Source organism: Indicator indicator, chromosome 17, assembly GCF_027791375.1.
Source record: "Indicator indicator isolate 239-I01 chromosome 17, UM_Iind_1.1, whole genome shotgun sequence".
In the NCBI taxonomy this organism is placed as follows: domain Eukaryota; kingdom Metazoa; phylum Chordata; class Aves; order Piciformes; family Indicatoridae; genus Indicator; species Indicator indicator.
The window spans coordinates 5,543,639-5,613,643 of NC_072026.1; the positions used below are offsets into that span (position 1 = coordinate 5,543,639).

At 46.7% G+C, this 70,005-nt stretch overlaps 3 protein-coding genes across 3 annotated transcripts in view; 2 read left to right on the top strand and 1 right to left on the bottom strand.

Moving 5' to 3' along the window:
- Positions 1–17,951: 17,951 nt before the first annotated feature.
- On the bottom strand, positions 17,952–39,484 carry HEPH (hephaestin). The gene is made up of 20 exons (XM_054388813.1): positions 39,324–39,484; positions 36,779–37,023; positions 35,821–36,033; positions 35,101–35,280; positions 34,462–34,716; positions 33,716–33,884; positions 32,002–32,141; positions 31,685–31,816; positions 30,470–30,681; positions 28,075–28,225; positions 27,593–27,805; positions 26,107–26,317; positions 25,699–25,838; positions 24,697–24,828; positions 23,637–23,743; positions 22,683–22,908; positions 21,105–21,244; positions 20,575–20,737; positions 19,489–19,521; positions 17,952–18,701 (listed from the first exon to the last, which is right to left on the bottom strand). Exons 1-20 carry the CDS (start codon positions 39,482–39,484, stop codon positions 18,448–18,450), a joined length of 3,477 nt encoding a protein of 1,158 aa, XP_054244788.1. The 3' UTR covers positions 17,952–18,447.
- A 3,997-nt stretch (positions 39,485–43,481) lies between these two features.
- LOC128972551 (heat shock factor protein 3) lies at positions 43,482–59,078 on the top strand. Its single transcript, XM_054388591.1, has 13 exons — positions 43,482–43,601; positions 45,034–45,142; positions 47,251–47,378; positions 50,424–50,548; positions 51,416–51,491; positions 52,222–52,283; positions 52,737–52,818; positions 53,437–53,570; positions 54,525–54,770; positions 56,100–56,205; positions 56,704–56,769; positions 57,298–57,367; positions 57,942–59,078. The coding sequence occupies exons 1-13, from the start codon at positions 43,482–43,484 to the stop codon at positions 58,271–58,273; spliced, it is 1,656 nt and encodes a 551-aa protein (XP_054244566.1). The 3' UTR covers positions 58,274–59,078.
- Positions 59,079–65,751: 6,673 nt separating this feature from the next.
- Positions 65,752–70,005, top strand: part of LOC128972734 (V-set and immunoglobulin domain-containing protein 4-like) — a 7,201-nt gene continuing 2,947 nt past the window's right edge. Inside the window, exons 1-5 of the mRNA XM_054388840.1 lie at positions 65,752–65,806; positions 66,733–67,089; positions 67,720–68,001; positions 68,836–68,912; positions 69,664–69,739. Of these exons, the coding sequence (XP_054244815.1) occupies positions 65,752–65,806; positions 66,733–67,089; positions 67,720–68,001; positions 68,836–68,912; positions 69,664–69,739 (847 nt within the window). The remainder of the gene's footprint in view (positions 65,807–66,732; positions 67,090–67,719; positions 68,002–68,835; positions 68,913–69,663; positions 69,740–70,005) is intronic.

The window sequence follows — 70,005 nt, forward strand, 5'->3', positions numbered from 1 at the left end:
TTCTGTTGTGCCTTTTTTTTTTTTTTTCCCTTAGATAGAAGAAATCTCCTCATGGAGGCTGGGAAGATGCACTGGACTAAAAACTGCTCTGAAGTTTCTGAAAAAATAACCAAAAAACACACCCTAACCTACTGCTACAAATGTTCAAATGGGAACTGAAACCCCCATTCCTTTAAGAAGTGATGCAGAAGATAAAATAGTGCTTGAAAGGAAAAGTGAAGTGAGAAGCCTTGAAACTCTTCTGAAGACTCCCTTGAGGCAGGGCTGACATGAGCCCTGGAACACAGAGTTGCAAAACCTGCCCCTGAACAGTGGTTTTCTTCTTCAGAAAGTGGCCAGCAGCTAGGTGAAGTTCTGCAGGTTGTATTTGTGTTCTGAACATGTTGGGGGTTCACTGAAAGCCTAAATGAAAGCTGGGGCATGAGTGCAAGCAATGCCACCTGATGGTGTAGCTGTGGACAAGAAATTTTACCCCAATGAATTTAAATAAAATAAATCAACACCCCCCCTCATTTTCCTTAGGGAGCAAATATTTCTCTACAGGACCTTCAACTTCAGCCTCTCAAGCCAGACTCTGAGTGCTGAGTGTGGCTGCTGCCAACTCCCAAGTGTTTGCTGGGGAGTTGGAGGAGGTAGAAAACTGGGGAGGAGAGAGTCTGTGTGAGGGAGTGAGTCTTTCAGGGAGGAAAATCATAGCAGAATAACAGGGAGGAGAAACAGAAAACAGCCTCATCCCAGGTGTATGGAAGTTGGCTCTGGAAGCAGCTCACCCTGAGAGAATTCTCATTATCTTCACCTGACTTGTGCTCCTCTACAGCATCCTTCTACACCTCTTCTAGCCATCTTCCACTAGATTCTTTTCTCCTTCTAATGGTCACAGTCTCTTTCAATGGCCCTTACTCATTGTGGGATGGTTTGGGCTTTTTGTTTGGTTGGTTTGTTTGTTTCTCCAATATCTCAGTGTTTCAAGGGCTAAGTTTTGGCATCACTGACAACTCTTCCAGCTGGGGTTAGTTTGCATTCATTTCTTGCTTTCAGTCCCTCCTCTCTTTTCAACTTGCACTTCATTCAGCTCTTCTCCAAGCAAAGCAGAATTAGCCAGTGCTTTCTTTTCTCTCCTTAACATGATTGTCACATCCCCAGCTGCACTCAGGACGATTCCTGGCTTTCAGGAAAATACCCAACCTTTACATCTCCCATTTCTGTTAACTGCTCAATGCTGCATTCCCTTTCCTGAGTCATCTATGAACCTTCACATTCTCTTTTCAACATCCAGAACTTCGGGGCTCACACTCAATGCACTCCAGGAGGCAAACCTCAGGAATGTCAGCTCAGGATCAGCCCTTTCCTCAGAGCTCTCTTCTAATTCTCCAGGCTCCAAATGGCTTGCTGGCAAGCCTTACACATCAGTGAGGTTTTTTTGCTCTGGTGCTCATCATCTGAGCACCATAAAAGGGCCTGTTAGCTGAAGAAGAAGTGGCCACCCTGTCTCCCTAAGAACCTGCCTGCCCACCCTGCAGCAGGCAGCGTAGGGGCTGTCAGGGCAGCTGTCTCCAAGGGGTTGTTGACCACCTCCCAGCTACATTCTACCACCCACCACCCTGTGCCTGAACATCTCTCCACAGAGATGCAAGCTGACTTCTGGAGGCAAAATGAGACCCACAGCTTCACTTCTGCACCTGAGCAAAGGTTTATAGCTTCCACAACCTGTTTCACACACTGGTCCATTTCAGAGTACAGCTCAACCATAGCTGCGTCAGCCATAGGAAAAAAAAATTATGCTACTATGGTTCAAGAATGAGCTTAAATCTCCCCAAAATTGCTTTGTTATGTCAAATTACACAGCTGCTACCTTCTCTCTGTAGCAACCTAGCTTTCCCTTCTCTGCCTTCAGGAGCCTGCTGCCTCTATCTGCATTCAGGGTGAGGGAGAAAGCCAGGCAGGTCCCATTAGCTCAGGAAAAAATAAATAAAGTTGGGAACAGATAAAATGCAGAGTCCAAAACTCTTTGCCTCGGGCAGTGTCATATGAAGTGTTTTCAGAGCAGCTGTGTGTGGGGAAGAGCAGGGAGGAGGTATCTCACATGCATCTCAGGGGACAGGAGCCAGCAGCCCCACCACCATGCTCATCCCACAGCTCTCACCAGGCAGCTCCCATTCCCATTACAGGTTTTCTGGCTGCAGCTGTGCAGCAAAGTGCTGCAAAAGTGTTTTGTCTTGGGGGACTCCAAATGAAACTTGGATTTGAAAGAAAATTGGGGGAGGGAAAGCAGCAGAATGTGTGTCCAGGAAAAGATATTTTTCTTTTTTAATTTAGCTGGTCCTAAGGATCAAAAGGGGTTAAAACCCCCACAAAACCCCTCAAAGTATAACTTTCCCTTTTGGGCCTTGGTTTCCTTTTCTCAGTCTGCCTCCTGCCGTAGAGGTCTGGGGCATGAGCTCTGTGGCACTGTTCCCTGGCCTGGGCCAGCCCTGGTGGCAGTCCCAAACAGCACAGTCTGCAGGGGAAAGGGAAGAACAAAGCCAGTTACCTCAAAACTGAGAGTGGATCTTCAAGGGTGTGACCAAGCTAAGGCAGTTCTTAGAAACATCTTTAGAGCATGCACAAGCTGAAGGGTTTCGCCTGGGGGTCTCAGGCTTTGGTTCCCCTGGTCAAATTGGTGTCACCTAAACGACCTCGCAGAACATTGCAGGACAGATGCTTGCCCAGATGCAGTCCATGCTCTTTCATGGGCAAGTTCTTCCAGGAGCCCTTCTCCCAGAGCCAGCACAAGCCAAACCCAACCCACACTGCAGCATTTTCCCTCCCTTGGTGAGAGGGACCAGGGTCCAAGACCTTCATCAGCAGCTCCTCACCTGGGGAGCAGCAGCAGGGATGTGACTCACAGCTCATCAGCAGTGTCAGTTCTAATTAACCAGGCTGTGATGGCTTCATTACTGTTTTCAGGAACCTTGATTAAAAAGTAAGTGATAATTTGTTAAGAACATCGAGATAAATTAACTTCTCTGTTTATCTCTGACTACCTGAAGGTGGAGCCTGAGGATCTGATCATAGCAGTCTCCATGCTGCTGCTCTCAGCATCACCCCGTGTCCAGCTCTGCTCCCTCTGGGGATGTACCTGCCACGAACTTCTGCAGTCCCTCTACCACTGCCTCCATCTATCTCAAACCTTTCCCCAGTGTATCATCTTCCCCTTTAAAGTCCTTCTTGAAGCTCTTCTTTTATTCCAGTTATCTTGTATTTTAAAGTTTTTTGGCAATACTGTAAATTATCAATGTGTAGCAGAGGAGAAACTATTTGGTCTTTGTCTCCCCAGCAGACAAGCACTCAAGAAGAGTTACTTGGAAATGAGTGGAAGAATAACAGGTAAGTATCTGTGCTTGCCTGTGCCTTGTGATCTACAGGAGTGAGTGGGGAGGGGGGGAATTAAAAAAGAAAGAAAGAAATTTGAAGTCTGCCTTGTCTCTCATCCAGCTAAAATAAGCAAAGGACAAGAGGAACTTTGTTATGCTGTGTTCCCTGTGGATGAGAGAGGGAAAACAGCTCAGCAAGACCTATTAGCAAGCTCTGATCTATTTAGAATCATAGAATCAGCCAGGGTTGGAAGGGACCACAAGGATCATCCAGTTCCAACCCCCTGCCATGGGCAGGGACACCTCACACATTATTTGCTGTAACAAATAAAGGCAAAAACATTCTGAAAGACAGATAAAATTAATCCTTTGCTTTATTGGGCTATTTTAAAATAAGAGCAAGGATTGAGTCACTGAGGAGTCCCTTGGTGCAGGGAAGCACATGTTAGGGAAAGAAAAGAGTGACCTGAGTCAAAGCTCAAGGTTTTGCTTTGTGCTGCACTCTGACAAGACCTCATACACCCTCAGGAAACATTTTCTAAGCTACTGTTACTCAGTTCTTCCATATCAGTGAGTTTCAAACAGGGACAATGCTACTGGGGCTGCAGGCATCATCTTAAGTCCTTTCCTATAGAGAATACAATTGTGTCTAGGAATTTAGGAGGCTCTCAGCTTGGAAGAAAAGCCTGAAAGGAGGGAACTGCAGAAAAGAAAGAAATTAAGTATGAGATTGTGTTGCCTCTTTCCTAACAGTCAGATGCTGAAAAGAGATCCAAAAACTACAGGAGAGTTCCTCTGTGGGTAGATTCCCAACACAGACTACAGCTTCCTGCAGTAATTCTTTGCTGCTGTTAGTTACTTAAATCAAGGTACTTCTCTTCATTGGGTGTGAAACAAATGCAGAGGGTTTATGTTTCCTTTGTTCATCAAGAGATCGTTCAGCAGTCAAAGCTGCCCTGAAACTGGGGAGCTGGGGGTGGTAATTTTGGGGAGACAAACGATCTCAGTTCAAAACATTTCTCTCCATCTACTTTTTAGTTCCTTGGTTTGACTCCCTGTGGTGATGGTAAGCTAGCAGATGAAGGGAATAAGTGAGGAACAGGAGCAGAACTGACTAAAGTCACAAGAATTCACTTTTCTGAGAAGTGCTCCAGGTCTCTTCAAGCTCTTGGAAGACAGGGGATGGGGAAAAAAAGGCATTTAAACAAAACAACCCACATGATTCTCTCCTGGGCACTTGAGGAACTGCCTGCCCTCAAGCAAGGCTTCTTTTATAAAATTGCCAGCTAATTATGCACTCCCTCCCAATGAGCACCTGGGACCCTCTTTAATGCCTTAGCCCAAGAACAGCTGTGACTGCAGTTAACACCAGCACAAGTGGCAGTCCTAGCAACAAACCCCAGACAGGCTGGAGGTTTGGAAAGCCTTAGAGATGTTCATCAACTGGCTGTGCCTCTGTCTGTCTGGGCACTGTCTGGATGCTATCCCAGAGGTGGCATCTGGCTTTTAAAGTATGTTGCTAGAATCACAGAGTGTTAGGGATTGAAAGGGACCTCTAGAGATCATTGAGTCCAAACCCCCTGTCAAAGCAGGATCTTCCAGGGCAGGCTGCACAGGAATGCATCCAGGCAGGTTTTGAAAGTCTTCAGAGGAGACTCCACAACCTCTTTGGACAGCCTGCTCTGGTGCTCCACCACCCTCACCATAAAGAAGTATCTCCTCGTGTTGAGGTGGTGCTGCTGGCAACAATGGTGACTAGAAGAAGGAGGTGGTTTATGTACTTGCCCTTCTGTGCTGCTTTCCTTCAGCTCAGCTGACTTGAAGGCTGTTTGGAAGCACAAGTCTCATTTAAGTGACATCTCAGCAGCTTGAAAGATGCTCACCAAAGACTAAGACAAAATAGAGAGAGATGCACCTAGTCTCACAGAAGTAGCTTTGAGGTGAAAAGTGTTATTCCTGTCTGGAATCATAGGATCATCGAATTGTCTGGGTTGGAAGGGACCTCCAAAGCTCATTTAGACCAACCCCTCTGCAGTAAGCAGGGGCATCCTCAGAGCCCTCACCTTGAATATCTGCAGGGATGGGGCCCCAACCTGTTGCAGTGTTCCACCATCTTCATGGTAAAGAACTTGTTCCTAACATCCAATCTAAATCTGCTCTGCTCTAATTTCAAACCACTGTCCCTCATCCTATCCCTGCAGGCCTTTGCAAACAGTCCCTCTGCAGCCTTCTTTTAGCCCCTTTCAGGTACTGGCAGGCTGTTAGGTCTCCCTGGAGCCTTTTCTTCTCCAGGCTGAACACCCCCAGCTCCCTCAGCCTGTCCTCATAGCAGAGGTGTTCCAGCCCCCTGATCATTTTCATGGCCCTCCTCTGGACCTGCTCCATCAGGTCCACGTCCTTCCCTCTGACCCCTTTGAAATGAACAGCATTCTGCTTGCCTGTGTTTTCCTAAAATTTCCCAGAATTTAGCCCTATGAAAGAACAAACAAAGCAATGATCTGGTTGGGAACAGGCTGTGTCTTTTCACACACTCAGAGCAACAGCACCTCTGGTGCTCGCCAAAAACGGTTTTATGTGGCTGGCCACTGGGGTGTGTTTGATCTGCACAACAATCTCACCTCCAGAAGGTATTCTGAATTTTTAACTGCAGCCAAATTGAAGCAAAGTAGCCTTGGGTTACACCCAAACTTCTCCAAGCTGGGCAGAGGGTTCTAAGCCTGGCAGGCTTTTAATGTCAACTTAGAATGAAGGTCAAACTGCCTTGAGAGCCTGGAATGGAAGGGGCTGCTAGTGAACAGTTATTATGATCAGCTGAAGCTGCTGAAGCTCAGATGCTGGTACAGAATGTCTCTAGAATTAAATATCGTGTCTTTCTGACTCACATTGGAACATTTGCTGTGAGTCAACTTGAAGGAAAACAGCAAGTCCTGCAAACAAAGGATGCCTTTTTATCCCATGCTCCATGGCTGTGCCATGGGCAGTGCACTTCCAGAGCTAATGCTGAGCAGCCACAGCTGCTGGAAGGTAAAGCAGCAACAGTTGTGAGCTGGACTCCTTTTCTACAAGACTGAAAAGGTCCCCATGCATGGGAAACAAAAATCAAAGGAAATTATTTTGCCTAAACATTTGGGTTAGGGTTTTTATTTGATGTAGTGCCTTTTTACTGCAGAAAACAACAGAAACAAAAAACCCAAAACCAAACCCAGGCCAACTGAAGACTAAGCCAGCTCTGAATTTCTAGTCTCCACCTTGGTCAATCTGTTACTAATCAGCATCTCAGACAATAATGATTTTCTTCCTCTGTTTTCTGTGCAGCCAGCTTCTCAGAGCTGAAGCAAAGGACTCGGAAGGTGTGCTGATGTCTGTGTTAAATGCTTTGACAGCTGTGAAAAACATATCTCAGAGTGTTAGTGAGGGATATCAGCACGAATCAGGGTGTTTTGATAGCATATTGGAAAGGTCTGGAGGAGGGGTTACCCAGGACTGGAACCCATAACACCAGGCCAAGGGGACCTGCCACCAGCTTCAGACAAGCAGAAAGAGGATTAATGCTTCCAGGCTTGTGGTTGTTGGCTTGGGGTGCAGAAAGTCAGGAGTGAGGAGCCTTGGGAGAGCTCTTGTGGGTGGGACTGTGCCAGAGAACGGTGGCTCCTGCTGGTAGGGATGGCCTCTACCCAGCAAAGCTGTGACATGGACCAGAGTCACCTATTACTGATGCCTTTGGATGACTTTCCCTACCTGTTATTTGGAGGGCTAGTAATGACTTTGGGCATTATGCTCTCCAGCTGAGTACCTGGGGTGAACTGCAGTCTGCTTTTCTCTTCTGGCTGCTGAGCAGAATAATGGATGTGATGGTAATGGTTATGAAACCAAACCTGCCTTGCAAGAAAACTGCCCAGTCTTGAAAGCCAGGGCTTTTGCTCGACAGTGCTCAGAGAATGGTGCTCATGCTATCCCAGCTCTGAAGTTATCAACCTAGTGAGCTTTTCTGGGGCATTTGTCACTGTGCATGAGGTGCAGCATTCATTGCCTCCAGCTAAGAACACCTGGGGAACAGCCCCAGCACCAGACACTTGCACAGAAGACAGAGCTGGTGGCAGCCCAAGGAGAAACAGAAAGCCTTGGCTGGAGCAGGGCTGAGTGCAGCTCCTCAGATGGCAGTGGGGACCTGCTTCACCAGGCACAGACCTCAGGCCAGTCCCATCACAGGTACCTGGAGGAGATCTGCCACCTCCAGCCCCGCTCAGGGGCCAGTGGGGAGCTGTGTCTGTGCTGGGATCATGGGTGAGTGCTGCAGAAACTAAGATCCGACACAGCTGTTGCCAATTCTTCTGGTTTTTAAAGCACACTAGAAATGAGAAACACTTCATTGTAAACAACAACTCGATACTGCCCAGCTTTGCTTGGCAGGGAGATCTTTCCCTTCCAAACCTGCCTTCCTGCAGCTGAGCTGCCTCCTCACCAGTACACAACTGTGCCAAGCAGCTCATGCTTGCCCTTGCTCATTTGAGGCAGTTTATCTCTGCCAGCCTTGATTTTATTTAAATATTGGAGAAAAATATACATAGGAAGAAGATAAAGCAGCAGCCTATGGGATAAGTCATAAAGTTTTCACCTTATCTCAGCTATGTTTTGCTTCTTGAGTGATTCTTGTCAAGATATTGCCACCTGTTGTGACACTGAGAACCAGTCGCTGGGTTTCACTTGGAGCCATGAGAAACACAGGTCCAGGAGCTCAGCAATCTTCCTCCTTATCTCTGCTCTGACACAGCTGCCTTGAACTCAGAAAAGGGGTAAAGCAGTTTTTCTGCAGTACATTGCTCAATATTTTAGTTACTATGATGCTAAATCCTACTCTGTTTCTTGACAACTAGCAATAAACCATTTATTTGTAAACTGATGGTGTGTTTTGATTAGCTGCAGAACTCCATCAGTTCCTCTCAAAACATGCCTTAAGAAGCAGCAATCTGCTCTTAATAAGTCTAAGGAATCAGTTGTGCTCCCTCCCTCCTCCCCCAGACCTGGAAGGTTCTTTGGGAGCAGGTTCAACACCAAGCCTTGATGGTAGGTGAGGAACTTGGCCTTCCCAAGCCCCTCACTGGCATCTGATTGCTTTCTAGGAGTCTATGCTTCAAAGGTGAACCCTCAGCTTTCTCCACACATGGTTTCTTACAAGTTTTGGGTACTTGCATCTGGTAGCTTTGACATCTTGCCATCAGACAGTGGAGCAGGTCACCACACAGGTCTCTTGTAGAGGCATGAGATAAATGGAAATCACTCCCTAAGGGAAGTTTACTTGGAAGCCATGCAGGCAAACTGCAATTCATCTTTCAAACTAAAGAGGCTCCTCTGGGAGCCTCCTTCCCTTCCCAGGCCCCTGCAGACTTTCCCTCAATTAATTCTCTGCATCCTGCCTCTCTGCTTATTCCACTGATGGTGTTTTGCCACAGCCAATGGACTGCTGCTGTAACCCCTGTCTAGGGAACACCAGGGAGAGGCTTACTCAGCAGTAATGAAGCTAATTATTTCTGTCTCTTCATAGTGTTTTAGCATCAAAATGCCAAACGCACCATGTAGGTGACCTGTTAAAAAGGGGTTTTGTTATCACATGAAGCAAACAAGAACCTCTCAGAAGCCCAGCTGAGCTCTGACACTCACAGGATTGTGCCCTGTTGTGCTGGGCAGCCCAGTGCATCCAACCCAGTTAATGTTTGTTGCCTTTGCCACAGGGTGAAATTTATTTTTCATTACCTTAAGGCAGAGCATACAGGAACCTCCTGACTCTCCTCCATTCTGCTTAGTAATTCATGTATCTTTAGGCTACAGAAAGCTGGGCAATCACCTTCATCTTGCAGCCAAAGCATAGACCCCAGGAAGCTGCAGATCAACATATGTGAACCCTCAGTTGGGCTCATTAGTCTTCCACTTGCCTTAATTCCACTTCCCTGGAACTGTTCACCCAGCCATATCTCAAAGCATAACCTCCTGAGTGAGCTCTCAATCACTATTTTGGGCAGAGCATTCCAGTCCAAAGCCAGTTCCTACCAGACTGGTTTGTGTCTAGGCAGGTTTTAGCATCAGGAATGTTTTTCCTGTAATGGAACAGAAAATTCCAGCTCCATGGTTACCTTTTTGGTAGCAAGTGTTTGTACAGTCACAGTCCTGCTGTTGATCAGTGTGAAAACCCAGCCCCTGCCAAAGCCTGGCAGTCTCTGTAGTGCCAGCTCTGCCAGAACTGCAGCTTTGCAATCACAGCCTAATTACACAGCACCACTGAGGCAGAGCCTGGGAATGGCAGAGGCTGGGCAGGCAGGAATGGCCCTCTGCAGCCACTTCTCAACAGCCAAGCAAGCTCTTAGCTTGCTGCACAGCACACAGCAGAAGGAATCATCCTTGATGTGCTCATTTGTAGAGGCACCAGTGGGCTGCAATGGCTGAGAGCACGCTGCAGGTCCCCAGGCTGCTTGGAACATTTGTCAGTGACACTGGTTTCTGCATGAAGTGAAAGAAATCTAGAGGCAAGTGCTAGAATAAATATGTAAGGCCTCCAGGTGAGCTGATGAACCCTTGCTGTGTCCATGAAGCACTGAGGAGCATAGGAGAAAACTGCCTGATTACTCTCACAGTGCTGTAGGACAGAGAGGAAAAAATGGGTGAGTGAATGAACCCAGGGCTTCATCAATCCAGTCCAGGTTTAAAACTTCCAATACAAATGGCAGCTAGGTAAGGTCTGAGAGCTTAGCCATCAACAGGCAACAAATTTTCTCCTTTTCAGACATGGCAGAGAGAACATGTATGAGAGAATGGTTTCAGAGCTGCCAGGGGAGTTAGTTTGACAGGTGGGAAATGGTTCCTTTTTCATAGAATTTTCTTGATTCCCCACAAGCTGGACAACCATTCACAGCATCAGTCACCAACCTGGTTCCTCTGAACATGTGCATGCATCAAAAGCATCATTCACTCCACTGCCACCAGAGTCTCTGCTATCTGAAGGTTTCCTGCTATTGCCAGGCCCCTACTGTATATCTGAGGTCTAATTTCTCTTCTGATCAGCAATAGACACTTCCCAAATATTGACCAGATCCAGATGTGGCATTGCCATGGCAACACACTTTGCAGCAAACACTCTCTTAGTTTCTAAGAGGCACAATTGAGAGAGAAGAGGCAGTAAAGCTTGATGTTACAAATGACCCAAAGAAGCAGTTGGATGCTGTGGAGCATCAGGAGACCCTGGGAGAGGATGTCAATGAGGCAGATCCTCATGGATACGCAAAGATGGAACCCACCAAGCAGTGCTGAGGCAGTGAGGCTGTAGAGAGCTAGGGAAACAAAGGGGCAGAAAGCAATCTAAGAGGAAAGAATTACCCAGGAGCATCACAATGGACTTGTGTTTGGTGGTGGAGCTGGCAGCCCACAGAACGACTGCAGTGGTTGTACGGCTCAGGATGCAGGTATTTGGTGATTACTGCATTGTTGTTTGCATGTTGGATTAAATATAGGTGAAATCTGAGGAAGTCTTTGCCTTGGTCACCTTTTATTTGGGTGAAACAGAGTGAGAAGAACTCTAAATGTTGGTGCCATTTGGCCTAACTGTTCAAAATCCACCCAGTTATGACACACACACATACCAACATCACCTATTTCTCTTTACATCCTTAGAAATTCATTTTAAAACTGACACCTAGCAGCAATTTCTTCCTGAAGCTTTCTGTAAGCTCTCAAGATGCCAGCTGTTTCCTTCTAGTCTCACAGGTCATAGCCCACAGACCTTAACCTTTATTTTAACTAACCTCCTCTCCTCTCCTTTCCCTCTCCTCTCCCTCTCCCTCTCCTCTCCTCTCCTCTCCTCACACCTAGCAGCCCCTGGGCTTTTCCACCCTGGCTGTGCTGCATCCTAGAATCATGGAATGGGTTGGGTTGGAAGGGACCTTCACAAAGCTCATCCATACCAAGAGCCCTGCACTCAGCAGGGACATCCTCCACTAGAGCAGGTTGCTCAGAGCCTTGTTGAGCCTGACCTAGCTACAAGGATGGGGCTTCAACTACCTCCCTGGGAAACCTGTTGCAGTGTTCCACCACCCTTGTGGTAAAGAACTTGCTCCTAACATCCAATCTAAATCTCCTCTTCCCTCATTTCAAACCATTGGCCCTTGTCCTATCACTGCAGGTCTTTGCAAACAGTTCCCCTGCAGCCTTCTTGTAGTCCCTTTCAGGTATTGGCAGGCTGCTATTAGGTCTCCCTGGAGCCTTCTCCAGGATGAACAACCCCAGCTCCCTCCCAGCCTGTCCTTGTAGGAGAGGTGTTCCAACCCCTGATCACTTGAGACTCCTGTCCCCACAACCCCTCCACTTCTGTTGTGAGCCATGGAAGCAGCCTTCAGGCTTTTAACACCATTGAACCATCATCACTTAACCTTGACAGGTTTATCTGAGTTTCTCAAAGAGGTAAAAAAGGCCTCATGTCACATCCTGAGTCACAGCTGGCACTGACTGGATGCTATGATGGATGATCAGCCTTTGGGAAGTTTGCTGGCTAATGAAACACTGCCATCAGCTTCATCAAACCTTTGTACAACTGCACCCAAGGGAAATCACATAACCCAGCCATGACACAGCAGCAGATTTCCCAGAAGGTTCCTTATAAAGCAGCAGTAAAGCCCAGCATTTATTACACTGGCAGTCTGCAGTCTCAGAGTGAACCCTCACACCTGCAGGTCCCTTCCAGGCCAGGAGAACAGCACCCATGAGGAAACCATTTCTGAGATGCACACCTGGAATGTTAACAGAGGCATAAAAGTCATGACTGGAACACCCTGAGGTGGCTCATCACATGCTGTGCTTCTCAGGCTGGCAATTAGCAACACCAAGGGATTCTAGCTGGTTCCTCCAGCCTAATTCATAAAACCTCATCAAGCTGAGGATCTCTAAAGGCTGCAGGATGAAAAGCAAGAGCCACAAGATTTGCAGCCAGATCTTTAGAGTGGAGATGGGCAGGGAGGTGGTGGGAGGAGCATAGGCTCCTGAGAACAGGGTGCGCAGACAACAGCTTGCTTCGAGATGTTCCTCAGCACTTCCCAGAAGGCTGCCTTGGTTTAGTGCCAACAGCTGCAGAAAGAGACAAACTCAAAATAAAGGCACTGCAGGCTCTGGTACATGCCTAACCAGTTCACTACCACTTTGAGCTTGAGCAAATCAGGTATTTGTTCCTTAGGTAATTTTCAGGTATGAAAACAGGCAACTGCATTTCTCCTGCCTTACAGGGAATTTAGATGTCCAGCATCTGTAATCTTATTCTCCAAGTTTCAAGGAGGTGTTGGAAAAAGCTCCTGAAACGGGTAAAAAAAAAAAAAAAAAAAAAAAAAAGAGAGACAGTGAGAAGAATTTGTCAGGGATTTATGATGTCTATTTTTTAATAGTTTCAGTAACAATCAAAGAAAACCTTCCAGTAGCATCACAACATCTCAGTAAACTGATTTCCATGTTCCATTGTGAACACCTTTTGAAAGCAAGTTCATAGTTTTGACATCAATCTCCCTTGGGTTTTTTGAAAGCAGAGCTGGGATGCCTGTTTCAGTTCTATTGAGGCACAACCTTTCATTCAGGAAGCAAAAAGAGACATGCCTTGAGAAATGGAAAACAATCACTGCTCAGCTTTATGCAGAGCTGCAGGTGGCAGAACGCAGCAAGACCAAGTGCAGGACAGGAGACTGCCCACTGGGCTGGCAGAGGTCAGGCAGGACCCTCCTGTGTGGTTGTGCATTGGGCAAGCCAGAAATGGGTGTTTGTCTGTAAGCACCTGGACACAGGGTTATAGACAGCTCTGGTGCCTCCACCAGAAGGAGGACTTCAAACTGTTGGAGCAGGTCCAGAGGAGGCCACGAAGATGATCAGAGGGTTGGAGCACCTCTCCCATGGGGACAGGCTGAGAGAGTTGGGGTTATTCAGCCTGGAGAAGAGAAGGGTCTTGGAAGACCTTATAGCAGTCTTCCAGAACCTGAAGGGGGCTACAAGAAAGCTGGGGAGGGACTTTCTGTAAGGGCTTGTAGTGGTAGGATGAGAAGGAAATGGACTGAAGCTTGAGGAAGGTAGGTTTAGATTGGGTACTAGGAAAAAATTCTTTACAGTCAGGGTGGTGAGACACTGGAACAGGTTGCCCAGGGAGGTCATGGTTGAACCCTCCCTGGAGGTGTTCAGGGCCAGGCTGGGTGAGGCTTTGAGCAACCTGGTCTAGCAGAAGGTGTCTCTGCCCACAGCAGGGGGGTGGAACTAGACGATCTTTAAGGTCCCTTCCAACCTAAACCATTTTATGAAATGAAACCGCAGCTCTCTCCCCAAGAAGAATGATTTCTTTTGTGCTGAAAAAAAGGCAGCAGGAAAGATGCTTTCTGGGGTCATAAGTCCGTCAGTTACAACCGACTGAATTGCAAATTCACACAACTTGTTATACTTGAAGACAGTGGGCAACAGAGAACTTTTCTCTCCTGTGCCCAGGCAGGCTGCCAACAGCAGCAGCAGCAGCACACCTATTTAAATGGCCCTTACACAGCAGGATTTTTGCCTGCATCTTCTCCCAACAGACTCAATTACTCCCTCACTCTTCCTCCATGTTCACTGGGGATAGCTGCCTGGTTTATCCCTCCTGACCTGCCCATGGTTTAAAAATGCAGAACAAAGCCCCTCTCAGGAACACCAAAGGGTATGAGGCTTACACAGAACACCTGCAGAGTAATGGATTTACTTTTCCCAGGAACAAATTGACAAATTGATTTCCAAGGCAGGCTCTCTTTAACACCATAAATGCTAATTTCCAGTAATAGCTGGTTCACCAAGCACACACCCAGTCCTGCTGTTCTCACATCACCAGAATAGTCTGTGACTAAATTCAGCCATTGTTTCAGAAACTGATGCATTGGCAAGCATGTACATTGCCTTCTTCCTATATCCCAAATGCATACTGACTTATTCTTAGATTCCCTAAAGGAACAAGCTGGAGGCCAGCTCTTGCTTCTGCTCAGACCCACCAACTGACTGGTCTTGCAGACAACCTTTGTTTGGCAGCTGTTGTGCTCAGATCCCTTTCCCCAGGCAGGATATGTGTGCATAGCTCCAGACTCACAGCGACTCCTAGAATTTGCTGTGCCAACACCACGACTGTAAACAGTCCCCATGGCAATTGTACAAGATAGAGCAAGCTGCAGATCAAGCCAAACATTTCATTCCAAACAAAGACCACATTACACCTGGCATTCAAATCCTTTTGCTGACATTTGCCAGCGTTAATATTTAATGGTGTGCCTCACAGGGTTAATTCAGCATTTACTTCTGTGTTTTGAGGGAAGAAAAGGCTCAAGACAGCATTGTGTACTTCCATGTACTTCCTTGCTTTCAACTCACATCTCTCACATCCACAGCAAGAGGGAGGTGGTTGAATCCCCATCCCTGGAAGTGTTTAAAAGATGGAGAGATGTGGTGCTGAGGGACATGGTTTAGCACCAGACTTAGAGAGTGATTGGACTCAATGATCTTAAAGGTCTTTTTCAAATGATCAAAATTATTCTACGAGCAGGAGTGTGAAGGAATGGCAGCTGGACATTGGCCTGGCACTGACAAGGAGCAGCCATGCTGCTGAAGGAACATGGTGCTGATTGCACCCATTGCTGAGCACGACAACAGCACTAAGGAAAGGATTTCAGCTCAGCCCTGCTGCAGACATCCAGCTGCTGCCACACAGATGAGTAACCAAGCTCTGCACTCACCTAAGAGAGGTTGAAAGAATGAGGGTAATTTCAAACAGGTGAGTGACCAACTGATCAGCTGGGAAACTTCTGCATTTATCACATCTACTGGGGCCTAGGATGGGTAATATTAATCTGCAGACCAAAAAAGCACTACTTGAAGTGAATGCAACAGGAAACATCAGCTGCTGCTTACATTTGTCCTCCACAGAACCTGAGATACTGCTTCCTCCATCCAGAAAAACTGCTCTGGACTCATGGTGGGAGCCTGTATTGAAGTGGGGTGCATGTTTTGGTGGAACTTTTTAAACCTGCTATATCAAACTATCTGAAAGGATGTTTACAACTGTTTCCATCTTTCTACCCCTATGCTGAGCCACACTAAGAGATTACCTCAGCACTTCCAAGCCTTCCCAGGCTGTGTTATTGCAAGCCTCAAACCAGCACAGAACAGAGTTTTGCCTCAGACAGTTTATTTTGCACTGGCAAAAGAAGCAGGAGCAGTGGCAGGGTCTACTGCCCCAACTCAGTGTGACAGCTACTGCCACCCCAGCAGCTCCCTGTGGAGCAGTAGTGGGGACACTAGCCCTGCATATCTTCCTGTCTACTCAAGAAGGTGACTCCTTGGTAGCCACACATGCATCAGGGATAGATCCAAAGCTGACACTGCAGGATGCTCAGAGGGAAGGCTTGCTGCCAAAGCAAAACACAAATTTGGTTGCAGGCTTCAGAGCTGTGAAACATCTCTCCTCTTTCTCCTCATACGCCCACCGGCTGGGCTGGGAGAGCCAACTCCTGATTAGAAGCAGTTGTGAAGTTGCTGATAAAATGTTCTTTGTCATGGTTTGTTGCAACAGAAAGTTTTAGCAAAATGATCTGTTTTGTCCAAAGTCCTCCCTTGAGTTTTCTCAGTCTAGGGTGGAACTGCTTATTAGAGGACATGGTATTTCCAAAACCAGCCTTTCAGCTGAGGCCTCCTGTGGGGCCAGAGAAAAGACCATGGATGCTCCACTTGGCCCCAAAAATGTTGCACTGGAGGAATTTTAGCAGCCTGCATTAGGGGAATTAGCCCCAGCTCCAGTCCCTGTGCCATCCTGCTGCAGAGGCAGCAGTGGTAGCCAGGTCTGCTGTCCTCCAGCTCAGCACCATGGCTGCTGGCTGAGGAACTGAAGAAAGGACCACCTCCCTCTTTCTGCTTTCTTGAGGAAAGTAAATACTTTTACAATGGTTCTTTGTCTCAGTGTGGGCTCAGAACATCTTTTGATGTTATTTTTCCACATGCCAAGGGAAGAAAAAAAATAATAAAAAAACCCAAAAAACAATTAAAAGGTTTCCTGCTTGGTTCTTCCTTCTGCTGACAGAGCTTCTAAAATTCACCCAGGACTGGTGGGCTTGTAAACCTCTGGTTTACAGCAGCTGAACCAGGGTTGACAATGGGCAAAGAGTACCAATGTTCAGAGCACTCAACAGCCCTCCAGCTCCTCACCAGCCTTAATGAAGCATAATGAAAGGAAATTAATGAGCTTTGTCCCCAGTGCCAAAGGAAAGGGCAGCTGGAACGATGCAGGAACCCAGTATGAATTGAGCATGATTAAGCACGTTATGGCTATTGTTCCAAATGAAATGCTGCTGTTGTACCTAAACAGCCTATAGCAGTCCCTTGTCATTACAGCCATTTAGCTGGCTCTGCTTTAATTGTCTCCAAAAGCCACCCAGAAAGGATTTCTTTTATGTCCTTTCCAATGTAAAACCAGGGACAGAAATATGTAGGCACTAACCTGCACCCATTAGATGACAGGGATGTGGTGGGTGAGCCAGAAGACAGATACCAGAGAGGGAACTGCTTGGTAGTTGGCATGGAAGGTGATGTGACTGATGTGTGTGGGCAGAGCTGCTGATGGATGACAGCTACCACAGCCTGGGGGGTGGGCTACAGAGCTCTGGGGCTAATCACAGAGCTCACCACCTACCCACAAGCCTGGGTCCTGACAAGACAGCTGTAGGTGCAGGGACTGGAGATCCCATCCCAATCCAAAGGTATTTCTGGGACTGGGTGCAGGGCACCATGTCCCCATCCCCTCCTGGCTCCAAGCAGAGTTCCTCAGCACCCAGCTCCTCTCCCCATGAGGACTGTCATTAGCCATAGAGGGTCCAGTCATGAGCAAAGCTCCATAAGCATCTGTTTGTCTGCACGGGCCTTTCCATCTCCCTGACCTGTGACACTGCTATCTCAAAGGCAAGAGGCCCCCCAGTACAGTCCCTCCCCTCCAGCCAGCACCCCTGATCTGAGGCCAAGCCACCTCATACTCCACAGACTGCAGCTTGTTTGCTCCACACTGATAAATTCCACCAGCACATTAGTTTTCACCTTCATTACTGACATGCTTTTGCCTGGACAAAACTGCTGTTGCACCACCATGGGGGAAGCACCCCCCTGACTTTTTCTGTCCCAAGCATAAACTCCAGGTCACGCAGGACTGAGGCTTTGTCTCTGCTCACAGTAGTAATGCAGCAACAGCTCAGCTCTGGAGATAACTTTAATAAAGTGTATTAGAAAGGAAGAATCCAAATCACCTCACAGAACATCACAGCATCCTTGACCTGCACACGAGGAGCTGTGCTGGTGCTGAGGTACAGCGTGACTGAACTGTGACACAGGGAAGTCACCATGACACTCTGCAGCAGTTGAAAAAGCTTCTTCTCCCAACACAGAGTACAGGATGCCTGGTATCAAAGCACATTGCCTGAGGTGCCAAGAGCAGGAAGATGCATCACAGGGAGGCTGATGGTGGGGCACAGCTGTTGTCAGGGTCCTTGATGGAGTTATCTCCCACCATGACATGTGCTGCCCTGGATTGGCATCTGTCCAATTACTCATCATAAACCAGCAATCCAAATCTAAATTAGCTTTTTCTCTTCCATATTCTTAATTGATCCACAAAAATGAAAATATTATCTTCCTCCTTCAGATGAATTATTTTCAAGGCTCACAGTTTCTTGGGAAACAATTCCCAACTCACTATGGAGGAGGACTGGAAACTGACCTAAGTTAGTGTGCTGAGAAAGATCAAGTGAAGCTCTTCTGGAAAGATTAGTAGAAATGTCTCCCCTCTTTCCTGGGGACGAGAAGTATTTCAGAAGGACTCTTCCTGGTTGTTGCTTGCCTTCAGTCAGTTCAAAGGGTCCTTGGATCTTTCCGGGATGGGCTTTTTCTTCACAGAGTGCTGAGGAGGTCAGGGGTCCAGCTTTCCCTCCTAAGATTCTAGAATCACAGTGTACAATTGAAATGATGCCCCAAAAATCTTTGCTGTGGATATTAATCCAGCCTCTGTTCCAAGCCCACACTTTGTCCATGGCTTTTACAGCCCTGAACTCTTTTTAGACATGAGTTTGAATCCATCATCCAGGATGGACCTCCGATTGCGTCTTAACCTCCTCTGTCTCTGAAGATAGATGATCTGTCCTAGGAGGATACAGATGACTACAAAGAATATAATTCCTATAACAGTTAGACTGATGACTGTGGCCTCTATCTGCCCTGGGGCCAACTTAGCTCCAAAAAGCACCATCTTCTGGGAGTCATCTTCATCTTCCTTATATTCAGGTGGCAACTCTGAGAAACAAATAAAAAGTCAGTTCCAATGAGAGTTGGAAATATCACAACTCAACATTCCCAGAAATACCAAAATGGAGCAAAAGATAAATCCAGCATAAACAAAGCAAGCCAAAGGAGACTCAGCTGCCATCCCTCCAGCCTCATCTGAGGTCTCACAGAGATTTGAGAACGAATGGTTCTTTCCCTAATCTACTCCATCCCACACCACTGGGCAACCTGCTCCAGAGTTTCACTACCCTCATTATGAAGAGCTTCCTCCTAATATCCAGCCTAAATCTACCCTGCTCTAGTTTATGGTGAATGTGAAAATTCCTTAAACCACATAGTCCAAGAAGGGAGCCTGACTAATCTGAGGTATCCCTTGGGTTTTGATTGAAAGGGATGAGAAATATCACCCCCTGTGCAACACCCTCCTTTAAATCTCTGCCTGTTTCCAAGCTTGCACTCTTAAGATGAATCCCTATGTAGTAAGTACAACAGGATGCAAAAGGCACTAAACTTCTTCACCAACGTGGCCAAACAAGCCTGACAAGCCCAGCTTCCTTATTTTTAATCATCAGAGCACAGACTTTTGGTGGAGAAAAACAAACCAACCTGGAACTCTCCCTGTTATCCATCCTCAGACTACTGTGCTGGCTAATCCAGCAGAGGAGAAAGGCTGTGAATGGTGGTTATGCTCCTTCCTTCTCCTCACACAGATCTAAACCTCCGTACTGATTTGAGATCTCCCTTCCTTCTCCTCCTTCTTACTCACACAGCATTCAGCAGCACTCACACACCATACCTGTGCTGTGGTTTATTACTGCAAGCACTGGCTCTGAAAGGAAACAAAAAGAGGGTGAGAAAATGTTGGGCTAAGTAGGTCAAGAGTCCAGCACACAGCACACTGGGCAAGGATCAGGTCCAAAGGCAGCATGGTGTTCCAGGGCTTGTAGTTTTCTTGTCTCCTGTCAACACTTCCCTCTCCATTATCACATCAAGAGTGATTTTGTGGTATCTGCTTCAAAAGCAGACCTACTGCTGCCACTCAGCCCCTTACAGCCTTTGGAAGAAAAGCACAATCCAAGCCTCTGAGCATGTGCTGGGCTGACCCTGGCTGGTAGAGTCACTTTCTCACCTCCTAGGAGAAATGGGGAGGGAATTGCAAGGCAAAAAGCAAGAAAAACCAATTGTGAGTCAAGCTAAAGACAACTCAACATGTGAAGGGGAAGGGAAGGAGCAAAACACAAAAAGCTCAAGTGACAGCAAAGCAATCACTCACCACCAGCAGACCAATACCCAGCTAGCTCCTGAGCACAGATACTTGGAATAACTCAGCTATTTTAAAAGTTGAGCTTGATGTTACATGGCATGGGTTATCCCTTGGCCACTTAGGTCAGCTGTCCTAGCTGTGTCCCCTCCCTACCTCTCACCCACCCCAACCTATTAAGAAACAGACTCTCTGCAATCCCTGTTCTCCCACAGCCAAAACCCGGGTGTGTTACCAACTCCACTTCATTAACTAATCTAAACCACAGCACAGTATGAGCTGCTCTGAAGAAAATCAACTTGACTGCAGCAAACCCAGTACAGAGTGTCACCTTCCAGTGCCTCCTGGTGAAATGAGAACCCTTAGAACATGCATTTAGATCCCAGGTAATATTCCTAGTAAGAACAATTACAGCTGAACATTGGCTTCCCAAACACAAGCCAAAATAACTCAGTAACAACACAGGCAATGTAAACCCCAGAAACCCATTTGTCATTGATGCCAGCTGCAGGTATTAACACACTCAAAGGGAACATCTTAAATTAATATTAACTATCTGCTCAATTAACTGGCTGTTTATGGTATGTAAGAAAGTTGTAACAATCAGTGACAGCTCCCTACCTGGTGGAGGCAAGACCGTGAAGAGTATCTCCATACCAGCATGGATATGATCAGACACATGGCAGTGAAGCAGCCATGTCCCAGGGTTCCCAACCAACATCTCCACCATTTCAAAGGTCCCAGGGAACAGATCCACAACATCTGCTCTGTAGCTTTTGCCATTCTGTCAAAGGGAGAGGAGGTTGTTAACATGCAGTACTCAGCATCTTCGCAGACAGAACATGCTCTCAGTGTCACTGGAGACCACAGCAGTGCTACCACAGCTTTTAAAAGCTCAAAAAAAAGGAGAAAAGTTCTCAAAGAGCAGCTCCAGACCTGTAGATGGGAAAGGAAAAACAGTCTGGGAATGCCTAGTCCTAAGAAGGGTTAAGCTAGACATATCAGCACAATGCAGAAGCTCAGCGAGTCCATCCCCTTCCTAGATGGGGAAAGCTGCTGGGAAGTCTTTCCAGAAGTCCAAGTCCACCAGAGTCCAGCAAAAGTGATAGCAGTGTTCAGCCTCTGCTTTATCAGCAGCAGCACAGTCTTACCTTGTATATGAAGGTCTCAGCATGAAAATGGACTGTGTGGATATCAATCTCCTGACCCATTCCCAGTAGGTACCAGTTCACCAGCTCCCCCTGGAACATGGTCAGCCCAGGCAAGGTTGCATAGAGCCTCCCATTGATGGCTGTGCAGTAAACAACATGCAGAGAGAGCAGGAAAGGCTGTTACTGAAATGGTAAAGATGCTGAACCACCTCAGGGGAAGAAGATGCAGGGCAAGTTAGATGCTAAAGCTGATAACAGCAACCAGTTAGTGTCTTCCATATGACAATCCTCCAAAAGCCTGGCAGCCACTCTTCAGCTCAATTACTCTGTTAACAGACAGGAAAAGTGACCTGCATCCAAGGCCATGCTGAAGCTCAGCTGAAATAAATCTCAAAAACTACCTCTTGCTGAAAACCTGCAGCCAGCAGAGATGGTTTTCTAGATGTCAAGACAAGTGAAAATGGCCTTCTCAGCCCAATTACAGGAAAACATCTGCAGATCAATTTCTGAACAATTCACTTGCTGAACAATTAAATCAGGTAAATCCTGCCCAACAGGCAACTCTGCCATTGTTAGGGTCTCATGCTGGCTGTACACATTACATGCTCATCACTTGTGAAATTGCTACTTGGTGGGACTTTATTTCATACTTAGCACAGCAAGAAGGAAGAATATTGCTTTGACTGCAAGGGCAGGAGAGGGACCAAACCAGTGGGTGAGCTGAATAGGATGGCTCACACAGAGAAACTTTCATGTTCAGATGAAAGCATGAAAGATGGTCACAGAGGGAATAAGATGGAAACAGACATGGCCTGAGGGCAGGAACACTGGTGCTGTACTCCCAGAGCTGCCACAGGCAATTTCTGTAGCCCAAAACAAGCATCCAAGCTCATTATTGGGTTTGCTGGCTATAACTTTGGCTTACCAGTTACAACAATGGACACTTGTATCTGGAGATGCTTCCTATCACCTGTACAAACCCAGCAGTAATGACAGTACACAATGCAGCTCTTCACTACTCCCATCTCCACAACTGCCACGGGACTCGGTTTTTGAAAATACTTTAGACAGATCCAGATATAATGTGGAGAATAAAAATCTTCCTAAGTAACACATTAATTCAGAAACACTTGTTCATCCTGCTATGGTAGAAACTGCTTTTTGGTCATCAGCTAAAAAACCTGAGCCATGTACTGCAGCCACACAGCTCAGGCAATTAATCTGAAATACACTCTAAAGGTCCCAAGATGAACAGAATGAAATTAGTCTGACAGGTCAGTTTCACATTTGATTTTATTTCCTGTCCCTAGTCATTCAGCCATATCAGAGATTAACCTCTCTGGGCTCTTCCTCCTGACAGGGACAGCCAGAACGATTAACCTACGTTGTAGCTCAAAGGTCTGTGCTGCAATATTGAGAACAGACAGTTTAATTCTGTTCCTGCCACTGGCAATGGATGAGGACATTCACTAGCAGCCAGGCTCCTGGGTTTGGGTGGCTGACTCCTTACAGAGATCTCAGAACCAACATCACCTTGGAGAGACAGCAGTGGGTGCTCAGGTGTCTAACAGGCATTACCGTGCATTTTGTTGCTTTCCACAAACTTGTCATCCAGCAGGTTGATCTCGTTGTGGTTTCCCTTACTGTAAGATTCCACATTCTCCTCCAAGTACCAGGACTGATTTTCATCAAAAACCAGGAACAGCAGGGCAAACTCCCTCTTTACGTCCTTCCTGATCCCATCAGACTGCAGAGCTCCTCTCCGGCAGATCTTCAGGGGCCCAATCAGACCACTGTACATATCCTGATCAGAATGAAGGAGACAAAGACCTTCTCTTTTGTAGGCAGTTCTTTGCCTTTCAGCAACCATATTTTCTCTTCCCTGCATCACCTAACTTAAAATAAATGATGTTGCTGTTTAAGTACTCTAATGGGTGAAAATCAGCTACCAAGATACAAGAACAGAGAGACTTTACATGCTCTTAGGAATGCAAATCCCAAACTCATAAATATGAATGGTATCAAAGCAGTCTCTACTCTGGCTGCAAAAACATCTGCAACTTGAGATAAAAAGGCAATGATGTCTGGCTTGAATGTGATGGTTTACTGCAGGATCCTTCAGGTTGTTTTCCTGAAACAACTGGCCCTAGTAATGCTCAAATCTTCCTGCTTTAGCCATGAGGCATGATTTTGGACAACTTCTGTCTTCCTTGATCAGTCCAATGGTTCTCACTAATAGAAACCAGGATTTAATGGGAGATGTTCTTATAACCTTCAAATAACTGAAGGAAGGCTAATGTCATGGAGACAGGGAAATTGCTTTCTGAAGGTTTGGGTTAGTTAAAAATAAGGGCAAACACTGGGACAAATGTAGAGGACTTCCCCTCCCAGGATAAGGCTGGACGTGCCACCAGGTGGTTCTTCCACCTCTCACCTGTGCCCATCTCTAAACTGTACCCAGCTCTCATTGTTTTCTAGAGGGAGTGAAAAACTGGTTTAACTGGGCTTTTCTGGTTCTAAATTCTCTTTCACCTTTACTGGGTCCACCATGGAGTAGTAGATCCAAGGGACACAAGCTGAATCATTTGGCCCCGGGCCAGACCTCTCAGGAACTTCCCAGCGGTACGTCACGATGTCACCTGAGGGACACAGAAGCACCATTAAAATCAATGCCACACAATTCAGTTTGCTGAGCAGCATGCAGAGCAAGACAAAACCAAAGACCTGGTCTCCAAAGTGCAAATTCAGTTCTGATTTTGTTGGACATTGCATCTTCTTTCCTCAAACCCTGAGAAGCAGAATGGAAGCAGCTCCCTACTAACAAGTCAGGCAGAGAGGTCACAGGATGCACACACAGGTATCAGCACAGCTCTGCTGTATCTGCTGCCCTTGAGGCTGGACCTGACCAAGAAAATTCCACCTCTTTTCAGTATAGATGCAGCTCAAGATGATCTTTCATCTCTTTGAAGTATATTTATGGTGCTCATTTAAACTCCCTTTTTAAAAAAAAAAATCACTCTTTTGTATGTCAGCAATACATTCCAGACAGATGGGACCTGGCTGCACACCTGGCTCAGACACCCTGCACGAGCTGAGGTAGACCAAAAATTATACAAAGCAGCTCCTGGACCCTGAAACAAACTGACAAGCAATGGTGCATTTCTCCTCTTTCATGCAATTTTCACACTGTTGTGCACATCACAGAGAGCACAGGTTGCAAACAAGAGGGGCAGGCCATCCCCCACCGTAAGTGGTCAGCCCAGGGCTACAGCAGAGTGACTGAGCTGTGAACTGCCATCACCCTTCTTCCTACAGACAGGCCACACTCAGGGCTGGGGCTGCACATGGAAAATTTTGTGCAACTCTTATCCTAGAAGTCAGCAGAACACAAACTCTCAGGGCTGCCATTCCCACAGAAGTCACATCACCAAAACCACAACGAACCTGTCAGACCACTTATTGCTCAGGCCCAGCTCTACCATAACAAAATAAATACATCTCAGCCTACTTCAGGAAAACTAGTCCAGCTATAAGGTTAAAACCAGCTTCATAAAGCCATATAGAACACATTTGGAGACCACAAGTGACTTACCAGGGTTCGCTATTTGTGGCTGCCTTGTCCCCCTTTCCAGCACCCCGTGTGCATGGATGGAGTAGGGTCGTGTGGCGTTGTTCTTGAACACGATGTTGAGGATATCTCCCACTTCAGCCCACAGAAAAGGACCTTGAGATAGGAATAATGTACTCTGTTAGCCTATCTCTCAAGGATATCCCCAGCTCTCTCATCATCTTCTCCCCAGAGACATTTCCTTGAGATATTTATGATGTTCCCCTCCCTCTTCTCTACCATCTCTCTCCTAAAGAGAATTGGAGGTCAGCCCCAATCCAAATAAGTCTTGAAAAACCAAACTTTGAGTTTCACTATGAGGGTAATGAAGGTTGTTATGCACTTTAACTGTGGCCAGTACAAGTAAGGCTTCATTTCTGAATGTTGCTATACTAAATTTCACAGTGTCTTGATCATGCCTTGCTGCTGGTTTAAAAATGTGGTAACAGTCAATGTGGCCTGACTGCCACAAATCAGAGCTGCAGCCTCTTTTGAATGGCCTATACTGCTTCAGTTCAGGCTCCACTTACAGTCCTGGGTTTGTTATAGAGCTGTGTCTCCACAGACTTCCATCAGCCACCCCCATGGGCTCCTCCACTTCCCAAGGCCTGCCTGCTTTTGCCCCAAAAGCATTCCTCCCATAACTACAGACTTTTTCCCAACATCTTTCAGACTCTGTAGAAATCAGCACTTGTTTTTGTTCTACAGGCAGAAGATTGCAAGTGTGAAAAATACTTTGCCTGAGGCATGAAAAGCTGGCACAGAGGCAGGCACAAGAACCACGTCTTCTCTACTACAGCCTGTGTTCAGGACCCTCTTCCTCCACAGCTGGCAGACATGGATAGAAAATAGTCCAAATTTCTCTCCACTTGCATAGACAGCAGATGCCCAAATACCTAGAAGCCCTTTAGATTACAGCCCTTAGCCACTGAGTCCAAGTCCCACTGCTGTGCGAGCAGAGGAAGCACCCTCTGCACATCTCCTTACCTAGTATCCCTAGGTGTTCATCCCCATTTATCCTGGCCTTGGGGGTCTGGAAAGTGCCATCAGTGTACTCCCTGTAGACTGCTTTCTTGTAGCTGGAGCCCAGCAGCCCATTCTCGTTGCTCAGAAACACATCAGCATAGCTGAGAAATGCAGAACCAGTGCTGAGATACCCAAAAAGCTCACAGGCAACAAACAGCTAACTTGTGGCAGCGGCAGGGGGGTCACTGCTTGAATGGCTTTCCCAGAGACCTCCTTTGGCAGCAAAGGTGTGGGGGCAGCGAGGTGGGGCTGGGGTTCCCATCAGCAGCGGCGTATGCACCAGCTGACAAGACAGCCAAGGTCTACAAGTGGACCAAGAAGGTCCACTGAGAAACTCTGCCCAAGGCTTCCCCAGAAGGAGGGCTCTACCTCTCTGCAGAATGGTTGTGCCGTTCCCTCTCCCAGCTCCGGTCAGGGGCGTAGTCCCACACCACCTCCTCTGCCATGACGTAATACGTCCGCACCCCCCGGTACTGGGGGGCAGGGGCAGGAGCCCCTTTGCCACACTTGGAGACGGAGTAGCGTTCCCTCATTCCAGCCTGGTAGTGATTGCTTGTCTGGCAGTAGATCTCGAAGGTCCCTGAGGGAGGCAGCACGAACAAGGAGATCAGCTACTTTGAAAGGTCCCAGGAAGCAGCTGCTTCCCACCAGAGCTTGTGACGTGGCTGACATCGGAATGTGTTTGTTTAGGCAGCTTGGTTGCCACGGGCCAAAATTAAAAGAGGTTGTTAGAGAAACCAGCAGGAAGGGCACAACAAAGTCCTACCAAAAAAAAAAATAATCTCAGGAGGCTTTCTTATGCAATGGCCATCTTATCAGAGGTGAAGAAACCAACAGAGTGATGCAACTGTGCCACCACTGCTGGGACTCTGGTGAAATGTAAGATCTACCCTGTGAACACCAAAGGGAAGGAGACAACTGGCAGCCGAGGCCATCACATGGAGGGGTGTGACACAGTGTTGTGTTACTATCACACAAACTGAGAAGACTGGGGTCTGTCATGAACCTGAACCTCCACAAGCCATAGACAGGGGAGTTAATCTCTGATAACTGTCTGCTGCTTCATTCTGAGAGAAGTGTTTGCATACTTGTGTGGGTCACAGGCAGCACTGTCCATCGAGGCTGTCACCACAAAGATTTGCCAAGAAGGGGCAGTCCAGAAAAATCAGTCTGGGACAAAATCCTCTATTTCCTGTTCCTCTCCAGAATCAGATGCAAAGACAGGAGCTGTAGCTTCATAAATGGGACCAAATATGATCTAGTGAGTCCCCCACTACAAGAAGGGCACGGAGGTGCTGAAGCATATCCAGAGAAGGGTAACAAAGCTGATGAAGGGTCTAAAGCACAAGTCTTGTGAGGAGCAGCTAAGGGACCTGAGGTTGTTAGTCTGGAGAAAAGGAGAGTGAGGGGAGACCTCATTGTTCTCTACAACTACCTGAAAAGGAGATTGTGGTGAGGTAGGTGTTGGTCTCTTCTCCCTGGCATCAAGTGACAGAAAGAGAAATGACCTCAGATTGTGCTAGAGGAGGTTCAGATTGGATATTAGGAAAAATTTCTTTACTGAAAGAATGGTGAGGCATTGGAACAGGCTGCCCAGGGAGGTGGTAGAGTCACTGTGTCTGAAGGTGTTCAAAAAATGTACAGACATGGCACTTCAGGACATGGTTTAATGACCATTGTGGTGTTGGTTGGACTTGATGATCTTAGAGACCTTTTCCAACAGAAATGAATCTACAATTCTGTAAAGCACAACTCACCTTGTAAGAGCTTACAGGGTGCTGAAGAATCAGCCACAGGAGCAAATACTACAGCAGGAGACTTTTCCTGCTGGTAAGGGAGATGTGCAGGCACTTACCCTCATTGTCAGGCTGCATGAAGGCTGTAGCAAACGTGTGTGGGAACAGACTGGTCGAATCTTTCCGCATCCCATTCATCTGCAGAGTGTTTCCCTGAAACACAGCTCCATGGACATCTGCTTCACTGCCCAAGCCCAGAAGGTGCCAAGACACTTTGTCTCCTTCACACACGTTCAGCCCAGGCAAGTTGCCAAACATAAGTCCATTGATGGCTACAAGGAGAAAACAATTAGCTCTGTGCAGGTAGGTATGGGCCAAGAGGTTCATTTTGTGCACACTCTTTGACAGGGCAGGCCTGAACCCAGTCCTGAACAAGCTCAGGACATGACTACAGAGAGCTGTGCTTCTTGTCCCATGCCCTGCTTCTCCCCTTCCTTGATTCCAGGCCAACACAACATGCAGCCCCTCCAGCTTTCCAGCTCAGGCTTTAGGTGAATACCACCCCATGTTCTGCTGCACACAGAAGAGCATCAGGCCATACCATGCATCCTGTTTGATTCCTCGAAGCCATCATCCTTTTTCACAGAGGTCTCTTCCATCCTCAAATAGTACTTAATGTTTGCATTTAAATACCAGCTGCGGTTCTCGTCAAACACGCTGAAGAGGAGGTAAAACTCTTTGTCGACTCCTTTCTAAGATACAATCATAATGATGGCTGTTAATCTTTAAAATCCACATATCAGCCATCCTCACAGCTGAAAATCTTTTGCCTGACTCTCAGGTTGCCCTTTATCTTAAAGCTTGGCTCACTGAGAACCAGGACTCATGTTGAATGTTCCTCCTCGGTTTGGTGACAGGCACCACTTGTGCATTTTCCATGACATTGCACATGAGTCAAGTGATCAAAATTCAGCCAAGGACATGAAGTCATTGCCTCCTTCCCCCACCACCCCTAGGTTTAGGTGTAGGTGTCATCATCTGTCCAAATTAGAGATCAGAACCCAGCCCTAAGGCAGGCTGTTAACTGTGTTCCACTCCTCTTTTCTCCTGGATTTGGGCTATTTTATATTACCCTAAAGCCTTGAAAGTGTCAATACTCCTAGGAATTGCATTCCAAAGCAAGGTGTGTTCCCCCACTAAAGGAACATCTCCAGATTCTCACTCTGAAATCACCTTCCTCAACTGCATCCAGGAAGAATCATCATCTTCAGCTGAATCCAGAAGACATACTGCAGAGTGGGCAAAGTGATTCCCCTCTCTGCAGCACACAAGGAGTGGCTGTGCACCTTTCCCAATCAAGCATTTCTTAAAGGGTTGCCAAAATTGCTGCCCCAAGTGATTTTTCTCTGCCCTACCTTTCCAAACAAGTCTGTTTTGTTCACATCCTTTCAACACCTGCAGATGCTTTATCAGCACAACTCCTTCAAATAGAGGGTGGGATACAATCACCATTCTCTTGGCTCACACGATTCACCCTGTGTAACATGCTGATCTCTTCTGCACTCCTATTTTAGCCCCCTCAGACAGCAGACCCCTCTAGAAGGCTCTTGTGGCAGCTGGTTCTGGACTCACCAGCCACCCCCTGATCTACACCACAAGGCTGGCAGGATGGCACTAGGTTGGTTTTCTGATGCCCACTGTCACTCAGAGTAAGGCTCTGCTAATCTCTCTAGCAGTTGCCCAGTTCATTAATTAACTTCCTTCCCTAGAGTTACTACCAAAAATGAAATTTCAAGAGGAAGTTCTGGTCCACCTGTGGTAGTTTTAGGCTATGCCTTTAAAATTTTTCATAGATTTTGAGCAGAAAGTAGTAAAAAATGTAAATAAGTCACTACTGGGTGTAAAAAGGAAAATAATGATTATTCTAAACAATTCCATTGGAAGGATATCTCCCATAAGATCTGCTTCCCAAAACAATCTCTAGTTCTTCTCTTGCTTCTTCACTGGGGAGATTCTAACAGGCTTTGCTGACCTTGGCTGCATTTGTTTTGCCTGGTATTAACCTTCTCTGTTTCTCTCTTTTCCCTATTGTACATGGGGAGGGGGGAAGGCAGGGAGGCAGCTTTCCCTGGTCTTTTGGCCAGGGAAAGGGGTCCATGAATTTTGTAATGCGGTGGGTTGAAATTCCACCACCCCCCCAACATTAATTTTTGCCAGAGTAACTCAGTGGAAACAAATGGAAGCTGTATTTACAGGCAAAACTACAATCTACAATGGAATGCAATTAATATGGACAAATATACAGTATTTGCAATATTTACAGGTATTTACAATATTTACAGGTATTTACAATTAATAAAGCAGCACAAGGACCCCTTCCCTGGTCAAAAGACCAGGGAAAGCTGCCTCCCTGCCTCCCCCCCACCCAGTACAATGGGAAAAGAGAAAGAAGCAGGATAGGTTAATACTTCTCTTTCATCAAAAGCATAAAAGCTGGCATGAATTTTCACATGCCCTTTTCTTTTTTCTTTCTTTTTTTTGCAGCCAGCTCTGCTTGAAAATGAGCTGATCTTGGAGAAGAAACGAGGCTCATTTAAACCTCAAAGCATTCAAGAAAAACACCTGTGAGTGACAATGGCTTTCCAAATGTTTCTGAGATTGCAATGACTACTCCCTAGGCCTCTGAAAGCAGCCTGCTATGCAAGTCTCAGTTATCTACCAAGTCACATGCCAAGGCACAATTTTTCAGCCAAGTTGGAGTATGAAATTTAAAGCAAACCCCAGAAACCATTTTAAGGAGAGCCCAGAGCACCAGACTTCCCCAGATGAGCCCTGGGCACCAGCTGTGCTGATGTTAACCTGCCTCATGGCTTTGGTTCAATCCCCTGGGCTCACCCTGTTTGTTTCCATTCTGTTCCCTAGTGTCTCGCTGAGCTTCCTTTCTCTCCAAGAAAGCCAAGAACCCAGCAAGAGCGTGGCAGAAAACACCCTTTTACCTGCTTGTTGTTGTCATCCAAAGTGCCTGGCTTGCAGATGAGCAGAGGCCCTACCAAGCCTGAACTGGTGTCTCTGGCAGGGTTGGCAGCTGAGCTGTAGAGCCAGGTCAGACAGGGAGGGTCGCTGGACGTGGGCCCAACGTGCTTCGGCACAGTCCAGCGGTAGGTGAAGTTGTGCAGTGGTGCAACAGAAACCCCATTCTGGGACAGACCTTTGAGAGAGATCGGCACCGTTATTCCCAAGGTCTCCATAATAACCTTGCTTACATCATCTCCCCAGCCACACTCATCCTGGGCTTTTACTTCATTCAACTAAACCACCCTGCCTCTCCAAGGTGTGGTTGTGAGCATGTTTAAAAGACCTACAGGGAGATGCTCTCCACACCATGGAAATTCCTCCCCTAGTGCTGTGGCAGTGGGAAATGAAGCAGATCCAGCTGCATCTGGGGACATAAATGCTGGAAGCATGTAGCTATCTAAGCTGGAGTGAACCAAGCACATTGCCCTGCTCAGAGGGTCTCAAACAGCTACAGATGATCTGAGCACTTCTGGATCCACACTCCTTTGTGGCAGAGCCACAGAAATGCTGAAGGCAGTGGAACATGTCCCTTGTGAGGAAAGGCTGAGGGAGCTGGGAGCTCTTGAGCTTGGAGCAGAGGAGACTGAGGGGTGACCTCATTCATGTTTATAAAGATGTGAAGAGTGAGTGTGGGGAGGACAAAGCCAGGCTCTTCTCAGTGATGTCCAATGACAGGACAAGGGGCAATGGGTGCAAGCTGGAGCAGAGGAAGTTTCACATGAACATAAGGAGAAATATTTTCACTGTAACGGTGACAGAACCCTGATCAGGCTGCCCAGAGAGGTTGTGGAGTCTCCTGCTCTGGAAACATTCAAATCCCACCTGGATGCATTCCTGTGTGACCTATTCTAGGTGTTCTTGCTCTGGCAGGGGAATTGGACTAGATCTTTCAAGGTCCTTTCCAACCCCTAACATTCTACAGTTCTGTGATTTGGCAACCTCCTTGGCCATCAGCTCAGTGGAATGCATCCTTCAGGGAAGCCTCAGGCTCCTCAGAGGACCAGGCTGGCTTCTACCCAGTAGGATATTTAAGTCCTTCCTACTTGCTGGAACTCCCCAGCACAGAGGAGGTACAGACTATGGAGCCCCACCACTAGCATTAGCATTGAAGTACTCAAGAAAAGAGAGCCACAAACCATCATGGTACCACATCCCTTCCCACGCCTTCCCATAGGACACTCCATGAGGCTGGATGCTGAAAGGCCAGGAAGCTTTGTTAAAAAACGTCACCAGGATGGTGTCTCCAACTTCAGCTTTGATCACTGGACCTAAGCAAACAGCAGAGACAGCATGTCAGCAGGGTAGGAGCCACTCCCCAGACAACCAGGCAAACCAGAAGGCAAGAGCCACCTTTCACCCAGGTTGAGAGCGGAAGACACAGAAGAAAGGTGACAGGGCTGTTCAGCCCTGACAGCAGGAATAGGGGACTGACCAGAATCCTCTGGAAGCATACCAAGTATCCCAAGGTGTTTCTCTTCTTCTGATGGCTGCTTCTCCTCACGAAAGCTCTCGTCAGTGTATTCCACATACTTTGCCTTCCAGTAGACTCCCCCGATTCGGTATGGGCCACGCCTGAAAAACTGCTCAGCAGGGCTAAGTGCAAAAAGCAAACATCAGGGCATTGCTAAAAAAAAAAAATAAATACATCAGTCCTGTCCTTCTGCTCCCTGTCCACAGCCCTCTGCCAGTGCCAGCAGCATTGCCAAGACTTTGCAGCTTTTCAGACAAGGACAGCATCTCTGGATTGGAAGAAACACAGCTTGTCTCTGTGAAGCCTTTCATCCCACAGACTCATCTGCCTGCTGTGCTCAGGGAGTACCTCCAGCATGTAGCCCTCTGCCTGCTGACACCGCCAGGTTCAGTGGCACAAGTCTGAACAGCATCTCCACAGAAGATGTGAAAAGAGGGCAGGGAACAAAGCTACAGTGAAGACATGGAAAGGCAGTGCTAGAACACAGAGTTGTTCAGAGTCCAGGGGACAACTGCAACTGTAACTGACAAAACCTCCACACAACAGCTGTAAAGAGATTTACTTCCACTGCCACCACCCTGGCCAAACATGCAGGCAGACATAACTTGCCTTGCAGAAGAGGCAGTTTAGTTACAAGACCAGCTCACAGGCCTGAGAAGCTTTCAGTCAGAAGGTCTGCAAGAGAGCTGCTGCTTGGCTTTGGGTAAATCATTAACCACTCTGCATTTCTGCTTCTCCATCTGAAAGAGGAATATCCTCCCCAAAGCTTCCCAGGGAGGGGGAGAGAAGGGGAGGAACTTAGCCAAGTCTGAATGGGAAGCCGCTTGCCAAGTGCTCTCACAGCCATCTGACCCATGGGATGGAAGGCTGTCATCAAGGTCACTCCATTTGATTTCCTGGAAACTGCTTGCTGTGGCACAGCTACACTGAAGCCTATCTGCAGGCTGGGTCTGCCACCCTGTGTCTGCTGCAAGATGTGTTTCTTAATAGCTCAGACGTACAGCACTGTTCCTAGGGCAGGCACAGCAGATCTGAAGCCCAGAGGCAGATGCAGGAGCTCATGTTCTACCTAAGCTGGGGCCCCTGGTGTCTGTGGGCAAGGCTATGAAACAGAGCACACTTCCACGTGCAATCCTCAAGGCACCCAGTACTGCCCTCAGTATGGTCTGGCTACAGCAGCCTTCACTTCCAATGGGATGATCTGTTCAGTCTGGAGAAGAGGAGGCTGAGGGGAGACCTCATTGATCTCTACAAGTGCATGAAGGGAGATTGGAACAAGGAGCGGCACAGCCTCCTCTTGGTGTCAAGTGACAGGACTAGAGAAAATGGTTTCAAACTGTGCCATGGGAGGTTTAGGCTGGATGTTAGGAAATATTCCTTCACTGAAAGGATTATCAAACACTAGAATGGTCTGTCCAGGGCAGTGGTGAAGTCACTGTCCCTGAAGGTGTTTAAGCAGCCTGTGGACCCGGCACTTAGGGACATGGTTTAGCGTTGACCCTTCAGTGCTGGGTCAAGGGTTGAACTGGATGATCTTTGAGGTCTGTTCCAATCAGATGTATTCTGTGATTCTATAAAATGCCCTCCACATGAACTGCAGGCAGCTATTTTGATAAGAAATTCCACATTTTCCTTGGCAGCCTTGCCCAGCACAGACAGGAGACCCCAAACACTTGCCCTAGCCCATCCTCCTTACCTGCCTGCCTCATCCAGCTGTTTCCCACTGCTTTGGTCAAGATTTGAAGGTCCATAGTCCCACTGCACCTCCTTTGCAGCTATGTAGTACTTTCGAAGTCTCCCTTCCAGGGTGGGTGCTGGAGCTTGCCGAGAACAGGGCCGGACTTCATAGAGCGCTCCCATCCCAGCTGCCCAGCACATGGAAGACACACATGCTTAACCCCACTCAGCCAGTTTGACCAGGCAAAGAACATAGTCCCACCTCCCTACCACAAACTGGCCATTCCTCCTCTGTTGGCCCAAGAGGCACATGTCTGGGAGAAGGCAATTTAGGTGGTTCCCACCACAAAGGCCTTCTCGTGTTAGTGAGCAGAGCTTCTTACCTTGGATATTGGATGCTGTGGAAGTATGGACAGAGAGCAAACAGAGCCTCCTGCTGTCCTCAGTTGTACCATGCAAGAGTCTCTTTACAGGGATCAGAGTTCTAAAAGCACTGCCTCCTCTTAGCTTTCAGCTGCACCACAGACCACTGTGGACCATTCTCCAGTGGTACAGGGCATCCTCACTAAGCCTGGCCTGCACATTAATCAATCATTGATCCACTCCAATTTGTACAAGCCAAGGAATCACCCCATTCACCTAAGGACATTTTCTATGTGAATACTGCCCAAGGTGCTGTCCCCTCCCATGCTGCAGGTCACAGGACCACACCAGGAGAAAAAAGGAGGCTGCAGAGTGCATGACATCTTCCAGCCTCTGCCTTACCTTCTATGTGATCATTGATCTGACAGCTCAGTAGCCACTTCCCAGGGTTACTGGGGATCATGTCTGCTGTAACAAAAGTGGCTGGGAAGAGGCTGGCCACATCTGTCCTGTGGCCTCGGATGTTGAGTGTTTCTCCATGGAAGTAGGCTGTATGAACATCAACTTCATTGCCCATCCCAAAGAGGTGCCATGAAACATAGTCCCCAGTACACATTGTCACCTCGGGGAGGTTCCCAAACATATAACCATTGATAGCTGCAAAACCAAGCAAGCCAAAAACCAGAGATTAGAAAGAGGCCTTCAGAGCTTCTGCCATGAGGTCACAGTACAGACACTTGGAGGATGGAAGTAATCAGAACTCATCATCCTCCTCTTGCTCTGGAGAGCCCAGTTCCAGGAAATGAGGGGTATTCAAATATCTCCAAACAATTAGTGAAGGCTCACTCGAGCCAAAGATGAAATTCAAATAACCCTTTTATTTTCCCTGGAGCTGTTGCTGTCCCTGTGATGTTGTTTGCTCAGCACATGATCTCGGAGCCTGCCGTCTTGCTTCTCCCCTCTACCCAACCCCTGGCACACAACAGCAGAAAGTGTATTTCAAGACACCAGAGTCAGCAGCTTCATAAAGGTGACACTGACCATGCATTTTGTTGCTCTCTTGGAATTCCTCATCTTCTTTGTCTACAGAGCCCGGATCTGTGCAGAATGCTGCAATGTTCTCATCCAGGTACCAGCTTAGGTTCTCATCCACCACACTGAACATCAGAAAGAAATCGATGTCCACATCCTGGCGCCTTTGAGAACTGCCAGTCAGTATTCCTAGGGAGAAAGAAGAGATGAACAAACACCCATGCATGCAGAAAAGCAGACACCAGTCAAGGGATTAGAACACCAAAAGAAGAGCAATTCTTATCACAGAAATTTGAGACAGATGCTTCCCCCACCATCCTGCCACAGCTCATTGCAGAGTTCTAGCAGGCTCACTCTTTTCTAACACATCCCTGCTAACAAATTTCCTGCTCTCAGGTAGCTCTGTGTGGCTGAACTCCAACATCTTCAGTGTTCTTATTCTTGCTGAAATGAAGCCATTCCCAGTTTTTTAATACACAAACTTGGACAATAGTCCTGTTTTCAACACGGATTCAAACATCTCTTTCAGATCAAGAGGTCTGCAAGCCCAGCCACTACGAGATAAAGACAACACAGTGGACAAAGCCCAGGTACTGCCTCCTCCAGTCGTGCTGCATTTTGCCCTGAAGCTGGGAGCTGCCCACTGGAGTATCTTCTCAACCCATCCTTGTTCAGCTCACCACAAAATCTTCACAGTATGGAACTGATGCCTTCTCTTGGAGTTTTTACCTTTTTTGCATGTAAGTAATGGCCCAATTAGTCCAGATGCAATGTCCTTTGGTGCATCAATATGAGAATGGTAGATCCAGGTCAAGCAGTTTGGGTCATCAGCAGTTGGGCTGTGATCTTCAGGGATTGTCCAAGTATAGGTGTAATTTCCTCCTGGGAAAACAGCATCGTCCTTCTTCTGCTCCTGGGGGGACATATCAGGATACAGGGATCCTAGAACAACAGAGCAATCACAACATCCATTCAAGAGCAGCAGAGATGTCCACACATATAACCTTTGACTGGACTGCTCTCACTCAGAGCTGCACATATATATGTGTGGAACAGATTTTAAAGGAAGACTCACCACCCCAAGGCTGAAAGTGTTTAATCATCATTATCTCAAAAGAGAAACCGAGGCACAGAGCCATTGTAAAGCAGCTTGCCCCAAATGGGTCTGCATTGAGTCAGAAAGACAATTCCCATTCTGCCTATTGCTACTTTGCCCTCAACTCTGCATTGTGCAACAGTCAGTCTCACTACAGTCTCTAGAGTTGCTTCAAGAGCAGTTCCTTGGTCTCATATTTCATCATTCTTGTGAACTCCCTGAAGCTTATCACACTCAAGACTCAAACTACAGCACTTCAAATAATGAATACAGCTCATTTCCTTCTGCTCCCACCAGCAAGCTTTGGAGGTTCTTCGAAAAAAAAAACCAAAAAAACCAAAACAAAACCAACCCCAAACAAAACCAAGAAACCTGGCCTGTGTAAATGCCCCAGTCAGGAAACTACTCCCATCCCCATGAACCTGAGACCCAAGAGCAGGTGACTTTACTAAACACCTATGGGCAGTAGCCTTCCAGCAATAGAGCTTTGAGCTAACCAAGCCTGTGGCTTTGCAGACATTGCTCCTCAGTGTATAACCCTAAGATCCCAGTGAGAAAACCCTGTCTCCCTTATGGCAATGGCTCTCTTACCTTCAGAGTCCTTCTCGTAGAAAACACCATGAGGGTGGATTGTATATGGTCGACTAGCAAAATTTTTTAGGTGTACTTTAACGGTATCCCCCACTTCTGCTCGGATGAGGGGCCCAAGGAATCCCAACCAGCCAGGTTTGGGAATCTCAGTGGTGTACGTGGAGTCTGTGTATTGCTTAAAGACAGCTTTCTTGTACGTGCTGCCCACCCTGTCTTTGCCAGGCTGGAGGAATGTTGAGGCCTTGCTGTTAAATTCAGAGAAGGGAAAGGCACCATGAGTCATGCATTATATAGAACAGCTGGTTGATAACACAGGGGAGTGACAATGACACACAGCTTCCCAGGTTAAGCCCAGAGCTTTGGCACCTCTGCTCTAGCTAGAATGCCCTAAACCATCTGTGAACTGCCTCCTCCCACACCTCTGGCTGCTTGAGAAACAGGCAGCACTTCGTATGAAACACAATGGGGGACACCAGCCTGAGAACATCTTTGTGAGCCTGTGACCACAGGCACAATGCATGGCCAGATGCCTACTGCCATGGCCAGAGCCTTGTCCCCAGTTCTTCAGGAACAGACACAAAGTGCACTCCTGAACTCTGCAGTGCAAGCAAGGAATGGATGGGAAAGATGGTGCTTCCTTGACAGTCATGGAGGTGACACAGGAGAGACCAAGGTCCTTCTCATGACTGCCTTCACTGGGCATTTAGATGCCCACTTCAATGCCTTCATGGCATTTGCAGCTAAATCACAAAGAAGGATGGGGGGTACCCCTGAGCTCTCTGGCCAAAATTCATAGTCTAAAAGATAATTTTCTGCTTAAGAGGTTCTGAATTACTTGTAGAACAGCAGGTGAGTCAGGCAGGTACGTACCCAGCATGTAACCAGCTTCCAGAGTTAAAAATCTCTTGCAGGTACTAAAGTTCAACTCATGAATGTATTTGCTCTTTATGGCTAATTCTGAGTAGATAAGAGATGAATCACGCTGCAGGTATTAGTGGGACTGGCCTAAATGAGAGCTGGGATTACTCCTCCCACTTCCCCCCTAGGATCAATCACCCTACAGTATTGTAAGGAGGCCTGAAACATGGGCAGACTCCAATGTGTAGCTCCAGAAGATGAACAGCTGAGACCAAAACACTGAGTGTCACCCTCACCATGTGAAGCTGTGAAGGGCTGAGCTCCAGCTATAGCACCTAGAGCTCAGCCCTTTGCAGTCATCCCTGCAGCCACCATTAGCAAAGGGTTTACAGAGAATTCCTACTTCATTTTGCAGATTTGCCTCTTCTTCTCCTCCAACCCAGTCTATTTCTTCCCAACAAAAATATTCTTCAAGCATTTTACTACCTTTGTCATTCATATCAATATCACATCCTTCTCTTACTGCTAGCAATTTGGTTTCTGCAATCATTGCAAAAGTCCCATTAGCTAAGTGTTGTCAGTGACAGAACAGTTTCTAAATTGCTTTGAAGTTTAATGACCTTGAATTTCATTTCCATCTCTTCATTTATTATGGGAGAAAGCAAACAAAACCTACTGTTGTCATTATAACTGCAGGACTCAGCGATAACATCTTTATTAATTCTGAATTTGGGGTGTTTTTTTCCTCTGTGAACTAATTTAAGTCCATTCAGCATCTCCAGAGAACATAGATTTTTTTGTTTTTTGCCCACACTAAACTGACAGACCTTGGTGTTTTTCTGTGAACCCCTCCTATGACTCCCTGTGCTGTTTCTGAAAGGTTTGTATAAACCTGAGTGGGTTTTATTACAAAGGGATAAATGGCTGACAGCAGGTCAAGACATACAGGTTATTTGCCATGGAAAATGAGGGGAAGAAGCAATTAAAAAAAGAAACAAAACAGACAACAAAAAACCACCCCACAACAAAAAAACCAAACCAAGAAAAATGCCTTTTAAAAGCTGTGGAAAGCTATTAAAAAAAAAATCACCCCCAAAAAAACCCACAAAAAACAACAACCCACACACAAAACCAAAAAGCAACCAAAGAAAAAGGTTTAGTGTTTTGAAAGCTAAACCCAAAACCTGTTTTTCCAGTGACTCAAAGTAATTACTCAAGTTTCCAGATTTTCTTTTGCAAGTAAAGAAGAAACACATTTTTTTAAGGCAACCCCTAAAAATTCACGCTGGAAGTCTAAGGCTTACTAAAACAAGCTGGCTCTGTGAAGTCATTTCCACCAAAGTGAAAAGTCATCATGCCTCAGGCTATACAAGCTGATCACCAGCTGGAGCTAAGAAAAAGGAGACCCTAGGGCAGAGCATTGCACAATCTGTTCTGTTCTAGATTGTTTATACTTCCCTCTCTGTGCAGGCACTGGCTGCTCCTTAACGCTGACCATTCCTTCTCCCACGGATAGTTTCTATGTTCCTACGATAAAACAAGTTAACCATTAAGCTCATAAAGAGCAGGCATCTATCAGAGGGTGTCTCTTGCTTGCTTAGATGCCCCAGAATGCTTGCATGAAATCTCTCATTAAATGGCTATTTTAGGCCAGCAGCAGGCTGAACCCTGCCAGAGCTACACATACAGGTTGTGAGCGATGCTTTGGTTAGCGAGCACGTTCCTTCCCGTTGGGGCATAGTTCCACTCCACCTCACGGATCCCCAGGTAATAGACTCGAGTGACATCTCCAGCAAGCACTGCTGACAGCGTGTGGATGTAAAGCAGCAACAGCCAGAACAATCCCATCATAGCCTGAATGAAGGCACTGTTGGAGGTTACACCTATCTGGGAGAAAAGAAAAAAAGGCAATGAAAGAGAAGTGGACTGTGATTATATGGTTTGAAGGAACTGGACGTTTTGAAAGGGCACAGAGGAAACAGGGAGAATGAAATCAGGTACTGGGATCATTACTCAAATATCCAAGAAGGAAATCACTCCCACAATAAAATCAATGCAAAAGTTGGATGGAGACTATGCCTTGCTAATCAGTCCCCAGCACAAAGGTGCCTCTCATAGCAGTTTGATTAACCTTTCTTTTTGTCTATAGTTCTCTTCCCAATACCTGCTCCCTAGTTTGGAGAAAATACTGCTAATTCACTAAACCTTCACTCAGCAGGAGATGAGGTGAACAGATTCACAGCAAATGCTGTGTTAGCAGAAAAGGCACCTGCAGATCCCACATGCTGTGTAAGGGTCATCTTAGGGCAGCAGAGCCCTGAGCAAAAGTGACACATGCGCTGGAATTAAAAGTGACATTTTTCACCACCTCTGATGTCCCAAATCATCTTACGGGACACATCCAAAGCTCAGGGAAACAATCCTCAGCAAATATCTTTATGTGTTAAACTGTTGTCAAGATCTTTCAATTCTATACCACCTGAGGAAGTCTGATTTTGTCACTATAAAGTCATTTAAAGATTGCTTTTAAAGAGTGGTTCTGTGTAACCCAGGGAGTGCACCTCAAATGGACTGCTCAAGGCTTTTTGCTTAACTTAGTTCCATTAAATGATTTTCCCCTTGACTTAGATCAAAGTAAGGAGCCTACTCATAAAACCTCCAATCGACACCAAACTTGGTCTGAATAAGCATCAGAAATACTCAAGAGAGACCCAGGGCAAGTTGCAGAAATTGTCTGAAATGGTAAAAACACTTCTGTGCAAGTTCAAAGAACTACCTGTATAAGTGGATGCAATATGGGGCAGCAGAATCACACCAAAGGGTAAGAAACTTACTCAGGGGTAAAACGAATGACAAACTAAACAAAAACCCACGTGAAAATGCTGAAGAAAGATCTCCTCCAGTGATACAATTAACAAAGCCGGATGTAAGCAATAATCTGGGGGCCATATAAAACAGACATTCAGCTCTTGAGACAGAACAGCAACTTGGAAAACACTCAGCTGAGAGAAACAGAAAGCAAAGGAATTACAAGAATGTGACCCAGCAAAAAAAGCTTAAAGGAATCAGTTTTCTTTAACTTCCAAAAGAAGGGGGTGGAGACATAACACATCAGACACAGAAAGGAGTTTCACAGAGATTGTCCTTATTTATTCTGTCTTTGGCAACAGCAACATGACTATCTCAAGCTATTTGCAGCAAACCTGGATATTCTGTAGGCTTTTGGCATCACACTGGAACAGCTTTCCCAGAGGAACTCTGAAATCTCTCACTACATCCCATACTAAACACTCAGGATTCAAGCAGCATATGCCAATGAGATTCATATTCATATCCCTTCTAAACCTGCATTCCTGATTCCAAACATCCCGAACTAGCTTCAGAAACTAAGGATAATCAAGTATGACTGATTCCAAACGGTCATTAAACCAAGAAGTTGAGAGAAAGCAGCTCTCAACTTGCAAAAACACCTATTCCCTCCTTTCTCAAAATAAGTTGTAGGGATTTCTCTAAAACCAAGGTGGTTTTGATCCACCACCACAGTACAGCTCTGCTCCAGCAGCAAATTCTCCACAAGGTCCAGGTCACACACTGAAGAAACTTGAGTACAGAGCAGCCCCTTCCCCATAGGTGTAGCAGCACAGAAGTAATAACAGAGCTCAATCCCACTGCAACATGCTGCCCACTAACCTGAGCATCCTTATTCCCCATAACTCTTCACAGGGAGGTGAAATACCTGTACTGAGCCACTCATTCTGTGCAAAAAAAAAAAAAAAAAGGATTTCAAAGCAAGCTCAGAAAGCCGTACCTGCGCCGTTTCACACACACACCAGACTAGCAGTGGTCACAGCAATGAGGAAAGACAAGGCTGGCACCACCAGCCCTCAGCCCACAACCTCCTGTCCTGCCAGAACACACCCTGTTGGGAAGGGCAGGGGGATGCTTTTGACTCAGCCAAAGAAGTGGCCTTCTTTGTCACCACGGGTCAAAGTACGTTGGAGAAGCTCTCCAGGAAAAGCATGCCCAGTGTGTTGCTCCTTCAGAACTCGGAGCTGCTGAGCCCAGGAAGGTCAGTGAGGGCTCATCTTTATGACCTCTCACATTAAAGGCTTTTGCAAGCCATATCAAACCCCAGGAAAGAGCAAAGCTTAGACATCATATTAAGTATGAACAGTGACTCCTAAAAGCTGTTTGTGCAAACTGCCTGAGACAAATGCCAGCAGTATCAGCCTGCTATTCCTACACGGCAGGGTCCCTGATCACCACATCAAAGCTCTGCAGCATCACTATGCTAATCAGAGAACTCAGTCAGACAGAAGCCATGGCAATCTAAACGTCCTGTGAACATGCTCTAGTGCTGCAAAAAATAATAAATCAAGGACCACATCTTTGGGACAGCCTTGCTGAGGCTCCACAAAAGTCCTGTCTGGAGCTCAGGCTGAGTTTGATCGTGACATTGCACATAGGTCTGTGGCAATTGTAGGAAACGGCAAAACAATGTCACTCAATGGAGATTCAGCAAGCAAGGGTGATTCTGTTCTCACAACCTCTTCACAGGGACTAGCCACCAGTTTGTTACTCGGCTAGTGCAAGGTGAAGGAAACTGGCAAATGATTTTTGAAAAGTTAATTTTTCATTGAAACCTATGTTAGGATTAAGAAAATACCCCAAACAACAAAACAAAACAAAATACAACTCAAATTTTGTATTACAGTCATCCCTGGATTTTGGCACTCCAAAGCAGAACCCATATCCCCGGGACTTCCCTTTTACCAGTGAATTAGCAGAAAATTAGGTTTTAGTCTATATGCTCCCTAACCAACTCCCATTTTACCCAGTCAGCCAGGCTGTCCTCAGAGTTCTCTCCTGACACCTGACTGCGGAGAAACCATCACCCAAAAAAAGAGGAAAAGGGATTAACGAGTGAAAGAAACCATTCCCCCGCCCTTACTTGAGGAGCAGGTCTGGAACCGGGCTCGGCGCAGAAGGCGACAACGTCAGCTAGGAGACATCGCGACGGCGGGACCTGTGGAGGGAGGATGCGCTGGCACAGCCGGGACAAAGTCTGGCTGTAAATGGGGTTCTGCCTCTCCTCCCTCAGCTGGTTCAGCCCCGGCCCCGCCAGCAGCGCTGACTCCCCTTCCCCGGGCACGCCTCCAGCGAGGCCACGCCACCGGACCCCCCTCCACAACCTCAGAGCCCTGCAAACTCGTACACCCGCAGCTTCCCCGCCCGCGGGGGCCGGGCTGTTCCTTTCCTCTCCTCGCCGCCCCGCCACACACCTGTAGGTCGTGCCCCAGTCCCACGCTCCCCGGCGCCCCGTCCGCGACCCGAGGGGATCCCACTGGGCCATCGTCCCACAGCGCACATGCTCCCAGTCCCGGTTCCCCACGGCCTGGCCTCACCGGGTGGGCGCTCAGTCCCTCCAGTGCGACGAGCCTGGATACGCAGGGAACATGGGGCACAGTCACACTGCGGCAAGTAGGTTGCCGGCACCTACCTACTGGGCAGGCAGGTGGGTGGGTGGGTAGGTGAGGCTGGACGCGGAGCGGCGCGGCCCCGGCCCTGGCCCCAGCCTCACCAGCAGACCCTCCCCGAGGGGCAGAGGGCGCGGCCCCTTTAAAGGCGCCAGTGATGTCACGGCCACGCGCGCCGCGCTCCCCCGGGAGCACAACAAGAGTCACGCTCGCAGCCGCCGGGGCGGCGGGGGGCGGGGCCGCGCGGCACTCACCAATGAGCGGCCGTCCCGCTCCGGAGGCCACGCCCCTCGTAGCGTCACGCCGTCGTTGCCCGCCTCGCCCCTCCCGGCCCGTTGCTTGAGCGCGCGGCCCGGCCCGGTCCGAGGATGCGGGAAGGGCTGGCGCTGCCCGGGGGCCCCGGCGCCGCCCCGGTGCCCGGCTTCCTGGCCAAGCTCTGGGCGCTGGTGGAGGACCCGCAGAGCGACGACGTCATCTGCTGGAGCAGGGTGAGGGCAGCTTGCGGGGCCGTGGCCCGGTTGGGCACCGCCGCCTGTGGGGCGGGGAGTTGGGGCTGGCCGTGAAGGGCGGTAGGACCGGGGCGACACAAAGCAGGGGCCGGAATGGGAGGAGGTGGGCCAGGTCCGCGAGGCCTTGCGGGCAGGGCGGGGGGCGGCGTGGCCCCACTGCGGGAGCGGGACCCGGACCCGGGGCGGTGGGGCCTGCTGCGTCGCTGGGGCGGCGGCGGGAAGGCCCCGCGTCTCTCTGGAGAAGCTTGCAGATCGAGGAATAGCAAAAGCTCCCGGCCGGCTCAGTACAGAGGCCACCCTGGGTTGGGGGTTCGTGTTCAGGGATCCCGGCGTGCCCCAGCACTTCGGCGGGAAGAGCCCGCTGTCGGTGACAGCGTGGGCGAGACAGGCACGGAGGCAGTGGCGGTGCCGGACGCTGCTCCGGACCCCGCCGCGGCGGGGTTGCTCTGCCTGCACGGGGACACTCGTGGCGGTCACTGGGATCTGTGAGGGCCGAGTGGCGCTCGTCCTAGTGTCCCAGTCCCTGGTTAATAGCTCATAGCGTCATCAGCTGAGCGGAAAAGGCTCCTCACAAAGTAATTAACTTTCCTTTTGTGTCCCCCGAGCTGAGGGAGTTCGGCCCTGCTGTGTCCACACGTGCCCCCAGGCACTCCACAGTGCAGGCTGCTGGGGATCTGACACTAACATCAAGTTTGGCTTTGTCCCCGGTCATTTGTCAGTCCGTAGGCTTCTCCACTCTTTTTTTTTTTTTCCCCGAGGTTTGGCCTTTACAGAAGCAGGATGAGAAGAACCCCAGTATTTTTGTTCTCGTTATGAGCAGCCTAAAAGTGATACAGAAAGACCTGCCGCTTCCAGGAAGTTTGAGCTGGTGAACGTGATGAATTCGAAACCGGTTGTGTCACCGTTAAGGGTTTTCACCAGCGGGTTGCGAAGTCTGAACTTTCAGCCGCTGTCCGGCGTTACTGGTTATTTTTAGTGGTGACATAGTGCATACAATGGAAGAATCTCGTCAGGAGCTGGGCAGCTCTGAGCAGGGCAGAGAAAAGCCCTCTAGTGGCACCGGTTCCATTGTGCTCTGTGTCCTGGGAATGAGGAGAGCAGCAGATAGGCTTTAGAGCGACTTTTTGGTTTTTTTTCTTTTGGATTAAAATGAAAACTTCAGGGCATTCGAAAAACAACAACAACCAAACAAAACCCAACACACAGCATTCACTGGGGTGTGTTGTGTAACGTTTTAGGGTTCAAACTTTTCAGTGCAGTCCCAAATGCTCACACAGACAACTCTCTTTGCCAGTGTTTTGCTCTTCCCCGTTGCAGGATCTGTCTCTGTTGATTTATGATATTGATTTCTGAGCAACACCTTAGGAAAGCTGTGCTCGGTCTCTGATTTGTCCCTCTCCTTATTTCCTAGAATGGTGAGAACTTCTGCATTCTGGATGAGCAGAGGTTTGCCAAGGAGCTGCTCCCCAAGTACTTCAAACACAACAATATCTCCAGCTTCATACGACAGCTTAACATGTGTAAGCACCAGCTGCTCTTATGCATTTTCTGCTACTTGGCATCAATCTGCATTTCTTTAAACCGTTTGACCTGTCAGGTTTTTCATCCCTGAGAACATGAATTCTGGTCTTGAGTTTGCTTTGCAAAAGGAAGGAATCACAGCAGAGTTTGGCTTAGTCTTTGTTTTCTGAATTTCATTTCTGGGGCCTGTTAAGAGACAACCATAAAAATATTGTTTCATCTGCTGATACCTAAGGCTTGGGTAGAGTTTGCTGGGCTCCAGTGGTAATGGTGTCCTGGTTTAACCCCAGCCAGCAACTGAGCCTCACACAGCCACTCAGTCACTCTCCACTTCCTAGAACAGGTCAATTGCTAAAATAAAGTATAAAGATGACAACAACAGTAACTGTAATGAAAAGGAATATAACAAAGAACTAAAACCGAAGCAAGACAAGTGATGCACAGTGCTGTTACTTCCCCTCTGCTGACCAATGCCTCAGCAGCAATCATCCTCTCTCAGCTGATTCCCCCCTAGTTTATGTATTGGCCATGACATCTTATGATATGGAATATCCCCTTGGCTAGTTTGACTCTGCTCTCCTGGTCATGCCCCCTCCCAGCTCCTCCTGCACCTGCTCACTGGCAGAGCACAGGAAACTGAAAATCCTTAACTTGGGGTTAAGTGCTACTTAGCAACAACCAAAACATCAGTGTGTTACCAACATTATTCTGAATCCAAACCACAGCACTGCACCAGCTACTAGGGAGCGAATTAACTCTATCCCAGCCAAAACAAAGACAAATGGTAAAGCAAACTTGTGCATAGCCAGAGGAACAAAGGTCTTATCTACACCCATGCATCTAGTATGTGAAAAAAAAAAAATGCTTAGGTCATGCTGTTGCCTGCGTTGCTGTGTTGGAACAAGGTTAGTCATGTGATGGATCAAGCTGGGCTAAGTTTCTCATTTTGTTTTCCATGCTCAACTTGCCAGCATCATGTAGCATCCATTATATAACACGTGTACAGGCAAAGAAGCTGGAGCAAAGTGGTAATTCAGGGCTCCAACACGCAGCAGGAGTGGTTGTTTCGCAGTAGGTTGAGCTATGTGAGTGTACAAACACCACAGAGATGGCTGCCTCATTTAGAATTTCTTTGCAAACGAAGGAGGAGGAACTCCCTGTCCTTGCCCTGTGGGTTTGCCTGATCTCTCTAGTTGATTTTGTCAGGCATGAGAGATGAAACACTTAGCCTTGTGACAGAGAGTGGGTGCTGCTGGTTGTGTCAGGTGTTGAGACTCCATCACTAAAGTGTCAAAAGATGGTGCAAAGCAGCAGTTATCAGTTGCCTTGTGGCAAAGGTAAATGCTAATACACAAATACTCCTATGAAGTTGTAGAGTGCAAGGGCTGCCTCCTTTTCCTGCTGGACCTGTCCTGGCTTTGAGTAAAGTTTTCTAAAGATAGCACTGTTGGGCTGCAGTGAAACTGGAATACATTATAACTATGCTAAAAACTTGAATGGATGGAGATATGGATTGTTTGTCAGCTCTGTGTTGCATCTGCCCTGTGGTATTTGAAGCAGTGATGGAAACAGAGCTGCTATGTCTTGTCTCATGGTATGGAGAAGGTACCCTGTGTGCTTATATTTGCACAGGCTGAGAGCTATTTTCTTTTCCTTAGGTTGTTCTGTAGTGGTACATGACAGCATTTGTTCTGATACATAGCTGTGTTAGGGTTAAAGGCATGAAAGGGAAGGTGCACCATTCCACTGCTTCACTGGGGCAGAATTTTATTCAAGATGTCCTAATAAATTTAATTCTTACCTAACTTCTGTGATTATTTGGACATCTCCTCCTTGCCTGAAGGCACTAGCTGACCTCTGCCATGGAGGCTGTTGGTACAGCCTGTGAAGTGGTTTGATGGTGTGGATGTGTTCTCTACCTGTGAAGATTGCAGCAGTCAAATCATTTAGCACCAAAGAAAAGCAACTTTGGCTGGGTTTTGTGGTTTCTGCTCCCAGTGACTGTAGTGCTGAAGGTATTTCAGTAGCCTTGGGGTTTTCATTAGCTTTGTGTTGTAACAGTCAGCTTTGAACTGGAAGAAATGACTTTGTGAATACCTCTCCACAGATGGTTTCAGGAAGGTGATTGCTCTTGAGAATGGCATGATAACAGCAGAGAAAAGCTCAGTCATTGAGTTCCAGCACCCTTTCTTCAAGCAAGGGAAGGCACATTTACTGGAAAACATCAAGCGCAAGGTACAGTCAAAGCATGCATTCACTTCACTTTGTCCTGGAAAGCTTATCAAGAGCATGTTTGGGGGTTCCAAATGCTTTACAGCTGCCAAAAAATGCCATGGGAACAAAGATTGTGTATCATAATGCAAGCCTTTAACTCCCTCTCGAATGTCAGTCTGATAGTTGGCTTGACCTCCTCATGTCAGCTCTTAGACAAAACACACCCAGCTGTTGTTCAGCAGTGCATTGTAGCAGGACCACATTCTCCGGAGCTGTCAAACTAGAAAGTTTTTTCTACAGGATTGCAGCTTGGCATGGTCTTCAATTCTGCCAGCATAGTAGGGTTGGAAAGAGTTTTCAGAGTGAAATAGGTATAAGGGAATACATTCCCATCTGGTGCTCATTGAAAGTGATCAGTTGATCTAGACAAGCTTGCATAAATTTTGTTGCTCCCCCAAAGCTGTCGCCACTAAGCTACATCTTTATTAGTGCTTTTTGGTTTTTATTTGTACATCCAGGCCTTGTCTGACCTGTTTCTGCAAAGATAATTTATCCTCTCTTGGCGCATTACAGCCTGTAATATCCTGGCTGCCAGAGGAAGAGAGTATCATGATATGTTATGTTGACACCTGAACTGCAGAATCTTTTTAGGACCTCATAATGTGGTGGCTACATTGCCCAAGTTAATAAAAGCACAGGGTGGGCTGGGGAGGCACAATTGTGTTTTGATTGATTCTTCACTGAGCTGTGTCTGCTCAGAATCACAATTGATTAGACAGAGCCTTGCAGTCGCCTCTCTGGCTCGGGCCTGTGCTCCTCCCTGCTGCTTTCATCACCAACCAGTGCTGGCATGCTCGCCTGGCTGCTGTGTCGGGGCGGTCAGGGTGGTGTTATGTATGGCACCGTGTGTCCCAGGGGTGTTGTGCTGGGTGGAGTGCTCTAGATGGAAAGACAAAAGCTCAGTTGGTGCCAAGGACGTTCACAGGGAAGTGTTGAACAGGCTGGTGAAATGTGCTCTCTGTTGCACAGGAAATGTGGGTGATTTCTTACAAAACATTCCTTCGTTTTTCTTGCTCTTTTACCGTCTGGAATGGAGTCAAGTTCCAGTGCTTGCCATAAACTGCATTTCAAGTCTCTAACAGGAATGCAGATTTGAATGCAACACTTTGTTGAGTCATAGAATGGTTTGGTGGGAAAGGACCTTTAAAGGTCCTCTAGTCCAACCTCCCTGTAGTGAGCAGGGGCATCTCCAACTAGATCAGGCTGCTCAGTCTCATCCAACCTCAGCTGGGGCATCTACCACCTCTGTGAATAACCTGGGCCTGTGTCTCACAACCCTCAACATTAAAAATTTCTTCCCTATCTACATCTCCCCTCTTGTAGTTTCAAACCATCACCTCTCATCCTATCATAGCAGGACCTGCTAAAAAGTCTCTCCCCATGCTTCTTGTAGGCCCCTTTAAGTACTGAAAGGCTGCAGTAAGGTATCCCAAGGTCTCACCATCCATCCTTGCCTATTTGTCTACTCCTTTTTAGATTTAGCTCTGCTGCTGTGCTTCAGTCTTGACACTCTTATTATCCAGTTAGAGACTGAAGGAGCAGTTTCTGGCACTTAGACAGAATGTTTTAATTCTAGTCCTTTTTTTAGAAGCAGGCTGACTGCATTTGGAATTTTCTACCTACTGCCTGCATCCTTTGAGTGCCTTCCCCATAGAAAGGTGCTATGTTGAGGAGAAATCAGACAGCCATGAGTCTCATTTGGGATACAACTCCTGTACCTTAGCATAAGGTATTACCTGCATGGACTAGTGAAGCATCTACAAATGTAGACAGAGGGGAGGACTGTCAGGCCAGTCAGGATGGACCCTTTGTAGCACTGGATGATGTTAAGAAAGTTGTTAGTTATTTCTATGGAGTGATTACAAAATGATGTTCTGTTTCATCATGAAGTGGTGAAATGTTATTTGATAACACCATAGATGCGTTTCTGATCATCCCATTCTCCTTTGGAAAACTAAAAAAAAAAAAAAAAAGGGATCTATGAGCCAACCTGCATGGCAGTTATTTAGCACTTCTCCTCCCCCTTGGAATTTAGTAGAATACTAAGAAAAATCATAGCATGCTCTAGGTTGGAAGGGACCTGGTGCTTATCTGGTGTGACTCCACTTGGTCCAGTTATGTTCAGTGTTTGGCTAAAGGATTTTTCAAGTGATGTTCACAAAACCTGGGTATGTCCTTCAGATGAGTGATGCACCAGATCTGTTTCACAATCCTGCATTGTATGTTAGCTACCAAAGCCACCATCCAAGAGGGCTGCTGAAGGAATCAGGAGACTTTCTATGTGGAAATGTGGGATGGAGAGTGAACTTTTTACTTTCTAATGACTCGTCCACCACCATTTGAAGAGGTGGCATTCAAGGATTCTGCTGTGGGCAGAAGACCACTTTGGACTCTGACTTTCAGGAGGCAAGCCTCTGTTGTTTTGGGATGACACTGAGCAGAGAGGCAATAGGAGAAACATCAATATGAGGATCTGCAGTTCTGGTGATGGAGACAAATTTTCAAATGGAGTAGGATGCGCTGAATTGGACATCTTACCCCCAGTAACTTCATATAAATTTGTTCTTCCTGTGCTGGCAGATTCACCTACACCCAAAAGGAATATGATTATCTTGTTCTTGCTCCACTATCAGTTCTGTGTTTTGCTCTTGGCTGGTGTCTTGCTCCTTGACACTAGAGGGCAAGCTGGCACTAGACCTGTCAGAGAAGCCCCCAGGGAAGGCTGTGTTCAAACAGTGATAGGTTTTTATCGTGAATGACAGTGGTGAATCTCCTGTGCTGTTCCCATGTTTTATTGACATCTTGTGGTTTTGCATACAGTGCAGGCTGTCCTGGGGACTGCCATCTACAGCAGTCACCATGGTTTGTGACACACAAGAGTTATGGTATTACCCAATCTTCTAATAGGGTTTGTCCCTGTTCTTCTACAGACTAACTGCACTGTTCCTGTTGAAAGGGGTCTGCAAGGCACTGTATTAAGTCATGTATTACCTGGTCCTGTTGTAGGTATCTGCAGTAAGGACTGAGGATCTCAAGGTCTGTACGGAGGATTTGCACAAAGTACTCTCTGAAGTCCAAGAAATGAGAGAGCAGCAGAACAACATGGATGTCAGGCTGGCTAACATGAAGAGGTAGACTCCATGTGTTTCAGAGGCACCTATACATTGAATGTTGCTTTACCTCATAGAGGTTAACTCTAAATGTGGGTTCATTTCAACTGCAAACAGGTGAAGCCATATTTTTTTTTTCCCCTAAGAATTCTCAATCCACCCCACACAACATTCTGAGTCTCAAGTTTGTCTTTATAATTCAGTTACAGACCAGACAGTAAGACTGGGAGTTCGTTGACTATCTTGAGATTTCATTTTGGTTGCCATCACCTGTAGAAATTTTTCAGGAATATCAAAGCAGTTCCTTTCCTAAACACAGCACAGGGCCAGATGTAGTGAGGGAAAAGTAGTCTTTGGGTTTCTTTCTAATTGAAAGTGGACTTTGCACATCCTCATCTCTGTTCCCTCAGATCCTTTTTGTATAGGCACTGGTAATACATTCAGATCATTGCTATGCAAGCAGGTGTTGACCAAAGCTAGGAGATACCTTCACTCCACTCCCTCTGTTCCTTAAAACAAACACAAAACTCACCTTCAGAAACAAACTTTGAATATGTTCTGAGGTGGCCTGATTTACACTCAGGCTGTTTTGAAACACCAAGTCTTTATTCTAAAGCTTTGAGGGAATATCTCAGATCAAGGTTATTGGTGAAGCAACAGAAGATGAGAGTGTCCTTATTAGTGAATGTTTGGTCCTGCCTGATGGCAAATGGAGTTAATTTAACCCACAGTTCAGGCTAGTGGCTCAGATTAACTGATTCAGTTACTCACAGAAGGAATGTTGCCATTGGTCCTACAAGGTACTGTGAAAGTTTGAAAGCTGTAAAACTAGAGCGTATCAAGTAAACTCTGTTCATCCTCTGTCTTCTGATTTATTCTGCATTGCAGAGAAAATAAGGCCCTGTGGAAAGAAGTGGCAGTTCTAAGGCAGAAGCACAGTCAACAACAGAAGCTGCTGTCTAAGGTACCATTGCAGCATCTTCAGTGCTACCATCCTTACTCCTGCCTCTGCGATACTTGCTGGCATTCTTTGCTTATGTAGAATGACAAATGACACAGAGCTGAACAGGCTATATTAATACAGCATAAAGAAAATGTTCACAGTTCCCGAGTCTCACAATAGTAGCACAGCAAGGAACCACGAGCAAAATGCTAAGGAATGAAGTGGTAGTGAAAAGGATTTCAGTGTGTTTGAAAACCTCAGTGAATCTTACTTGGAGAGAAGTCAGTAAATCGAGCTGGCCTGGGGTAAACGTGGGGCTGGAGGCAGTGCACAGTCACAGGAGCCTGAAAAGAGAGATTGCAGGCACATGGAATGGAGTCTGTGACAGATGTTGGACTTAGACCACTCAAGAAATCATCTTGGAACTCAGAAACTGTAGGAGCTTCTGCACTGAAACAAATTTTCTCTGTTTTATGCTTTGATTGTTTCTGGTCTGGAATCCTCTGGTGACTTAACAGTGTTACATTACTTCAAAAACCAACAAGTGTTCAAGTGGAATACTTTTTCAATGCCCTTTGTAACTATCATTTTGATTTTTTTTTTTTTTTAAGACCTGAACACAAATGGATTTTTAATTTGCCTATTAATTCCAGTCACAGAGCTACATAATTCTGTAGGAAAATCTGAATGAACAATTTGAGGATTGCTGTACTGACCTCTTGGTTTTGGTTTCTTTGTTTTTCCTTTCTAGATTCTTCAATTTATACTGAGTTTGATGCGAGGAAATTATATTGTTGGGGTCAAAAGAAAAAGGTAATTGCTGGATAGGTCACCAAGCAGTGTCAGATGTGAATTGCAGGGATAAATCCGCTTCTAAAGGCAAGATACTTAGAGTGGATGAAGAATATTTTTTTTATCGCTGGTATATTCAAATTTGACAAAGCTGCTGTAAGTTGAATAAAGCATGAAGTAAAGATTTTCTCTCCACTAAAAACATGGGTGGGAAAAGAACGTGCTATACAGTTTAAATTGCAAAGGGCACACTGATCAGAAATAGCAGAAGGCAACTCAAAACATCCAAATGTGACTGGCTTGCTCAAATCAAAGAGCACATTTAGCATGCAGCCTGTCTGCAGTACACTAAAACCAGTTCCAAACACCAGCTTCCTTACAAGTGGAAGAATGATCTTACTACTGCTGCACACGTTTGGCTTTGCTACAGCCTTTTACTAGGGATTTATTTACTAAAGCTGTGTTGTGTCTCAGGTCTCTGACAGATGCTGCAGGTGCTTCACCTTCCAAGTACAGTCGGCAGTATGTTCGGATTCCTGTGGAGAGCGGCCAAGCAGTAAGTCAGATCCTCCCAGGGGCTGGGCAGGACACAGGGATCTCTCCTATGGAGAAAGACTGAGAGAACTGGGGCTGTTCAGTCTTGAGAAGAGAAGGCTGAGAGGGAATCTTACTAAACACCTGAGGGGTGGGTGTCAAGATGAAGGTGATGGTCTCTTTTTTGGTGGTGCCCAGTGATAGGACAAGGAACAACAGGTACAAGCTAAAACACAGGAGGTTCTACCTCAACACAAAGAGACATTTCTGTACTGTCAGGCTGCTGGAGCAGGCTGCCCAGAGGTTGTGGGGTCTCCTTTTCCAGAGACAATGAAAACCCATCTGGATGCCTTCCTGTACAGCCTTCCCTAGGTGATCCTGCTTTGAATCAATTTTTGGATCAGTCTCTTCTAGCCCCTAACGTTCTGCGATTCTTCCTTATAACTATTAATATCCTAATCTTCTACAATCTATCTCTATTTCGAACTGGACAGCTTTAAAGCATTGCTGTCTGTAAAATCATCTCAACCGGTACAAGAGTCAAAGGTGAAATAGGAAAGAGAAGCTGCCAGGAAAATGGAGCTTCCTATCAAATAAGGCAGACCCTTTGAGTTACTCATCCTGTTTGTCTACCCTGCAGATGGCTTTTTCTGAACATAATGCAGATGATGAGGATGGAAATGGTTCAGGTCTCATCATCCGAGATATCACAGACACACTGGAAAATGCCACTGATGGACTCCTTGCTGTGGCACACACGAGTGGCAAAGCCAGGTAGGTTTAAAGGGTGTGAAATACTTACGCTTAGGTCATTAACTAGTTAGTGATGTTACCATGAGTGATCCCTCTGAACTCAGCCACTCTGAACTTTCACTCTGCTTGTCCATGACAGGCCTGTGTGTAGGCTGCCTTTTTACAGCATAGAGCATTGGTGGTGATCAGCAAAGCTTTTTAAGAGCTTCTGTCTCTTCAGCAGTGCCTGAAGGCCTGGCAAGCTGATTGGCACTGCAGGTTTGATTTGCTGAGGCTTTTCTATTCATTCAACAAATAAGCACATGCTTAATTTTTCAGCTGATTAGGAACCTGAATGTATATGTAGGTTACCAATAAACAGTCCAAAAAGGCATGGAGGTTACTCATAGACCAACCAAGATAGGTGGTTTTATCTCTAGTTTCAGCCCTACTCTGGCTAATATTGTATCTAAGCAGTGCTGAAGGGGAGGTGTTCTTTTGTGTGGCATCAGATTCTTGTGAAAACACATCTTAGTTGTTAATGTCCAGAGTGAAATATGGGCCAATTTGGAATCTTTTTATTTCCAGAGACACAATGTTGGGAGCTTCCCTGCTGTCAGGTTTCCTTACAGTATTTTGCTGCTTTTTGGCCCAGCAAAATCACAGAATCACAGAATTAACCAAGTTGGAAAAGACCTTCAAGATCATCAAGTCCAACCTATCACCCAACACCATCTAATCAACTAAACCATGGCACTAAGTTCCTCAAATGGGATGTTTTGTTCTGAGACATGCAACCTGTATGGGCTGTAATAAAAGGTTCTTCATGTGCCCTTAGGAAGGGACTTTTCTTCTTTTTTCCTAAAGACCAGTTGGTGGTTTGAGCCCTTGATTGGCTTGACCTTGTCCTGTATTAAAATTTGAGACGCTAAACTTGCCCTGAGTGGTAATAGAGTTGATGAATTCTCCCGTGTGTTGCTTCTCTCTGTGCTGTAGAGAGTCGCAGGCAGCTCTGGATCCTGGCTTACCTCTTTGTCAAGTGTCACAGCTGAACGAGTTAAATTGTGCAGACCCCATCCCACCAGTTCATATAAGTGATGTCAACAAACCCAGTGAACCAGGAAGTGCTGCTGTGGAGCTCCATACTGCACAGCCTAATGCTCCAGAAGACCCTGTGTCAGTGATTGACTCCATCTTGAATGAGAACAACTCTGGGAACCAAAGCGATCCTTTGCTGGACAGGTATTCACTTGTTTCTGGAAACTGTTGTGCTCTTGTCATTTTGTGGGATCTTCTCAAAGTTTTGGAGGATGTGTTTAGCAGAACACTGGTTTAATACTGATTTCTCAGAGTTCCCAGCTCTGCCCTGGCCCCTGAGCTTTATGGGTACCATCATTTGTGTGGCTGCAGGGTCAGCTGGATTAAGGAACAAAGCTTGTTTTTTTTTTTCTTCTGCCAGCTCTTCTGCTGCGGTTAACTTCAAGTAGAAAGTCCTGAAGTGATGTGTCAGAGCACTCTGAATCATGGAATCATAGCATGGTTTAGGTTGGAAGGGGCCTTAAAGATCACCTAGTACAACCCCTCTGCCATGGACAGGGGCACTGTCCACTATACCAGCTTGTTCAAATCACACCCGGCCTCCTCTGGAACAAGAATGGGATATCTACCACCTCTCTGGACAACCTATTCTAATGCCTCACCACCTTCAAAGTCAAGAGCTTCTTCCTTAGATCTAATATAAATGAGCATGCAGCAGAGAGCAGAGTTCAGTGCTGACACCATGTATGCACATTCCTTTCCGTGTCATTGACTGTCCTCCTGCCCACTGTCCTTGGAAACGTCTGGAGAGGGACTGTTTACAAAGGCCTCTAGTGATAGGATGAAGGACAATGGTTTGAAATTAGAGAAGAGATTTAGATTGGACATTAGGAGCAAGTTCTGCACCATAAAGGGTGGTGGAACACTGCAACAGGAGGGTAGTTCAGGCCCCATCCCTGGAGATACTCAAGGTGAGGCTCGACAAGGCTCTGAGCAACCTGCTCTAGTGGAGGATGTCCCTGCTGACTGCAGGGGGGTTGGACTGGATGACCTCAGGAGGTCCCTTCCAACCCAAACCATTCTATGATGGTTCAGAATAGGAAGTGTTTCCTCAGATCCAGATTATTTCCATCCCTTTGCTTATCATTAATTGTCCCCAGGACATCAGACCTTAATTCAAGCAGACATTGGGTTGTAGTCTGGGATCTGAGACCATTCAAAAGACAGTAAAATGAAGGAGGAAGTGGGTATGGAAGTAGGAATTGCTTTTTGCTATGGTAACTGTTATTATACTCGCTGTTCAGCCTTCCTTGTACCTGTTCTCCAAAGAGCTGGACCATGACACGTGGCACAGGATTGTGGTTTCATTCATCTGACAATAAGCTGTTCTGGTTCAGCTTTCACCTTGCCCTGCAGCAGTAATAACTGAGAGGTTAGCAGATCATGTCTGAGAGTTCTTCCTGCCTCATGGTGCAGCAGTAGGCCCTGAGTGCTGGCCATTTCTGACAGTGCTGGATCATTTTGTCTTTGTAGAGAAGAAATTCAGGATTTTCTCAACTGCATTGATGCCAGCCTCGAAGAGCTGCAAGCGATGCTCTCTGGGAAGCAGTACAGCTTTGGTTCTGAAGCTTTCAGTGATGTGAGTGCCTCTTTACTTTCTCTGCTTTCTGAAAAAATAACCAGTTTAGGTTGTGTCATGAAGTTTTACTGGTTTGTTCCATCTTCTAATGGGCCAGAGGGGGGGAAATCCTGAAAAGCAAGTAGTTGTGGAACAACACAGAGTCAGCATAGGAGTCTGACAGTGTAGAAGGTTCATCTAGTGTTTCTGTTATGTATAACTGAAGGGAAAGGAGGAGGAAATAATTGTCTCACTTCTCAGGCTTTTGTCACATATGATCACATCCTGACTATGTGTTTGATTATGCTTCATGATATAGAATGAAACTCAGCCATATACCTGAATTGCTTGGAAATGCAGTGTCCTCCTTCTGTGACCTGTTTACTGCCACAGGTTGAAAATACATAGCTCTAAGCCACCTTCCCTGTGCTGCAGTGAGTGAAGTGATGTGCTGGGGAGCTTTCTGAACTTTTGATTAAGAGCCTTACTGTCTGACATCCAGTCTCTCTTTATTTTCAGACGTTTAATTCTGAGCTGCCAGCCCTGGACATGAACTTGATGGAAACCTCTCCTGGTATGGAAAATGTAAGAATAAGAGTTTCTTCTATGTTGGGGAGGGTTAATACAATGCTGAGAGCTTTTGGCTGATGCAGTTTGAGGGTAGGGACTGGAATGATAACCCAGAGTGAACCTCCCATTCTATCTGGTCCTGCTGACTTGAAGTTTCCAGTTATCACTATTGGCATTTTAGAACTGAAGCAGGTTCTCAAGATCACTCCAAGTCTTATGTTCCTACCTGCAGTAATACACTCAGTGAACTCATGTTTAGCAGTGTTATTCCAATAATACAGACTGAAATCATTCTTCTGCTTTGGAAGGTAAAGTATTTTCTAGTCAGGAGCCTCTTTGTCTTTAAGTTTGTCTGTATTTCACCTTGCCACCTTCTGAGAGCTCTTGTTCGCTGGCCCTCAGGTGCCACAATGGGCTCACTGGTCAACTGTTTTAATTTCTCTTCCCTCCTTCTTTCTCCTTTAAGTTATTAATCAGTCAAGGAGACATGGAATTTGTGGTGGTTGTGGTGTATTCTGCATTACTCTCTGCATTTTCATTCAGATTTCAGACTTGGCAGAGGGCACTGAAGATCTGGGAGCAGCCGGTGAGAGAGAAACAGCAGGAAGCAAAGGTGGGCAAGAAGGAACACTGAGAGCTGTGACAAACTCCTCCAAAACTGTGTGTTGAATTGGAATTGTTGTAGCCTATAATATGGTTTATCTCCTCCTGTGGTCTGGGCTTTAAATGCTTGTGAAGACTGGAATGTTCCTCTGATCTCGATGAAGCTGTGCCTCAGCCTTAGGAGGCCCCATCCTGTGCCCCGGTGTTAACTGTTTCCCCTTGCTTATGCGTGACAGAGTGCCACAATAGGGAGCAGAACTGCACATGTCCCTGTGGAAGTGTCTCCTACATGGGCTACGACCCCCCCCCCAATGCAGTGCCACTCATTTTACCACTTCAGTGCTGCCATTGCATGCCATATGTGTTAGGGGCTTGGAGTGTGCTTCAGATGTTGATCCTAACAGCCACAGGAGCCTTCGCTCCCCTGCTGCAGCTGTGGATGTAGTCTGTCAGAGCTCAGCTGTGTGGTTTTCTTTAATCAAACCACGTTTTGAAGCAGCCTCTCCAGTTTTCCTTATCTTGAGTAAGAGCCTTCTCTTATGTGACACAGGAGCCTGGAGTTTAAACTGTCTGTTTTCCCTCAGATATGCAGCTGATACAGTACAGGGCCAATCCCCTGCTTTCATTATTTGAAGAGCTACCTTCCAGTGAAGCTACAGGGAAGACAGAGGATCCAAAAGACTTTCTGCTGCCCACCCTGGAGGAAAAACCTGCTCTTCCTGCTCCCTCAGGGAGTGGAACTGACTTACCACTAGCAGCTCCAGCCAGCCAGGCTGAGCCTCTGGATGCTCTGGGAATGGGTGATCCACCTCTGCTCTCAGAAGATGGGAATGGAGAGTATAAACTGTTCCCACTCTTGCTACTCAGTCCTGTTGCTAATTTCATAGAAGAGGCCTCTGAGATAGAAACTTCTTGAACTTCACATAAGATCTGCAGCTGGCTTAGTTGATGTGACAACGAAGAAATAGATCAGCCAGAAGTTTGATCTTTCCTCACCTGCTTCCTGGGTGTTCTATTCTGTACAGACAAAAGCAAGTTCTCTGTCTACAAGCAAAGAGCACATCTGTAAAAACAAACAAAAAAACTGCAAATGAGCTCAAAGCAAGAGCTGGTGGGAGTGAAGGCAGTGGGCAGAGGAGAACAACCACCTCCCTGTAGACATACCACATCATATTCCTTAACTTTTTATCCAATATCCTTATTGCCAGAGGAAATCTGTTTGTATCCTGTTTGTAAACTTTGGCTGGTGTTTTGGTTTTGTTTGTGTTTGGGTTTTGGGTTGTTTTTTGTTTTGTTTTTTAGTAGCTGGATAGCTCTGTGGTGTGTCATATTTTAAACATGAGTTGTGTTCTTTCTGAGAGGCTGTTCCAGTAGGTGGCTTGTCTGGAGTTGGTTGGTTTTATTTTTTTAAGTGGTTTGTTTTGGTGTTTTTTTTATTTGAGGTATTTTGATAGTTTGTGGCTGCAATTGTTTGCATCTGCTTAGATCACTTCCGTATTCCTAGATTTGCTGCTAGGTACAGGGAACATTTTTCCTATGGAAAAGGACATTTTAACTGTGGAATATTACTTTGTAACATGCTAAGCCACCTCCATTGCCACGGGCTGTAGGTGTTGTGGTCGGAAGCGCTCACCACCCTGCGTAACGCTGGTTTCTCATGCACATTGCATGGCGGTTCTAGGGTAACTTGCACCTAGCTCACAGGTCCTGTGTCCTCAGATGCTGAGTTCAAAATGATTCACATCTAGCAAAATCCAGCAGCTGTCCTTAAAAGTGGGGGGGGGGGGGGGAAAGGAGTCATGGGGGTAACGTTGGGTATAACATGGAGATTTCTTTTCCGCTTGCAGTAGTGATTTGTTCACCTGACCCTGTGTGAGCACTGGACTTCTTACTGCATTGTCTGCTTGTGGAACCTTAAAGCTGAATTCAGCAGATGCATCTGAGTCCTTTGACAGCAGATGACAAAAGCTAGTGTCTGCTTAACCAAAAGTTCTTTCCACAAAATTTCTTTCTATGCTGTTTTCCTAACTCCTTTGAGCAACTGTACCGCAGGCATCAGCCTCTGCTGTCAGGTCCTCTTTCACCACTACCAAGGTTGTAGCAATCACCACTAGCCCACACAGACCTGAAATATGAAACACAACAGGAAACAGTGCTTTTGGGGCTGGAAAAGGCCTGGAGATGGGTAGAAAACCCATTGTATCACACCATATATTTCCTACCAGCACAATTACTTCAATTTTTTTTCCAGTTTTAGGAATTCAGGCTTTGTCCTCTGAGGTTTCTGAATTACTAAGTTTTGAGTTCTTTTATATTCACGAATTGAAGGTGATTTGATATCTGGAGCCTATTAGATAATGCATGTTATCCATGCTGACCTTAATTGTCAGCTCTTTTGAGTGGCAGAGGAGGATCTTGCTACCAACTGTATGTGTGTGATGCCTTCAAAATGTTGTTTTATTCCCAGGCTTCTGTAGCTGTTCTTTACCTTGTGACCCTTCATCTTTGTACATTTTGAATTGCTTATTGTTAAGTATGTCATATTCTAGCCTTTTCTAGTGTTTCTTTTTGCTTTCTTGAGACAGAGGGCTGAAGAGTCTCAAGTTTTCATGAGCTAAAGGGGGAGGGAGCAGTGAGTGAATTCCTATCTGTTTTGAGCTCTGAGTTGTATCATTTCTTCCCAAAGGCCTCAGTTTTGCCACAAGTGAAACAGTAAACAAGAGACTTGTCTCCACCAAAGAGCACAGAAGAAAACAAAGTCACTTGAGCACCTGAACTTCTGTCACTCTCAGCTCATGAATAGGTTGGACTGCAGTATAGTTTCTGTTACAGATTAGTCATGTTCTTCCATCATGAAGTCCTCTGGTCTCAGTGCATCTCCCCGTCAGATACTTGATCTGATTGCATAATCATTTTTAATACACTTTCTCTCTTAAGAAAACTGCAAATAAAAAACTTGTGCATTTGTGTCTGGTTTATGTCCTGGTCTAGGAAAAATGTTTCTTTGTGCAAGTTTCCTAAGAAAGATGGCAGTGGAAAGGGGAAGGCTGAATAGCAAGACAAACCCACATGCTGAAGTAATTAAAGGCAAGAATTACAAAACCATTACTGTGTTTCTTGTACATTCTTTGTGTGTGTGTGTGTGTGTGTGTGTTCCTGTGTGTGCCAACACTTCCCAAACCTGTTTACTGTATTTTTTTTCAGTGCTCTCTGGGGGATATCTTGCAGCTGCTGCTTGTTCAGAACTAACTGAAATGAGAAGGTTTATATTGGTGTCTGTGTTCAGAGCTGTCTGCCTGAGTAAGAGAAGTTTAGGTTTATTATTAACCCATATTCATCATACCATGCAATCAAACCTTGTAGGAATGGGACTGACCCTGTCGGGCCAGGTCAGCTTTGGCCATTTCTTCATTGCCTGTATGCAGGTGGCTTGCTGGGAGCCAGCCCTCCTGGTTGAGGGCACCTGATACTGTTTTTTCATGAGTGGTCATGTGGAAGCTCAAAATACTGTGTTGGGTGCTAGAGAGAAATAGATTTGTGGTGAAAAGGTCCCCAGTGACAACCTGAAGCCATGATGAATCTTGTGTGCTGTAAAATGGCAGCATCAGGAACCACTTTCAGGAACCTGCTATACAAACAAGTGCTGCTGGGGAAGTCGCCACCAAGTCCCACAGTCAGCAAAACAAATGTCAATGCTATTTCAAAGGAGCAAGTGTCCTTAAATCCTCTGATGTTACTCAGAGGATACCTCTGCTCCTCTGAGTACTGCAAGAGGTTTGTATAAACACAAATCAGCTGAAGTGAATCCATGGGAGGTGAAAGGATGAACACCATTAGGGCAAAAGTAATGGAAAACTCTGGACACCCTCAGCTATGCGGCTAAGTGTAGCAGCCTTCTGTCCCCTCTACCAGCCTGGAGCAGTGGATGGGGTACTGTCAAAGTCCTGGAGGATGAAATGGCATTAAGTTGGTAAGAGTCCAGAAGGTTTGGGGTATACTTACTTCCTCTGTAGCTGTATTTGTCTCCAAAGCTGACGTATTTTCTGTCATAGGAGCACCCAATGTACTCACTCACCCCCCTGGCGAACATTTCTCTGTCTCCTCCCATCCTGTCTGTACCAAAAAGACAATCTTTCCATTTCAGTTTACATCATCAGCTGGTATATTTAAGCTAGATGTTCACCATCTTCTCTTTCCTTCATAGAAAGGGTCTGAGTATCCTCTGGTATTTATTTATGCCTTCTTCCTTTAATGTTCCTTCTATTCTGATTTCTAGATTCATTGTTACTTACCTGTTTATTTACAAAAGAAAACACTGAAACCAACAATTCTCTTCCAGAGCCATTGCCCTGTTCTCTCCTGTGTTTTTTCACCAACAAGTTTGAACTCTAGTCTGTACCTCTTCCTGACTATACTCTTGGAGATGGTGTGAAAGCTCTCCAGGGTCCCTGTTGCTTACTCATAACTTGTGGTCCCAGGTTGTAGGATCCCAGCCTCAGCTTTGTACCTGCTGCCCTGCAGCCAGCATGTCAGCTTTTGGCTGTTTGATCAGTTCTTGCTGCTGTGGTACCCACACCAGCCCTTCCCTTCTCTCAGGCTTTTGTAACTCACTGCCTGGTCAAACCTTCCCAGCCCTCTTGGGAAACAAGGGGAAGAGCAGCCAACTACAACATAAATTCTGCTGGGTCTCTTTTTACCACCTTTTCCCTTTCTCCTTTTTCCTTTTGGAGACAAGTTAACTCTTCAGTTGGGGTGAGAGACCCATATTACTCTTGCCCTGTTTGCCAGCTCACATGGCTGTGACTCAGCCCAAAGGCTGTGCAAGTGTCCCCGTGCCTGTGTGTGGGGCTTGCCAGGCCCCTGCCCTGGCATTGCCTCACTGTCCCTTCCCAAAGAGCCATTTGTCACCAGGGCACTGCCAGCTGCACCAGAGCCAGTATTCTTTATAAACTCCAGTAAGAAAGGAGCCCAAGCTCCATAAGGTATTGATTAAAACACTATCTACTGGAGATAAAGTGAGGCGGGAACAGGAAACGGCACAGATCGATCTCAGTGGCAGGCAGGCCTCTGATCTGGGCAGAGCAGGCTGCACACAGCCTGTGCCAAGGTTAACCCACACCGTGGGCTCTACGGTTGGTGCAGGATTTTCCTAGAAGTGAAGACCTCTGCTCCTCCTTTCCACTGCCAAGGCAAAGAACGTTTATACGAAAACGTGCCGCTCTGCTTCGAGATAAGGACAGGCAGTGGGGCTGGGAGCCAAGGACAGGCTCCCACATTACGATGGGCTGGCCAAGCCTGCCTGCAGCCCAGTGGCGTCTGCAGCACGGAGATATCTGCGGCAGAGATAGCAGCGCAGCGATAGGGGCAGCACAGCTCTGCCCGAGGCCCCGTGGCGGATGTGGATACGGTGGGTGCGGAGCCGTCGGCAGCTGCCTGGGTCACAAACCCCTGGTTGTGCAGGGCAGGCCAATCAGGACCAGCACACTGCTCCTACTGGCTCTGTAACGAGGATGTGCTCCTGCGCCCACGGTTGCCTCACTACAGTAATGCAAGTTTCCTTCCTCCTCCAGCACCAACGTGTACCGCTGCCACTTCTACTTCTCGGGTTTGGTGTCTGTATGGTGGAAGGAAGAGAGTTGCTTCTCCTGTGTGTCTGCTTCCATGTGCTGAGCACTCACAGAGCACACCCAGGCGTGGGAAGTGCTGTGAGAAAGTGAAAAGTGCCCCTCACATGCTCCTTTCATAACTATTTTACATACTGTTCCAGACCAGCCCTCCCCACCCAGATCGCATCAGCCTAGCCACCAAGTTTTATCTCCTGTTGCTGTGCACTTACTAACACACAGCTTCCCAGAAGATGAGAAAAACTTTGATCTGTCTCCCCTGGACTGTACAGTGCTACCTCCTGCTTTGCTCTCTCCCAAAACCAAGACTGCCCTGTTGAAAAGTACTGTTCATGTTATCACAGTGTTCCAAAGCAAGAGATTGCTAGCAAGGGTCTTCTTAGCATGTAGGTATTTGTGCCTGCATCATATGAAGGAGATGACATTTCTCCTGCCACTGTCCACCCCACCAAAAAAAAGTAAATACAAATACATAAGTAAATATCTACACAGCTTTGCTTTTGTCAGGCAGTTTGCGTTTTACCTTCCTAATTGGTACATATCCTGCTAGAGATGGGTTCCAGTCTGACTTACTCTGAGTCAGTTTATGCTTCTTTCCAGCTGCTGTCTTCCCCAGGAAGAGGTTTCATTAATTGGAACTGAACACATTCTCTTCTGTTTTTGAACCAAGAAATATGTGACTACTGCAACCCACATAAGCTTTTCCCCTTTCTCCCCGTCCCAGTGACTGCAGGCTGGAGTTGCACCTCATGGAGAATATCTGAGGGAAGAAGACAGATCTAGAGGGGAGGAGCATGTCCAGATCCCAAAACCTCTAGGATCTCTGTGAACCTTCTTCTCAGCTTTATCAAGCTGGGTATTTCCAGAAGCATTAGACCTTAAGCTGGTAAGCTGCCCTCTTTAATTACAGCTGTAGCTGCAAATATAGTAGATGATAAGAAATCAATTGAACAGATGATTCTCTAGGCTGTGGCTGATAGACAGCAATGAGGATATAAAGATTTTCTAAGCAAATAAAGGCATGAAAATTATGTGTAGTAAAATCACCAGCTTCAGGGAAACAGAACGTTATACCATGAAAATAATTAAATTCAACTCTCATGATTAGGTCCATGCCACTGTCCCTAAAAATCCCACTTCTACATGCTTTTAATCCCCATTGTTTTGCAGAATGAAGGATCAGTTACCCTAAGCAAGCAAAATCTGTAGCAGCAAGGCATCACAATGAGAGCAAACACCTCAAAAGGAAAGGAGCAATATAACATCAGAGCTCCCAGGGACACTGTATACACAAATCTCCTGGTATCAGTGTTAAATTACACAGCTTAATGAAGCTGCCAACAAATGACAGCAGAGGTGGAGCTGTCTTTAAGCCGTATATAAACTATAAGAAACATTTTTTCCCCCCCTCATTGCCGCTACTTCAGCACCAGGCAGGCAGCACCGATCGCTCTGCTATCCTGCACTACACCTCTACGGGCACTAAACTTGTCTCACCCACGTTAAAGGAAGGTTGTACTTCAGAACATGGGCCTGGATTTTACTGACTGTGTTTGATCATTCTGATGACTTGCCTTTGAGGGCTGCACGGTGAATTTGGATGCAACGATAGCAGTATGCTCATGTTGATTTAGCTGAATGGGATGGAGCAGAAGAGATTCCTGCCAGCAGAACATAAGAAAAATAAAGGGCAGGAAAAGGCAAGTAAACTCTCTTGAAGATAATGTTTCAGTAGAGAACAGGCACTTCACCTCAATTGCTTAATAACACAGATTAACTATAACCAATATTACCCTTAATTAAAACAGCACATCTCATTACTAGTAAAAAAAAAAAAATCACAACTTCATAGTCTCAAAGACTCTTTTCCTTTGATAAATTCGGGGTTTTTTTCCCTCTTTAGGGGTAGAAATTCTTACCTGTTCCCAAAGCAGTCTTCAGGGAAGTGCAGGTGCATGCAGCCCTAAGCCATGGTTTTAATTGAGTGCAATTAATCAATTCAGCCAAGCAGCTAAATTGGGAGCAAAGGCGATCAGCCTGTGAGAGAAGGTGGGGTGGTCAAACCAGGTGTTTGCAGCTTTGGGTTTAGCTGTGCCTGGCTATGCTCCCTACCTCTGAACTGGGATATAATAATATAGAATAGACTGTAAGTGACCTGCAACAATTATCTGTCTCATACTGGCAACATAAAGGGTGCCTCATGAATCTTTCTTTAAAAGACAGTGGTGAGCTTCACAGGAAAGCTGGTAAGAAAATGGAGAGTGAGGACCTTGCTTGTCCAGCTCCTTAAGGAAACTCTCTTAGGCCTTCTTGTATGTAGCATGTTAAAGCTTACTTTTTAGAAAGCAGTGCAAGGAAGAGAAGAGAAAGAAATAGGTGCTTAGGAGTAAAAAGAAGCAAAAGTAACTTTTTAAAAGTTGAATTAATGAAAAATAAATATATTTTTTTAAAAAAGAGGAAATTAGCCTCCTCAGCAGGAAATACAAAATAGAGGAGAAAGGAGAAACAACCTTAAAGTCCTCTTTTCACCCTTCCTCAGGACTTCTGGCCTGCCCACACCTCTGACCATCATCACCAAAGCACTTTTCTTTTTTTTCTTTTATTTTTTTTTTCCTCTGAAAAAGAGGAAGGAAAAAGCATCAGCAGCTGTGCTGGGTTCCTGATGACAAAGTGAGCAGAGAAAGGGAAGTGTCCCTGATTTTCCTCCTGGCTTGGAGAGAAACAGCAGGTCTGCTCAGCTCCAGAGGGAAAGGCTGCATCTCTGGGAAGGATGGGAATGCTGGTGAGAGCAGCTGTGCTCATGAGCTCTTTCCTCTTCTGCAACGGTGAGTCTATGGAGAGGTCTCCTGCTTGGGCAGTTCCTGTCCTATCACTGGTGTGTCTGTGTGTGTTTGTGCAGGGTGGTTCTGTTTTGGGAATAGAAATAGGACAAAAAGGCCAATATCTTGCATGCTGCTGGCTGGATGTTCAGCTGATCCCAATCTTGTGGCAGCCAAGAGCACTGGAGCATGAGGGCTGCAGGAACGCTTCCCACATAGTTCAGCTACAAAGATCCTGTGTGCATTGTGATGGTGATTTCACAACCAGCAGCTCAGCATGAAGGGTCTGCTTAGTTTTAGCACTCCCAGGACAGGGGAGGTGTGGAAACTAAAAGAAATGTTTATGGAAGCACAGGTTCAGCCCTAAGAGTGACAAATTGTACTGGGACAGAGGAGGCAACAGAGTTCATTTTTATTGGAAGATTACTCTGATCCATTGCTTACCTTGGTTGAACTCAGTTTAGTCTGCAAAAGCAGAACAGACAGGCAGTGGAGAGCAGCCTGAAAGCAGTGGTTTGCTGCTTGATGTGTGGTGCTTTCCAGGAATGAGAGTGTGGGGTGGTGGGAGCAGCTGTGACTGGGAGCTGTGTGACTCAGGCCTGAGGTAGAGACCTTCCTCAGGTCTAAGCTGTTCACTAATTCTCATCCTGTGCTCTGCCTGTTGCTCTCATGCTTGCTGATGAGCACCAGGCAGAGTGTGAAAGCCAAATCCCACCTGGCAGTGTCTCTGGCATTCAGCTGTTTCCCATCCTTGTTCCTCATGCCATGCTGCCTTTTTGTTAGCCCAGCCCTCACCACCTACCCTGGTTGCCTGTGCTTCTGGTTTTGTAAATCCCTCCTGCTGATGCTCTCACCACCACCTCTGCACCCAGGAGCTGTCTTTTACCATGACTGCTTTTATTTTACTTTTTTTTTTGCCATTCTTCCTGCAGCTTTTCTGGACCTGACTGGCCCCAGTGAGATCAAAGGTGTATGGAAGGGATTTGCCACCTTGCCATGTGCCTACGTGCCTGTGAAGGACTTTGAGCAGCAAACTCTCACATGGACTGTGGTACATGACCAGAGCTCTGGTGCTATTTTTAGGAGGGATAGCTCTGGAGACCACATTCTCCTGTCTGAGTATAGGGACAGGGTCAGTGTCCCAAAAGATGCCCCAGGAAATGTGTCTCTCCACATCCTGAGCCTGGAGATCTCTGACAGGGGAAGCTACACTTGCCAGGTCACCTGGAGAGCAAGAAACAACAGCCTGATAGCAAGAGAGATCACCACTAAAGTGGAGGTTGTTAAAGGTAAATCCAAGGAGGGAGCTGCATGGGAGTGGAAGGAAGGCTTGGCTCAGGAAGGCTGTCAGGAATTGATTGGAGCAGGTGGGCAGTGGCCAGCCACTTCTGATGCAGCAGCAGTTTGCTGAGCAGTGTCAAGCTCAGGTGAGAAGCAACAAATAGGTCAGAGAGAGGAGTTTGCCCACAATACTACACCTGTGATCTAGGGCTGGGGAGGATTTGTGGCTTCTCACTTACCCATTTGTCCCTGGTTCTACCTGTATCTGATGGTTCAGTGTCTCCAAGGGACAGGGACCAGGAGGGAAGTCTTTGGGAAATTGTGTTGTTTTACTTTGACCAAACTTCCCACACGTGCCAGATCTTCCTTTGCCTGGGCAGAAGTGATTTACAGAGCAACAGAGATGGCATCAGCCCAGCAGAGCAAGCCTTCATGTAGGAGATGCAAAGGGTGGAAGAGCTGGCACAGACACAGCAAAGCTAAGCTTAACCTGTGCAGGATGGTGACTGAGTGGTGGCTCTCTTCCTCCTGGAAAAGCCCTGAAAGCAAAACCAAGAACTGCCATGAAGGGGAGGAGGAACCTTCCCTACCACAACCAGGGCCAGTGTGACCTGGGCCCCATCTGCTTTGTCTTCCAGTTGCAGTGACCAAGCCAATCATCAGGGCCAGCGAGCTGGGGCTGAAGGTCCCAGCAGGAGCCAGGACCAGCCTGACCTGTGAGGCCAGTGGGTCCCCCCCCATCAGCTACCGCTGGTTCAGGAGCACCCCGGAAGGCAAAGCTCTGCTCCTGAGCAGCCAGGCTGAGCTGGCATGGGACAGCCTACATCCCTCTGACTCTGGGGTGTACTACTGTGAGGCAGAGAACAAGGTTGGGGGCAGGACCATGCAGCAGAGCGATGCTGTGGAGCTGACTGTCACAGGTGAGTCCCCAGAACCACAGCTGGATGGAAAACATCCAGAGTCCTTCTGTACTGGAACAGAACAATATTCCCACTTCCCTTCCCTGGAAGTACAAAAGTTTTGTCCTTCTGCCCTCTGAAGCAGTTCCCATCGCTAACTCTGGCTTTCTGTCCTTTATTTCCTGGAGCATTCAACTTCCCTCCTCCTCTTTGGAGGAACTGACACAAAAGAGGTTTTGCATTTAAAACATATTTATTCCTCTTTGGGTTTTTGAGGTTCTTGTTGGCTCTGTAGTGCTGCCTGTTACAGTTTAGCAAGTTTAGATGAGGAATCAGAACTTCCTTGTGAGCATGAGGAACAAGTGAGTGGTCATTCAGCAGGTGAAAAGATCAAGCTGGTCATTGTTCTTCATGCTGGACTATGTGTCAGGACCACACTGCACCCACCTCACACACACCTCTGAGGCTCTGCAAGATGGTGCATAATGATTCCCTGGGGAAGACTTGCTACTTTCTTTGGCTGGTAACTCAGTCATCAGAGCTGTGAAACTTGTTGATGCAGAGGCAAGCAGAGATGGTGACTTTTGAAAGGCCTGATGAGCTCCCAGTGGAAGGAAGACTATGGCTGAATGTGTTACTTCTCATGCCAGCTGCATGTGAGAGCATACAGCAAAGGATCAGGAATGAATGACAGTCCTGCTTATTAATGCCAATAGCTCACAGTCCCCAGCCTGTCCTCAGGATGGTGGCTGGCTCCTCAGAGTCTTATCCCACCAGTGGAGCAGTTCTGCACTGAAGCAGCAGCACAAACATGGTTGTACTCTTGTGTGAGCCTTTCTCTCTTTCACCTTGCAGATCTGACCACAACACCAGTGGCCTTCCCAAGGGACGTGGCAACCTCAGGGACACACCACCCAGCCACAGGTCAGGAAGCAGCAGTTACAGCTGGTGGAAAGCATGGGGGTCAGGGGGAGGGTTTGAAACCCATGATCAGCAGTGGGTTTTGTTCCTGAGGAATGCAGGATAGAATCTTGACAAGATTCTATTTTGGTCTTTGTACCTCAGTTTTTAACTTGCATGTTTCTGAGCATAGAACATAGAATCCTAGAACTGTTAGGGTTGGAAGAGACCTCAAGGGTCATCTAGTTCCAACCCCTCTGCCATGGGCAGGGACACCTCACACTAGGTCAGGTTGCTCACCATCTTCCTTTCCTCTGTCTCCTTACTCTTGAGGAGGCTGTGTCTCTGCATATGAAGCTCTGTAGGTTTCTTATGTCTGCTGGAATGACATTTCCTAATTTGCAGACCATGTAGATTGTCCTGGGTTCTGTTTTGGGGGGGGGTTTAAGGGGCTTTTTTGCTGCTTTTCTGGTCCTGAATGAAAGCTGCTTCAGTGGGAGGCAGAGCTAGAATCTGTAGTGGCAGACAAAAGTGATGCAAAAGCTGCTTCAGACCTGACTGGAAACAGTCTGCCCTGCCTAGGAGAGTCATTCTGAGGGAGGAGGACTTGTGATTTCCAATTTGGTTTTGTGGGATGTGGGAATTCCAGCCTGGGCTGGAGTAGATGTGCTTATGGAAACTTTTGGGGTTAAGTTTCATGTGAATTTTATATGCCCACCAGCCTGGCTGTGGGGAGCAGCAGCTGGGGGAAGATGAAGACAACTGTTAATTATTCTTACAGAGAAAAACCAAACAGAGTTGGTGTTCAGAGGTACCTCAGCAGTCTCTTGGACTCCGTGGGACTTCACCACTGTCACAGGTGTGTATGTGTGTACACACATCAGGTGTACATATACAGCTTGTGTGTACACAGCATATATAGACACTATATAGAGTATATAGATATTATCTAATGTGTGTATATACAACACTATACATACTGTGTCTTATAGTATATAAGTAGTAGTCCTTTCTAGAGTTTGCCAGTTCTCACTGATTGTAAAGGTGGTGGAGTCTTCCTCTTTTGATCCTCCAGCCACAACCCTGGATCTCCTGGTGCTAAGATGAGAACTAACTGGAAATGCA

Excerpts from the sequence above, each read along its gene's own strand:
- HEPH (XM_054388813.1), bottom strand. The coding sequence starts at position 39,484 with ATGGGATTGTTCTGGCTGTTGCTGCTTTACATCCACACGCTGTCAGCA. Across the intron at positions 34,717-35,100 it reads AGAGAGCAACAAAATGCATG|CTATCAATGGTTATATGTTT; the intron begins GTCAGTGTCACC and ends TTGGTTTTGCAG. Across the intron at positions 18,702-19,488 it reads AGTAATAAACCACAGCACAG|AGTTGCCACCTGAATATAAG; the intron begins GTATGGTGTGTG and ends TTTGTTTCTCAG.
- LOC128972551 (XM_054388591.1), top strand. The coding sequence starts at position 43,482 with ATGCGGGAAGGGCTGGCGCTGCCCGGGGGCCCCGGCGCCGCCCCGGTG. Across the intron at positions 43,602-45,033 it reads ACGTCATCTGCTGGAGCAGG|AATGGTGAGAACTTCTGCAT; the intron begins GTGAGGGCAGCT and ends CTTATTTCCTAG. Across the intron at positions 52,819-53,436 it reads CTGTGGAGAGCGGCCAAGCA|ATGGCTTTTTCTGAACATAA; the intron begins GTAAGTCAGATC and ends TCTACCCTGCAG.